The sequence below is a fragment of the Tetrao urogallus genome, assembly GCF_951394365.1.
Source record: "Tetrao urogallus genome assembly, chromosome: 3".
NCBI classification, from domain to species: Eukaryota; Metazoa; Chordata; class Aves; order Galliformes; family Phasianidae; genus Tetrao; species Tetrao urogallus.
In genome coordinates, this window is record NC_136815.1 from 78,042,570 (window position 1) to 78,114,658 (window position 72,089).

General features: G+C 40.8%; 1 protein-coding gene across 1 annotated transcript; it reads left to right on the forward strand.

The window, feature by feature from the left end:
- Positions 1-26,569: 26,569 nt before the first annotated feature.
- CDH20 (cadherin 20) lies at positions 26,570-60,181 on the forward strand (the record flags this gene model as incomplete). The annotated part of the gene is made up of 11 exons (XM_079533013.1): positions 26,570-26,812; positions 32,988-33,282; positions 34,927-35,046; positions 38,290-38,457; positions 40,297-40,484; positions 43,705-43,958; positions 47,534-47,670; positions 50,167-50,288; positions 51,994-52,111; positions 58,147-58,398; positions 59,682-60,181. 11 exons carry the CDS (start codon positions 26,570-26,572, stop codon positions 60,179-60,181), a joined length of 2,397 nt encoding a protein of 798 aa, XP_079389139.1.
- Between the last annotated feature and the right edge of the window lie 11,908 nt (positions 60,182-72,089).

Here is a 72,089-nt window from a genome sequence, read left to right on the forward strand (position 1 = left end):
ACTGCTTGGCTTTATCTTATCTTAGCAGAGAGGATCAAGGTGACCATCATGACAGGCAGTGTGTAACCTCATAACAAATAGCGGTTCTTTCCCTGAAGAGCTTGCACTCACACAATGATAGACAAGACTGTATCTCAGGCATGTCATCTCTTCCTGGTAATAAGTGCAGTACAACCTGCAGTGTTCCTGCTATATTTCATTTCAGATTTTAATTGCACACTATCATTCTCATTCCAAATTAAGATCTCAGGGCATGTTTTAAACTGTAAATACACATTAAAAAGATGACATTCATTACACAGCTGCTCAAGCAAACATGTATGTGGCACATTAAAAAAGCAGATATACTTGTAGAGAAGTTAATATACGAAGTTGCTGTAGAAAAAGAAGTCCTTTGGGTATATCACATATAGTCCTTTTCCTTATCTGTTATAACATGTTCTCTGTCAAACAGAGTTGAAATTGGCTAAATGGATTCCAATTGTATTAGATGAGGACTGACAGGTAGTAAGTAATGACTGTACACCTTTTTCTTTGTGAAATCCAGCTAAAATCCTTTATTCTCAAGTTTGACGATACAAGTGACATAACTTCCAGCAATATGGTTTGATTTGATTTGCAGCTGTATTTTTAAGCTGCAAAGCTACTTTAAAAAAAAAAAAAAAAAAAAAAAAGTGAGGCTACACAGATGTTTTCTGAGATTGCCTTCTTGCTAGCAAAAGAAGTCCTGTGCATCCCTGAGCTCTGTGAACATTTGCAAAACCTCAGGAGGTTACATATGGGCATAATGGGTGCCAGCAAATATTACATGCCATCCTTAGAGTCAGATGTCAATATCCTCATTGCAGTGTGAGCCAAGTAAACCCTGACATGCAAAAGAAAGGAACATTTATTTGCACTGAAGTGGTGCTAAGTGTTTAGAAGTCCATTGGAAGGTGCAAGAACAGGGTCTAATAGTGATAGGACAAGGGAGAATGGATTTAAACTAAAAGAAAGGAAATTCAGGTTAGATGTTAGGGAGAAATCTTTCACTCAGAGGACAGTGAGGCCAGAGAAGCTGTGGTGCCCCATCCCTGGAGGCACTCAAGGCCAGGTTGGATGGGACCCTGGGCAGCTGAGATGGCGGTGGCAGTCCTGCCCATGGCACAGGGTTGAGACTGGTGGGCTTTGACGTCCCTTCCAACCTGAGCCTTCTGTGATTCCATTCTATTATTTAAAAAAAAAAAAAAAAAAAAAAAAATCATCTTTCTTGGAGTGAAAATTGAAGGGAGCTTTGGAGATACCCAAGGACAAGATGCAACATGCTGCCTAAGTGAGATGATAATGAGGCAGAACTACTCCCGGAGAGCAGAGATTAGCCCAGAACTGCCTTGGTCAAAGACAAGGGCAGCTGTTCAGACCAGTAACATTTTGTCTATGCAGAACAGGTTGTGCTTAGTGCTTCCAGCATAACATAAGAAACTTGGTATTGTTTAACCTCCTATTTTTCTCTCATTCTGTTTATCCCAATCACCACATAATATCCAACAGTAAAGAAAAGAAGAAGAAAAAAGAAAGGAAAAAAAACTTTATTTCATTTCTTATGGGAAGCCTGGAAGAAAGTGCTTATTTCAACTGAAAATTAATCCCAAATGATATCTGTTATATGGTAAGAAACTGGTGTTTTCCAGTCATGTTAAGTGGAGACTGCCTATCCTACTAGGCACATGATAACTTTTTTTTGCAGCTACATTGTCTGCTTTTTCTGAAAGCTGTCAGAGCTCAGGAGCCTTAAACAAGCACATAAATATTATTCCAAATATCTAATTTCAAACAGCTTTTGGCATGTTATTCTAGTGCTTGTGCTCAAGCTTCAGTAGTACCAAAGATGTTTTTGTGGTCTTCTGGCTTATGTTTCAACAGATATTGTTGGAATTCATGCAGTGTTCATTATTAGTGATTATTCCTCACTGGGAACACTTGTTGAATGAGCCTTTCTCCTGCACCAGTAATAGGTGGTTGATTGGTGCTGATTTAATGATGCATAGCAACTTATCTCCTGCTGAGACCGGAGCTCACAAGAACTGCCAGGGATGTGCCTGTTGAGAAGCTGACATGGGCTGCATATTTCATGTGTTGCTGAGGCGTGCAGCCAGGCTGTGTAGTGATCAAACCCCAGAAGATGTACGTATCTCCAGTTTTCCTGTGTAACAAAAATCTTGTCATCTGTTGACATAAAAGACCGAGATAACTGCTCTGCGACCTGATATAGTTCTTCAGTCTGGACAGATGAGACAAATCTAAATAATTGAGCATGAGCTCCTCTGATTTTCATCATGTTAATGCAGTGCCACATCCAAAACATAAAACAGTTTTGAACTTACTATGCTTATCTGCTGCTTGCAGTCTTCATTGTGATTTCCAGTCCAGGGAAAAAGGAAATGCCAGCAAAGTTGGATTTATACTGGGTCACCTAGCTAGTGTCTCCCAGCTCATCTGCAGCAGCTTTCTGCTCTGCCTTTCAAACCATGCATATTTTGGAAACTGCTATTTCCTGCTCTCTAGAAACTAGTACTTGGCAGCTCTCAGTTGGATGAGATTTCACAGCATGGGGTTCACAACCTGGATGCACTCTCTGACTGGGATGGGGAGCTGTGTTTGCCAATTCAGACCCCACGGTAGAACTTGTCCCAAGTGTCCCAACACTGACTCCTTCTCCTTCTTCCTGGCAGCGGCCAGTCACCGTTCCCCTCTAAGCTCTCCTTTATGGGCAGTGGTTAAAGTATAAAATATAATGTTTTACCTTATGTTAAGCTAACTAAAAGTGTGCATGTACATCTATGTACACAAGCATACACATTCACAGACACGTTTCATCTGTGATAGGATCACATCCATCACCATACCTCACCTCAGTGCTCACAGCCTGTAGCCCATGGTCTCACTTATCCTTGTTCTTTCTCTGTCTTGCAAGGAGAGAAAATTCCAGCATGAGTATAGTTTCACTGAGTGGAAAGCTCCTTGCTGCCTCCTGTTCAGAAAACTGGAGACAGACATCATTTACTCTGTTGTGGTTACCCTTGCAAAAGATTCTGTTTTACAGCTTAATCTTATTTCCTTTTAATAGCATCTGTTGGCAGAATTTAGAAAAAGTGAAGCAACAGGAGACCACTCACCGTCTCATTCATAACAATATAATACCAAGGCTTCTTTATTGCTATTCCTATTTAGAGTGACTGCAGTTTGCATTGAATTTACCTGAGATTCACAACTTCATTTTCAGCTAACTATCTGATTTTGAGTGCTTTTTTTCCTTTAAAGCTTTATTTGTTAACGCATTTTTCTATAATTATACGATGATCACTCCTAAGTGCACAGTTTACATTGAACAGAGCCATTAAACATTACTGCTGGGAGTTGGCTGTTTCACATGGTTGTGAAGAGATCTTTGTGTTTAAACCCAAAACAGCTTTACAGGGCAAAAATATATTTAGCTACAGGAATCTCCAGTTGCTATTTTTGTTGACGTCAGTAGTTAATAGGCTGGACAGCCTACAGGGTAATTTTGCAGACAGTGTAAAGCAGTTCTGTGCTCAGCAGAGATTTCAGCATCTTTGCTGTGCATATACAGCGTATGTGTGCTGTAGTGGTGGCTTTGAATCATGCTCGATCTGATGCAAGGGCTTCATGATGCTCTAGAAGCTATCAACAGGGTCTTTTTTTCTTCTCTAAATTCATTCCTAGATAAGGAAGGGATTTTATAATCACAGAACCTTGATTTCTACCTCTGGCAAAGGTCTTGGCCAAGTTTGAATTAAAAAAACAAACAAACAAAAACTACAGCTCTTTGACAACATATTTACAGCTCAGGTGGGTGCGTTATCGTTTGAGGAAAACATTAGTATGTGTAACATTAGTGATGAATAATTAACATACAGTTATAACACCTTTCATCTTTATGGATTTTTTATGGGCTACAATCATTGAATTTTCTCCAGATCAGTAAGATGGAATAAGATGGAATAAGATAGAGCTGCAGTTAAGGAGTGTTTGCTCTCAAATGGTCCAGGAACTGAAGATGACTTCTACACACAGAGGAAACAACAGAGAATTTAGCTAGGCAGAAAATACTAGCAGGAAGTAAGCATCTAGTGATGGAGCTTAGCATCTAGTGATGAAGCTTAGTTTCTTAGAGGTTTCCTACTCATGACATTTCCCAGACCTTCCTTAGCTCTAAAAAAGCCAGGAATCATAATATGGAGTGCCATGAGTGCTTAAAAGCTGCAACAGGATACACATAGGCAGGGTCCTGTTTCTATTTGGACATTTAGGTTTGCTGAATCAGAAAAAAAAAAATTGTTATGAATGTATGAAGAAGAAACGTGAGTGGCTGCAGTAGCCTTCAGAGAACTCTGTGCTCTGAGCATGAGGTCAGCAGACACGAGACTGCTAAGGTGCCACTTCTGCCCTAGCGCAGTGAGCAGCAAGACAGGAGGTCCTCAATAGGCAGGAAAGGGCGTTAGGTTGTCTGATAAAAAAAAAAAAAAGCCAAGCCTCTTTTGTCCAGCGTTCAAAAATAAGTGATTTAGGACTGCAGAGGGAAAAGCTATTTTGGATCCGTTTGTAATCGAGGCCAATTGAAAGGACTGATGTTGCAGTTGCAGAGCAGTTGGCAGAGTAGTGACATGATGGTCCTTGGGCCCCACCTAGGATGCAAGGGTCAAGCTGCAGCCAATGAGCATCCAGCATGCTGTAATGGAGTCCTCGCTACATTAGAAGCCTTTGACAGCCACAGGAAGGTGATAAAGGACTAACAGACTTCAGTTCTGCAAGATAAACATGGCTGGCTCTAGAGAGCTGTGTTCACTCCAGCCTTGTAGCCGTAGCCAGCTGACAAGAGATCTCGTGCTTTTTGAAGTCACTGATTTTGCTCCCATTTGGAACAGCAGGCCAAGCAGGTTGAGTGCCACGATAAGCAAAGTCAGAGCTCCTGAGGCTTTGGCAAGAGGTCTGTCCTGGGCAGGTGAACGGATGTCCATTCCTCAGGGAGCACTGCCCATTCTTCACTGTATATTGACTTCAGAGGTCAATCCCAACTTCACTCTGGCATGCAATTACTTTCAGATCTTTATTTTTCTGCAAAAAAAAATTACTTGCTATGAATGCATTTCCCTATTTATAAAGAGGAAGGTCACATTCATCCTATATTCAGATTTCTTGACTGTGGCGCTAATTAAAGCCAATGACAATCTAGCCCATTTTATAGACATTTAAACTCCTTCACTGACTCCTTCTAAGTAAGGAAGATTTCCTGAATATCAATAATGTCTGAAATTGATCCTAAAGCCTCAGTTCTTATTTTCTTTGCAGGAATGTGTGTTTTATTGACTTTGCTGTGTTTTCAAGAGGGAAGCAAAAGCTACTTTACATAGGGTTCTAAAAACACCCCTTTCCAATGTAAGCATTTGCCCACTGAATGGTGACTTGCCATTATCTGCCTTGATTAAAAAGAATAGCTGGAAACAAGAACGTATGGGGCTAAAACAGTGCAGTCTCTGAGGTGCATGCTTCTGAAATAGTTGAATTCATGGGCTTATGACTATTAAAAAATCAATTCAGAATGGATTTGTCGTTCCAGTTTTGCTGACTGTTCGTAGTTTTTAGAAATGAAAATCAGGCTGTAAAACTTCCACTTTTTTTTTTTTTTTTTTAATGGAGAATCTAATGGAAAATGAAGCTGTTAAGTATTTTCCATAGCTTCCTCCAGAGATCTTTAAAAATGATCTAAAATTACAATGTCTTTTAAAGTAATTAGTTCAGTTTATGGGCTGTTTAAGAAACAAAATTGCTTATCTGAGATAAGTTGGAGAAGTTATTAAGGTCAAAAATCCATTCTCTGGATTGACGTTACAAACTGAAAATGTGACTTCGCGTTTTACTTTTTTTCAGTGCCTCTGATTTTTCATGATTTCCCTTTTGTTATTATGTTTTTGCTTTTGGTATGTGATGCTAGAGTGAACTCATCTGTATAAAAGACATCAGCAAAATTTTAGCGCTTTCCTGTTCTAGTCTAACTCTTGTCCAGAGTTCTATGCCAAATATCATAGAATTATAGAATAATTTCAGACTTTTAAAATCACCAGATTAAACCATCAACCTAACACTACCAGGTCTACCATTAAACCATGTCCCTGAGCGCCATGTCCACACATCTTTTATGTACTTCTGAGGCTGGCTACTCCAACGCTTCCCTGGCCATGATACTGAAGAGAATCTGTAAAGAGTATAAATGGATTTGGCCTCACATCAGCATTGTAACTTGTGCCATGCTGCAATTAGTTGCAATTGTAAATGGTCTTCAAAGTCCATAAAATCTCCATATCTCTACAGATCCTTCAATTCTTTGTTCCCCCCAAAGAAATAATGCAAATGAAAATTTTATGTCATAATAATCTCAGTAAATGTGATATGGTTCTTGAGTTGGTCCACTTCATCTTCTGTGTATTTAGCCGTTTCATTCAACTACAGGTATAAGTATGTAACTGTGTCGCAGTTTGAAGAGTTAATCATGCGGCACCCCTTCACCCCCTTGGGAGTTGGGGGGAAGGAAGAGAAAGAAACTCAATTGAGATAGGAGAAACTAATTTATTAAACAGAATGTGAGATAATACAGAATAATTGAGAATAATAAATCAAATGAACCAAAGAGGAATCAGAGGAGACAGAAAGAGAGTCAGTCTGAGTCTTTATCGGCAGGCCCTCCACAGCTGGCCTCCTGTAAAAGACAAGAGAGCTTACACTCACCTGGAATTGGGAGATCACATCTCCCAGAGCCAGAACTCACTTGAAATAGCTGAGTCTGCTAGAAGTAGTAAATGAGGAATGCACCCAGCACTGTGCTTAAGCATCAGACAGCCTACTGCATGGTGCCATGATGTGGGATACTGATAAAACAAGGACAGTGTGATTTCAAATTCTCTGCTACTCCCTGTTTTGCAAAAATGACTAGTGATTTTGGTATCTTCTCATTGCTTGAGTGAAATGAGATACTGATGCCACGTTATTCCCGCTGTGCAAATGAGGAACTGAGTCACAGAGGCCATTGTTTTTGCATGCCCTATTACAAGCTGCTTCAGAATTTTTTTTTGCATTTTATATTCAGAATCCGTGTTTCGTGAGCAGCAAATGGTCAGCAGTTTGGCAGATCATATGAGAGAGTGGTGAATCTTAAACCCAGAAAATGTTGGATAGTTAGGAGCTGCCTGAGAAAAGACTGGATTAAAGGACTGTAGTTTCACCTGCTCATCTAACCACATCTTCCAAATCTGCTATGGGTGATGTAGAGGCTTTACAATGCAGTGTCTCTCTCTTTGCTCTCATAAGAGAACCTTCCTTCTGCTCATCAAATTATCCTATTGCATCTCTTTCCACACTGATCCTTCAGTCACTTTTTCTGCACCACACCAACCTTCAATTTATTCCGTTTCCTTATTGCCTTCAGGTCCTATCGGTCCTAGTGTTTGCCCCTTCTGTTTCAGCTTAACTTCCACCCTGACGCAGCCACCCATCAGAATGTCAGTGATTGAGGACACACAGGAAGCTTCTCTGGATGAATAGTTGCCAAATAGTACAGAGAGAAAAACAGAAGCAAACGTAACATTGACTACTGCTGAATTTTATTTTTTTTTTTTCACATTAATTTTTCATTGACTATGAGAATTGGACATCCTGACTGAGGGAGTGTGATTGTTGAGAAGTTAGCTTACAGTGAATGATGGTTTTTCAGTGCTTGACAGACAGCAGTATGCTGAAAAGTGTCTGACATACTCTCATGTGATAGCAGTAATCATGTCGGTCAAGGGAAGAACCTAATACTTCTCACTGGCATTCATCAGCCCCAAAAATTAAAGGTCCCTTTCAAATCTGATGGTTCACATCTCTCTCTGTCAGACACTGACAAAGAATTCATTTCCACTGCATGGCTTTGAGTGTATCTTTGCCTGAAGAAAGCACTTTGAACTCCCTTTATGTCATCTGCAAAAGAAGATGACAGCTCATTGCTAGAGAAAATATGTGTCTGATAACTATATTATCTCTTAAAACACTCTTTTCAGCCCCAGACAACCAAATGCTCACCACAGAGGCAAAACAGAACCCTCCTCATTACTTTACTTCTCTGTAAGAGTTAATTCTGCACTTCATGACACTTGTCCATAGACTAAGGCATATGGTGGGCATGCTGGGAGAGATGGTGTAGGGAGTGTGAGAGGGAATATCAGAGAACTTCTTATGCACTTCTTGTCTTTTTTTTTCCCAAGATATTCCATGTCTGTCCTTTTTATACACAACATTCCATTCTGCTTTTTTTGGTCAGCCCAGTCCACATAGATATGACCAGAAATACTCCCTTTCTTAATTCTGCCTGACACAATGGGGATTATATGGACTGCTTATAATCTCCACTTCATTTTTTATTTGTCAGATCAGAAGGATTGGCTGGGTCCATGAAGCACATCATCCACCACTCCACTCCTCAAAGCAGTGTCCTGCCTCTGCTGGCTGCAACACGACTTCACACAAGCTGTATCCAATCTATTGCTACGCTGCATTGTCACCTGTTAAAATTGGTCTTGTTCCTCAGTTCCCTCCATTTTCAAGCTGGAAAGGAGAGAGGGATAGATAAGCCTCAGTTTAATTTGTTCTGGCAATTATTGGAAATCTCCCACAGAGAGAGAAGCCCTTGCCAATCGGTACAGAATGACTTACAGCCATATGGGCCCAGACAAAAGGAGACCCTGCTTTTCTGCAAGTCTATTCACTTATGTTAGACATATAGGCTGAGGTACTGGCCTATTCGAATCTTAATGGGGAAAAAAGAGAGAGAAGAACATATTAAAAAAAAAAAAAAAAAAAAAAGAATTTAGAAAAAAAGAATAAAAGAAAAAGGATAAAAACTATAAAGTGAGAGCTGGCATTGAAGGCTCGAGAACAAAATGTGAACAGGGGAAGAAAGGAGGAGAAAACTGATTTGACTATCCAGTCCAGTAGATAACTACACTGATACTGTTTGTGTTTCAGAAGTATCAGAATAATGCCATTAGTACAAATAAAGGTTACAGTAAGATTGATTTTGAAACATGAATTGGAGATGTGTGTTTTGGAGCTGAGATACCAGCTAAGCTTCTTTTTTCTCTCTTTCTCTCCCTCTCTTCTTCTCCCTCTATTTTTGCAAATCAGGATTCAGCATTAATTCAACCCAAATGAAAGTGTTAGGATAAAAAAAAAACCTTCGAGAGGCATTTTAAAATACAATTTCCTGCAAAATGAATGTGTAAGTTTATTTAAAAAAGAAAAAAAAAAATCAATGTACTAGTCAAAAGGTGAAAGAAATATATTACATGATTATGGAGGGAAAAAGAGGTTATTTAAGAAATAGCTGAAATGGCAGTTCTTTTAAAATTGTGATGTGGGTGCCATTAAAATGCAATGACAATGGCAGCTTTTTCCTTACACTCTGCTCCTGAGAAGAGGAAAGAAGTGTTTGTTGAGCAAATCACTTTAAATTCCAGATTTTTCCCTGCCTCTGGTTTAATTTTGTCAATTTATCCCTTTAACAATACTTAATGGTAATTCTTATGGCTGGCTGGCTTGTCTACTCTGAAAACAGCTGACAGAATTAAATGTCATAGTTTGGTCATTGACATCCCAGGAATTTCTTATTGTTTTAATAATTTGTTACAGAAGAAGAACTATAATGTGAACCTAGGAAATAACAGGCATTCCCCCATTCCCCCCCTCCCCCTTATTTTTAAAGGAATTATTGGGACTGATCCAAAGCTCATTGCATTGATTGAAAATGCTTTTGCTGGCATTGCTGGATTTGGAGCTGATGTATTGTCTATAGGGATTATAACCCCTGTCGTTGTTGTTGTCTGCAAGAGAAATTTAAGAACATACAACACTAGTGAATATCTGCCTTCTTTTTGCTAATGGTGATTTCTTTGAGGAATGATTTAAGAATTTCTGGCTGATCAATGCTTCAGTTACACAAGTTAAAAGTAAAGTTTTAGAACAAAAATATGCTGCCGGATAGTTAAAAGATGCATGTGTCTTTCTAGGGAAATTAGTTCTTACTGCAATTAGTGGCCATTGTGTCTGAGCATTAATAGCCTAGGGCAAACATAATAAACCAGTTCCTAACTGTTGGTAATGACAGATTTCTCAGGGATTATTACTTAATTAACAATAATTTGAAAGGATGGTTCAGCTGAGATGAAGCATTCATTTTTATGGCATATCTAAACAATATAGATCAAAAGAGCACGTAGTCTGTTAACATTTCTCTTGGTCTTTTGGTTTCATTTTCGTATGTCTGCCTGCCTGCCTACATAAAATATTATTTTTGCATCTGAGCAGCTTTCTTTGTGGGTCCATATAGCAGTAATTGGTTCCCCATTGGATATATATGCATTGTTTCATTGTCATGGTGCGTCTTCTGGGTCTAGGCAGATGATGATTTTAATTGGAAATGCTAACTTGATCAGGAAATTACCTCCCACACCCACGCTTTCCATCCTCCCCACGCCAGAATGGGGCAACTGTTTCCCCAACACATGCATTATTCATTCCCAGCCACCTCAACATGAAATGTTTGCTATTGTTCCCACCATCCACCCACGTAGCAGCTTATGTTCTCTCGGCATCTTTTTGAATGAATGGCTTCTGTATACTTCACCTCATGGATTACTGGCCTCATTCACATACTAGTGCATCAGTTGAGAAAGAGGCTAGTTCTTCGGACAAAGAATATTCTGATTGGTTTGGGGTGATGTCTATTTTTTCCTTGAAAACTACCACACGCTATAATACAAATGAAACTTTTTCTTTAGAGCCGATTGTGTTAAAGAGAACAAAGCTGCCGAAGTGCCTGTTGTGCTGCCCAGGAGTGTACGAGGGAAAGGCAGTGATAAGCTGAGCTGCTGTAGCAAATGACAGGAGTGCAGAGAAGTGCAAATGTAGTGAAAGGTATGTTGTAACACCACTGTTTCTTTTTCTCTTTGCTGTTATCTGTTTTCCTTATAGCTTCTTGTTGAATATGGTGGATTGCTTGAAAACAGGGATGTTCCAAGCAGCGTTGTATTTTTGTGTTGGTAAGAAATAAATGCATCTGCTGTGTTCTCCAGGATCTAGACAAGTTGTCTGAAACAGTTCTTGAGAAATATTAAGTAGCTGTCTGTTGCAGTCATTGGTATCCATATAAAGAGCTTAGGAGTACTTCCATTATTTCCTCCTCAAAATTCTGTTCAAGGAGGCTCTAATTTTAAACCCATGCATTCCTTAAGAGTGACGGTGACAGTGACATGGGCATGTATTCTTAAACAAGTTGTAAAACTCTTCTAATTGAAAAGTTGATTTGTTAAAGAGGCGTTAGAGCCATACGTTTCTATTTGTACTTACAGAAAATTCCTGTTCAAAGAGCTAATCCGCCTGTCTTGGCTGTCTACTTGGAAGCTTGTGTTTGGAAGTAGATTAGAATTGCACTTGTTGAGAGCTCTGACTTGTGCAGTGGATCAAGATTGATTACAGTGACACCAAATTTCACTTTTATTTCAGTAGAATTTAAAGATTTCCTTAGTTCACATGACATCAAAGGTGTCCTTCTAAATAAATATCTTGCAGTGCTCTATCTTTGAGCATATTTCATTATGTACGATATAATCAGATTGATATGGTATTGCATCAGAAACAGCACATGCTGTTTTGAAATGTGCCTTGTGGGAAAACAAAATAGGGAATAAATAACAATATATGTGTTTGAAAAGAATGGTTACAGTGAATGAAGCTCAGTTGTGCTAATTAATAGCATTGGACAGGCGCTGCAGCTACTCCTGAAATACTGAATGAATGTTAAACCAGAAATCAGAAGTTTTATCATCGTTGACATATTTCTTTCCAAATCACTGTTCACATTTCTTGTAGTTTATTCAATTTTCCTTCATAGCAAAATGGTTAGTGACTACGGCTACAGACTGCACTGACCGAAATTAGTGGAGTTTGGGGACTGTCATCAGAGAAGGTTTCCTGTGTCTTTTAAGGAAAGTTGCAGCAACAGGTGAAAACCTTCACAAGCAGAACAGCAGGATTCCTTCACACAAGGAAATTTGCACTTTCCTCTTCCCTCATGTGGTACAGGAAAAGAAGCAGTAATAGTTCTGCTCAGTCAAGGCCACCCCTCCAGCTGCCACGCCAGCTGCCTGCCCCACGTGTTGAGGTGTTGCTGTCACAGGGGGACCCTGAGACCTCCACAGCAGGGTTCCTGCTCTCTGCCCAAGAGAGTTCCTCATCAAAATGGCCGTGGAAGGGGTTCTTCTGGGAGCCTCTGCCCCCTGGGGCAGGTGGAAGATGCAGGGAGCAGAGGGTGCCATAGACACAGCAAGGAACAAGCAGAAAACCCTGTTCCAGCTTTGAGCAGTTTTGCTTGAAGCTGTTTCTGTGCAAAAATAGGACAGCTCAGACTGTCATGTCTCCACATCACTCCAGCAGCCTGCAATGCTTTCCCTATTCGGGTTTTGCAAGATAGCTCTCTCCTATTTATATGTTCCTAAAAATGTTCCTAGCTTTTCACTGTGGCTTCGTAAGCCGGCCACATTCACTGGTTTATTACTTCAATATTTATCTAGAAATTAGCAGCAACAGATCTAATCAAATCTGATAATTACTTCAGTGTGACTCAAACCCTGGACTTAAAAGTGACTTGGAACTGTGCAAGTAGCTATGGATGTGAGTTGCGTATGAGTTGGGTTTGCCTTCCTAGGATCACAAAACTGCATATTCATAAGCGTGTCATATCTTCTAAGGGAAATGGACCCCATGCATTCCATATATGTCATATTATTTTGCATTATATTACTTTACAGTATATTTTATTTTATTATATTATACCATTTTATTTTAGGTGAATGAAATATTGATTAAGAAATCCAATCCCCTCCTATTATGCAAGTGGAGATCATTCTGACGTTAAAAAGCAGAAAATTTCATTTAAGCTCTATTTTGCTTATTATCATGTGATTGGCAGGAAAAGTATTTCTTGGAGGGAAGATGTTTTAGTGGCTGGAGAAGATGTGATAGATTTTTGACAGTTAATACTGTGAATTTATATTGCGCTTCCATTCCAAATTATGTCACAGTAATATAAATAGCACCTGAATAAAATTTTCATTTCTTTAGACCTATTTTGTGCCCGCAGTTATTCATTGTTGCTAATGAGACAATTAATAGGCTAATGGGCACAAATGATAGAATATAAACATTTAACTCTGCCATCTGAATGTCAAAGCTGCCTACAAAGCGTACGGTTAGGAACTGTAATTCTTTTCTGTGCCTGTTGCAGAACCTCAGGTCATAAACTTCATGTTTCCATTCACCTGTATATGCTGAAGGGTGCAAATGAGTAAAGCAACTGAGATTTGTCCTATGCAAAGTCTGTACAAATCTAGAGGCTAGGCCAGAGTCTTTTAGAGAAAATACAGTCTTATGCAAGGAAAAGCACTTTTCTTGCTTTTGAAATATGCACATCCAAGGTTGAATGTAATAATGTAGAGTGTTGCTAAGTAAGACTGCATAGGCCAGAAGTGAATCAATGCCAGCTGTAAGTGAATTTAGACAAACAGAAAAGTGAGCTTATAGGAGGTGAGAAAGAACACATACTATTACGGTAAGTTCTGATCATTTTTAAAAGGCAGAGGTAGCTCTGGTCTTCTGTGCCTGAACTAATGCAAAATGTGCATTACTTACTGTGTCCCATGATGTTGAACAAGTTATAATGGAGACACTTTGTTTTACTGGAAATGTGTTTGTACTTACCAGGAAGGCTCAGTTAATTATTTTCACTTGAATACTTTGACTGTGAAACTGTATTCTGAGATAGGAATCAGTAAGAAAAGTGCGTGGGTAGTTTTTCTTATATAGGGATTTGAAAGGCAATGGGGAAGATTGGTCTTTTACAAGCTATGGGAAGTTCTGCCTAGTTACCATTTTTATATTAACTTGAGCTTTCACAAAGCTTTAGTTAACATATACAGAAACAGAAGCCCCTTCTGAATCAATACAACAACATTTGATGATCATTTTATGAAATAAAATTACAGCCTTCGTGCCGTTGTAGGGATTACAGAATACTCTATAATACAAAAATACAGAGTTTAAGGGTACAATCTCAGAGATAATCTTAAAAAATGACATTTAGGCATACAAGACTCTGGGCCTGATCTACCTGTCATGCTCCCACTGCTGTTACAGAAGTGGGAGCAGAGTGCCAATGGGGTGAATTCACTGTTCCCAGACAGCCCCACAGTACAGCAATCACAGATAAGCACCTTCTGGTCATCTCCCTTCCTGGAAAGACTAATTTCTCATGATAATTGAGGATTTTTTCTTCATATATTTTCTAATGGCCACAAGACGCACTAAGCATCCTAAGGTTCATTTGTTATGTTCACATATGCTTAAAAGTGTCAGCCATGCTTCTGCCACTTAATAAACTGGTTTATTTGAGCACTTGCACAGGAGAGGCAATTCACAGCACGTGTGGATTCAGTGTAACAGGAGGAAGCAAAAGGGTGAAAGGAGCCAAAGAAGAAGACTAAGGCAAAATGAGTACTCAAGCTTTTTTTTCTTTTTTTTTTTCTTACACTGTAAGATGTGATTTTATGTTTTGGGGCCACAGAAATATAGGACTTTCCTAACTTCCTTCTGTCTTTTGCTTATGATAAAAGATCAAAAGTCACCAGAACAACTTCCATTAGCCTACTTGCTAACCTTATCTAAAAAGCTACAGAAGTGCAGATTTCACTGTTTCTGTCAGTCGTCTCTTCCAATACTTCACCCACCTGATACTAAAAGTTTGGTTTACTTGTAACCTGAATTCCTCTTGCTTCAAAGTAGGTTTACTGCACCCCCAGCTGCCCCTGGAAACTATGAAAATAAGTAGATCACCACTCTTCTTATTACACTTGTTAATAAAATCTGATCTTCTTTTTCTCGACTCAGCATATACAAATTTTAAACCTTTTCACAAGTTCTGTTTTTCCCAACTGTTGTTCAAATTTTTTGCTATCCTCCTGAGATTAGTTGGGGAATCTGGCTGCATCTTCTTTAAGCTGTGATGCACTGCTTTTCAGTGCTGAGGATGCCAGTATAAGTGCTTCACATAAGCAAAACACACAAGGCACATGGTACACTGTTGGTGCAGTGCAGAGCAGCATTTTCCTCCTTTACCACAACCTATGCATTGAAGCTCTGGCTCCTATTCAGTTTGTAGTCAGCTCTTTTCTTACAGTGCTGATTCCTAGGCTATTATTTACTTCCATATTCCTGGGCATTTGATTTAGCCATTCTAAGGCTTGTGTTTTCAATTTGCCCTTATTTAATTTTCTCATATTGATTTCTTTCGCTTTATTCAGTTTATCAGGATCATTTCTAATTCTAACTCCATCTTCACAAGTGCTTGCAGCCTCTCCCAGCCTGATGTCGTCCTCACATTTTACAACTGTACTGCATCATCCAAGGTGTTAGTATAAATACTTAGTATAAATGAATAGTCCTGGACATGAAACAAAGTCTGGCATGGTCATTTGGTGTTGTCTCCCATTAGCTGAGACACTGTGCTATGGTATCTACTCTTTGAGTTATTTTCCAGTCTGTCTTACTCTTATTTTACCTGGGCCATATTGCCTCATCTTACTTTTGACAGTGAATTGTAGAGCTTTGTAAAATATCTTACAAAAGTCAAAAAGTGTTGTGTTTTTCTCATCTTGCATCTGCTAGGCTAGTTATTTTATCAAAGCAAGGGAGATCCGGTTTGCTTGTCGTCAACGTGTTCTTCACAAATCCATATTCACTGTTCCTTACCACCTTGTTATCCTCAAGATACTAAAAAGCTGGCTGATTGCTGCAGTAAATTTCCAAATACTGAAGTTAAGCTGAAGGATCTATAATTCACTATTTACTCCCCAACGACCCCATTCCTCTCACCTCACTTTAAATGTAGATATGCTTCTTTTTCTTTCAGTCCCCTAGGAACTCACTCGTCTTCTATAAGCTTATGAAGATAATCACTAATGTTTTGACTATTGCTCTAGCTAGTTTCTGAAGTACCTGGGGGTAAATTCTGTATGGACTGATTGATTTGGCAAGAGATTTCAAAAATGTAGGTTATGCAGCTTGAGATGAAGCAAACATAATATCTAGATGTCCCATCAATTTTTCACTGGGCACTAGATCAGGCTTTGGCCAAGATTGAGCTTTGCTGATGGAGTAAAAATATATCTTTCTTTGTGCTTCTCCCAAACTTTAAAAGAAAAGATGGAATAATGGTTGGATAATTTGGAAGAAATTGAGGGTGATATTTACACTGCTAGATATTTAGAGAAATAATTCTTCAGTCAAAAGGAAGAAAATAAAACTCACACTTCAGTGCCTAAACCATTCACAAGGGTCAGAAAGGAATTCTCACCTTTTACAACACCTCATAACAGTACAGCCTTCTTTTTCATCGTTATTAACTAAAGATGATGTATCAAGCAGGCTATCACACTATTGACCTCTAAAAGCACTGGTGCTTATTCTCATTTCTCTTTATTTTCCACTTTTCTTCCTACCCCTGTCTGAAATTTCAAATACAAAATATTGAATTAATTAGATTTCACCCACAAAGAGGAAGAAACAGTGATATCAAGGATGGATGTTTCATCTTCATCTGGAAGCAAAGTTTTCTTGAGCATCTGTCTTTCAGACAAGTTGTTTTAAGTTTGCATGCACTTGTCTTTCAAGTTTCAAAATTTCCCAGCAATTCATAAATCAGTATGTAAGAAAAATTCAACTTTTCCTCCTTTTCTCCACTTTCTGCAGTCAGTATTTAATTTGTTCCAGACTAGAAGCCTACTCCATTTTCACTTGGGGAAGTGCTGTCCCTCAAGCTTCTTGCTGTAATCCTCTTTACTTCTATTAATTACAGCTATTCTGATGCCAAGTTTCTTTTGTCAGAATTTCCTTTCCTTCTGAGCTATCACATCCAAAGAATACTGCGGGGAACTTTAACTACTTGGAACGAGCAGTTATTGGCAATTTTCAAAGGCAAAAATCTCAACATTCAGAGCAAAGGTCTGGTTTGGAAGGGATATCCTCATGTCTAGAAAAAATACAGTGCAGTACTGAATGAAAGATCCACAAATAAGTTAGAAGAGAAATAAATAAAACTGCCTACTGCTGCAATGCACACATGAGCTAGAAACAAAGCTGAAATCTCATTTGAGAAGTTCTTCTGCAGTATATTTTATTTGCTTCTCTTTCATACATTTTCTGCATTTTCTTGCTCTCCTTTGATTACGTATTAACAATTCTTTGCCTGAATTCTTGAGAATTAAGAAAGAATCATTACATTATTTGGAGAGCACATTAAGCAACTGCCCACGGCGGGAGAAATGGGCCTTGATATTTCCATGCAGTTGTTGGCAGAAGAGTCTTTCTGTGTTTATGTGCTGTGGCCAGGATCAACAATTCTTCATATCCTGGCTGATGTCTCTGTATTTAAAAAGAAGGTATTATGCTTAGAATTAAAGGGGACCAAAGTGACCTGCTAGTGACCACCAGTGAAGAATAGCAAATGGAAACCATAGCCTACTTTCAGGTCCATACTCAGAGTTTGCACTGGTGTGCACCATTAGACCGCAGGCAGTGGGATGGTCCTTGGAATTTCTATGGATAAAACTGTCCTTTGTGGCTATTTACAAATATGTCAAGAGCAAGGCAACAACAAAACCTGGTTTATTATGGCTGTATCTTTTCCCTCTAACTCCTTCTTGCTGTACACAATAATCTGGGCTTCTTCTAGCTGCCTTGGCATACCAGTTCAACACCCATTACTACTGTGGGAGAGCAAAGTGATCACTTGACCAAAGAGATTAACTTCTCAACCTTTCCTTGGTGGGGTCATTAATTGGAGTTCTCTTCCCTATTGTACTTGCTAATTCCTATAGAGTAGACAGAAATGTAGCAGTCCTTGGCATCTCTGCATTTTACGATATTGATGGAGCGACAGATTATATCATTGTGTAAACAAATTTATTTGGGAATCTAGATTCAAGCCAGATATGAAAAATCCTGAGAAGGACAACAACTCGATTACATCAGATGATAGAAGGATAAGTGTTATGGCCAAGAATACCTTAGCTCTTACAAAATTTGCTATTACTGTTTGGTGTTGAATTTTAAGACAGTTGGATCACTGGTTTTTGGAGACTCCTCTGAAAGACTCGCCTGTAACAAACTGGCAAGGCAAGAGTTTGCAATCATGACAAAGCCTAGGAAATCTTATATTCTATTAAATATTAGATCTTAACCATTAAGAAACCCAGACAGAGGAACTAATCATCTAGAATACTCAGCTTCTGACAGAGGAGGGGGCTGGGAAACCTGGGAACATCTCCCAGAAGTGGATTATGAATAAGACAGAAAGTAGATAATGGAATCATCTTCTTAAGAAGTACTCTTTGTGCATGTCACATTTTCACGGGTCAGTTAGTTAATACCTCTCATACACTCCCTGTGGAGACTGCAACAATTGATTTTGAATACCAAAATCCAGAATTTGCATGCAAAGTATATGAGGTTGTTTTTCAGATTTTATTATTCTTTCCATATTTAAACAGATGTGGAGCAAATGAGGTCAGCAGACCTTTATTCCTTCGTAATTCTTTCAGCCTGAAAGTGTCTTGTGAAGGCCAGGCACACATATTCTATATTTCTAGAAACACTTTGAAGCCGTGATAAGAACAAGATAGCACTAACAGTTCAGATAGAAAAAAGCTGTAAGTCTTCTGTTTCTTTTGCTGGTTTCATTTCATATACAGCAGCTAAAAGTTGGCGTGGAAATGTTCATCCTCTTGGTTTGTAGCATGTCTTCATGTTCAGACAGGGAAATCTGTGAAGTCAAGAAAAAGTACCGATGCCAGTGTTGAACAGCAGAAACAATGTCATACTCGAGAAATATGAATTAGAGGGAAAATGTTCACCTCTTACAGCACGTGCAGCTATTCTGAAGCTTCTTTCTAAATGAATACAGAAACAATTTCAAGTTTAAAAAAAAAAACAAGTGCAGTGAGTATATACGCTTATTTTGAGAAATACTGTTTTCTGTCTGGAAATAAAAATACTCCATTCGATTCTTTGCCCTCAGCAGCTACTCTTGGATGTGAGATGTTTTGGTCTAGTTTTAATGTGTCAAAATGCTGTATGAAATACCAAGCTAACAAGGAACATGGTCGTAATGAAACTAAGAAGTTGTCTTCACCAGTGACAGCACATTGGCTCTGACCTATCATTACTTTCAATCATCATGCATGAGTAAAAATATATACCTGAAAGACCTCTATCTGCTTCAGACAGACAGCTGCTTCTCTTATCTGTCTCCAGATAGGAGATAACACTTTTTTCCATCGTCAGCACTTAGCAGGTATCAGTGAGCCTTATCATTTATCCAGCAGCTCCGGGATAAGAAAGAGTCCAGTTTTCATTGCTACTTGGAAATCTGCCGTATTCTGAGGACTTGCATACCCAAAGTGCAATGTTTAGTTGCTTAAGGAAATGATTTGCTACCACAGCCACCGTGTAACACAGGCAGGGACGCTTAGGTTCAAAATGCATTCTAGGTGTGCAGCAGGAATGGGTTTTAGCCCATTGCAGGGGAATGAGAGATCAGGTTAGAATCCACTCGGGACCTGGAAAAGGAGAGACGGGTAGAAGGAAGTAAATGAAAATAAAAGAAAGAAAGAAGGAACGGACTTTTGACTTTTTTTGTCAAAGACGATTGCAACGGTTGTGAGTAGGTCCTACTCCGGCCATAAGTACTCCACTGGCTAGAGCACCAAGTCATACCCCTAAGTGACGTCCCTGCTGGCCTCACAGCTTGCAGAGATTCGGTGGGCAATGCAATATTCAGAAGAGAGGGCAGACTCACCCAGCATTACCATCTCTTCTTCTCTACACTAGCTAACAGGCATCATCTGTTTACATTGCACCTGACCTATCCTTCTCCTTCTTCCTTTTTGAAAATGTAGGAAATTCTGCCATTCTCACCCGGACCTCTCAATCTTTGACAAAAATCAATAGATTTTTCTTTTATGGCTTGGAAGCTTTGGGAGAGGCCTGAGCAATGGCTTTCTGGTACAGCTGCTTAGCAAGAAAAAAAGGTCACACTTTGACAGGAGTTCCTATATTTAAAAATGTTACCTGCTTGAGAGGGCATGAACATCAAGTAACAATTTCTTGTTGCTTGCAAACATTTTTTCTTGACAGGGTTTCAAAAGCAGTCAGAAGACTGTGTGAACTAAAGTGAATTTTGTATTCATAATGGAAGCATAGTATGACTTCATACGTTTTATACATTTTTGCAAATCCTTTATAGGACAAGGGTTGCTTTATCTGGCACTTATTTGGATTTTCCAATGAATTTGCAGTGCCTCATTTGTTCTTACTGAGGCTGACGTCAAGTAGAGTCAATTAGACCAGCTTTTGAAATCCTATTTTCCTTCTCTCCTGCTCTTTTACTATAGTATTTACTGTACCTCCCACTGAGTAAAAGCTGCGTATCAGATCTTCACCTGATGTAAGTTATCAGCATCATTTTATTTAGAAACATTTACTTTTTGATTGTGTGCATGTTTCATTCTTTTTGATCTTTTTATGAGCCTGTAACGATAGGACTGGGATTTATACAATGGGATTCCCTGTCATTCTGTGGGATTTTTTGCTCTGCCTGCACTCTGTAGCTTTGAAGCACTTCAGATCTTGAGTAAAATGAGTTCACTGATGTGTCCCAGGAGAGACCATTGGCTGGTCTGTGGATGTAATTTTATGACAATGGATTGTATTGTGAGTTAATGTTTATGCACCATATGGTACATTGTCAAGTTTCATTGTATTTATGAAGATCTCAATAAAATGAAGTAAAAAGTAAAAATACATATTCAGGCCCAGTCTATAGTCAGTAACAAACTCCTCTAGATTTTTCTTTTTAAATTGAACTTGTCTAGTGAATATAAGAAGGGCTAATAATAACAGTAAGACTGGCCTGGGATAAGACATATGCAGTTCTGGAAGCAGTACAGATTCATTTAGAACTGTAGTCAGCCTGCTGAGAAGTACCTAACTTAGGTACTGAAAGCATTAGGAAATTTAAAATGAGACAGGATTATGCAAATTGTCACAGAGATTTTAGAACCTAGCTCAGTGCAGGAGAGAAGTCTTGGAGGCTGGTGCTAGGCACCTTTTACAGGATGTCTGCCTAGCAAAGAACACTGCTTACACTTTCTTACTGACTGATGGTCATGTTGGGTTATTCCAAAGGCATCTGACAACAAAGCTGTGAGCAAGTAAGGGTACAGGAAATGTAAGAAGTAATCTGTGAAAACATAAAAGAATAACATATTTGATGAGGGAAAAAACTGAACAGCACTTTCATCCCCATCTTGGGTTCAGGATGTCACAAGAAATTCAAGGAATAAAGTAAATAGCTCACTTGAAGAATTCTTTTCACTGAACTTCAGTTTCTTCCTACTGGGTTAGAGTTAGAGTTGTTTGGTTTCTTTTGGTAAAATAGTGGGGGACAACTCTTTAAAAAGGTGTCATTAAGCACAGAAATAATTTTCCATTCACATATTATTATTGCAGTGTATGTACTGCCAGGTAACATTTAAATACATGTATTAAAAATATCACACGTATTTGTATATTTATGTATGGATAAAGTGGAGGAAGGAGTTTAAAAGCGATTTCCTCTTTCTTCCCCATTTTTCACTTTAGTATGTTTCCTGTAAATGAATTGCCTCTGCTCTGGGGATGTGCCTGCATGGGAGCCTCTGCAGTGTTCTATACGAGTGTTAGGTCCATACAGCAAAATCCATTAAAAGACCAGGGATAAAGGATGTAAGCGTGTAATTAGTTTTATGAATGCAAATATTCCACTGACTTTCTGGGAGACTCCCTGCTCAAGATGGCAAGTTCACTAAGCGTGCGTGTAAACCTTTTCAAGTTTCAGCTTTTTAACTATAAAACCCTTGGCATTTGTGTAAATATGTATTGAGCACAATACATTTCAATCCCAGTGGAACTCTCTGCATGCTCACATGGTCATCCTAACTATTAATATCTTTATCCTTTCTTTGTAAGTGCTGTTCTCTTCAGAATTAACATGATAAATGTGTCACTTGCAAGAAATGCTAGAAGTTGGTTCTGGTGCATATTTCTTCTTCCCTTTCATCTTTGACCAGAATTAGGTATTCAATTAAGAAGTTTAATTACAGTACAAATATGGAGGGGTAGTGGAGCCTTTAAAAATGGAACATGAACAGTATCTCACACTTGGAATACGCCTGTTTTACTTGCATAATATGTGCTAAAAGAAAGATTTGTATTTGAAAAAGTGGAAAGTGCCTCATGACTCTTTTGTGTAGAACAATTAGATGGTTCCTCTGTGTTATATATAGGCCACCAGTTGCATGGGGTTCAATTAGATCTTCATGGGTCTTTATAAAGCCCAAAGCCATATTTGTAACTGTTGAGTTGCAAGGAAAAGGATTTTCAACAATGTCTTCAAGGCAAGTACAGAAAAAGAAAGTAACCTAAACAGCTGAGCTGGTAATCAAATATTCATCACAAAAGAAGGGGCAAGCAAGGAGTTCACTTTGGGTCAGGGATCTAAACTGCACAGATGCAGCTAAGCTTATTACAATAGGGTACTCAACTGTGAGTAGCAAACTGGGTTCTGAAACACGTTTAATTTTTCTTGAAAAATAAAATACACTGCACATTGTGGTCATGCAATCTTCTTAGGCTTAATTGTTTTTTGTGTGTATGAGCAAGGAAAATAAGATTTCCCTCCTATTACTCTTTTGAAATCCTTTGCTCATCCCTGTGCTGAGCCATGAAATACGCGTTTCTCAAATGTATTTTATATAACGGGGAGAAGTCCATCAGTTCTGTGTTTGCAGATATAGTTAAAAACCTGTTTTGGAGAGCTCCAAGGGATAAATTAAGAGACCATTAGAAGTCTTAATCAGTTATGCCAACAAGTGCCTTCCTGTATGACCGATTCCCTTGATCTTCCTGCAAAGAACTACCCTGCCTGAGGCAGAACAGACTGCCTCAATGTCTGTGTCATCCATCTGTGGCAAAAAGCTCTAAGGCCCACATAAGGCTAGAGACCCTACCAAGTCAGTGCAGTCAGAGCATATGGCTATCAATCCGGCCAACTGCCGTAGCTACAGTCCAGGTAACTCTGTATTTCTGAATGACTCTGTCATTCATCACACTCACCTGGTGAGGCAGCCATTTGCACAAGTCCTCTGAAAGACCCAGTCATTCATGGCTTTAACTATGCAATTCAAGCCCTATATGTATATAACTGCTTTTATCTGAGAAATACCTTGCTTGAAAAATAGTATCTCTTGCAGAGCCAAGGACCAACTGTAGATGAAGTTGTGTAGAAGAAGGACCAAAGAGATCAACAGCACCACAGACCAGAAGTTTGCAAAGGTCTTTTTCATTCTTTCAGTATGATCTAAAGACCTGAGATAGAAAAAAAAAAAATAGTGTAATACTCCTTCAGCTTCAAAGGTTGAGGAACTGTTTGTGATTAAACTCTGTTATTCATTGTAGTATTGAGCCTGCGTGCTAACCGTTTTGGAAAGGAATGAGACATCAAAAACTCCGGTATTAGCATCAAAAAAAGAAAATAAGGAAAAACAAACAAACAAACAAAAAACCCCACTGTTAGTGCCATACACTAAAGTAGGATTGCGTTGGGAAGAGTAAATACTCTTTATAATTTTGCTGCTGAGGATCACAGTGTTGCACACTCTTTAAGAAAGGTTCCTCGTGGAACTGCATGACAGTTCAGAGTGGCCTTCAAATGAAAAAAGCTGTTTTCATAGACAACCTGTAATAATGCATATCCAGAGGAAAAGCATCCTCATGACCAGAATTCTTCTGCAATTACCTCACTACAGGTATGCCGTTAATTCTGTAAGTTTATATATTCATATCTCAGTGCTACCTTGATTGAGGGCTATTGGCCTTCATTGGCTGAATTTAATTGCAGGAGACAACTGGCAACATTAGTTTTCAAATCATGTTTGGGGCATTCACCTACAATATAATTCTCATTGCCACAGGAAATGCTTTATCATGTTGTGTCACTACTTTTGTCATACAGAGAAAAATGTAACTGTACAAAAAGTGTAACTTGTACAAAAGATGTAATTCTAAAAGTAAAACTCTAGATGGGATCTCAGCCAGTGTCTCTGTCTGCTTTCCCATCCAATGGCACAGTAAAGACAGTGATGAGTTCTCTCAACACATACAGAGAGGCGGTGGGAAGCCTCTCCCCATCTTTATTCATCAGTATAACAATGGTTTTCAATAATGTCCCCTTGCCTTGGTTGAGAAAACATGGTCTTGACAACATATAAAGAACACGGTGTATGTACCTATTATGTGATTAGGCCTTCAACTTCCTTTCTCCAGTGTAAAAATATTTTGGCCATCAGGAGCTAAGGATTAGCAGGACAGAGAGAGGCAAGCACTCCATGCACTGTTGTTGGACTCCTTAGACTGTGAGCATCCAGTAAGAACCTTACCCCTGCCTCTCACACAGGTGCTGGCTTCTTCATGTAATGACAAATACAGAGTTTGCTGAGGTCCTTCTATGCTTATATTACTTAGATAAATCCCTATTCTTTGCCTTTTCAAACAGTATTGTATAGCTAATATCTAAACACCTAGCAGTTCTAAGTTTTTAAGTTGTTGTGCTTAGAAGAGATCTATCAAGTTCTGTGTTTATAATTTGTCTTTTCTTTGTTGCACCTAACCCTAGGTTTAAAACCTTTCAAGGTACAGACTTGTTAGTTGTTTGTTATGCTTCACAGCTTGATTGGCTAGCAGCACTGTATAGTCATATTCCTTCAGGGCTTTATATTTGGAAACATCATTTTGTGTAGAAATCAGTCTAAGACAGTTATTTTGAGTTTATTTTCCTTGAGGATATGTATTTCAGAATTAATCTGTCTCTTTCAGATTTCAGTGATCTTTTGAATTAAATTCTGATTTGCTAATTCAGCGGAAAGTAAAGATTTCTGAGGGTCGCAGGACTCCAGTTATACCAAGTTGGATGCTAGAATTTTTTCCAATGTTCTCCTCTCTGCTGAAAGCATTGTATTGTCTCAGCCATCACTTCAAAATACTATGGTAAAAATGTTTGTAATACTTTTTCTGATATTTGACAGCTGTCACCTGCTACTTTTTATTTCCAGGGGATAGAGCGATTAATTAACTATGGAACAGCAGTAAAATGAAATGTATGTTACTTTCTTAATCCTCCAAGCCTAATATGCCTTTCTTAATGAATCCATCTGTCTTGAAGAGAATTGAGAACAGAGTTCTGAAAAAGAGCAGCAACAACACTAGTCCCATAGAGGAGGTATGGAGTACTTTGGAAGAGTAATTTGAGTGCAGTATCACATCATTAAACCCAGCAAAATGGTGAAGGAAAGGGTTGCTAAAATCCATAGCCTGGACTGAGGTCACCGACTAATCTGACTTTATGACTACAAAAGATCCTAGACTGATGAGAAAGTGTCCTCTGATAGAGGTCAGCATTCCTCAGCCAAAACGGATCTTTCAGACTGGTGGAGGAAAAATGTGTTAGGACACATCACACAATAGCATGTGACCGTCAGCACTCTGAAACCTTTTGTGGGTTATAAAATGATTAACTGACCATTCAAATTCTAGAAATGTTGCATTTGTAGCAGCAATCAGCTCCTCAGAGAGGAGGCAGCAGAGTGTGAAACCTGAATTCAAGCAGCAGGGAAGGTTTAAAGTATAATTAAAACCAGAAATAACTTGCAGCTGCTAGAAATGAAATTCAAGGTTGGTAATGCAGCAATGTATGTATTTAAGTAGACATGTTTGCATGCACGTGTGTGTAATGACAATGGCAGAGTTCCCAAACAACAACAACAAAAAAAACCTGTTGCAAAAAGTGTTTGCCAGATATTATAAATTTCCAGAGTGAGCAGTATTAAGTATTCTCTGAGGACTTCTGGTCATAAACATTTGTTAAGAGTATGCACTTAGCTCATGCCAGTCAACACTACAAAGAAACACTACCACTAAGTTAGCAAAGTAGAGAACTCTTATTTACTGACTAAGTCCTGGTGATTCTTTTATCTGAGGTTCCAGTTCTGCAGCTTATATGGTAATACTCTTCACAGTTTCAGAATGCGTGCATCCTGTTATTATATTTTTATATTGAAGATTAAATATTTTATAGTGTATTTGCCTATTGAAGAAATTCTTTTACCTTGGGAAAAATAAGATCCTGCTATGAATTTCCTTTAACTTTACAGGAGGCTGTGATTCTCAGAACCAGGATCTCTCTTGGACATTTCAAAGGACTACACACAAGACTTGCTTTCTTCTCAAGGGACCTAAGATACTGTGTTTTGACTTTTAGGTCAGCCCTAGTATACGGATGTGGACTTCAGGTAGAATGAGCAATGCAAAGAACTTGTTTGGACTTGGGGTCTCCTTGTACTTTTGGGGACTGATGGACCTAACTACAACTGTGCTGTCAGGAAGTGCCAGGCCCCTCACAGAAGGGCCAGAAGACAACCTGTCAGACAAGTTGCATCAGCGAATGAAGAGGAGCTGGGTGTGGAACCAGTTCTTCGTTCTGGAGGAATACACGGGAACGGATCCTCTCTACGTTGGGAAGGTAAGAGCTGCCCCATGAGGATGTCTGGTAGAGTACATGCATTTGTGCACATGCAGACCGTGGCGAAACATGGGAAGTTTCTCTAAATGCATTTTTATTCCCTTCTTTCTGGCAGAGAATCTATTCACATTAATTTCACTTCAGCTCCCAAGAGCTTTTCAGCAGTGTCACCTTTAGCCATGAAGAATTTCCTTTTCAAGGTGCTGTCAATATATTTGCCTATTTCAAAGAGATCCGCTGTAACCATCATCAGCTGTAATTGAGGTAGTGTTAGAAAGTCTGCAGTGATCTTTCCAGGGACTCCTTCAATGTCAAGACAAAGCAAGGTTGTATTGACTCGGGAGGATTAGGAAGGAAAGGAAGTGTTTGTGATCATGCTTCTGTCTGTGATCAAGTCAGCTGGAAGATGAAATTCACAATCAAATGAAATAGCCAATATCTCTTGAAAACTGACATTTCAGTTTTTGTTTTCTGCAAATCTCTGAGGTCAGAGTATTTTCTTTCTTACCACAGCTTGACCCCAGGTTAATTATGTGGACTAGAGAGAAGTAGAAGGATAGAGTGACAGCTTATTAAATACAACAGTCCTATTTTCAGATCCCTTACACACTAAGAATATATACATCAGTACAAACATTTGTAAAATTGACTGCTATGCTCACCCTGTCTACCTGGCAGCATTTTGAATTCACTTTACTACAGCTCCTTGAAGAACATGCTGATGGAAGTCAGGCCTGTAATGTCTGCCATCACAATCTACCTCACTATATCCATCCTCCTTAGTCTTCTTTCCCAACATTTGTAAAGACTCTGAACTATTTAAAGTATCGACCTGCTAATCAAAGTATTGACCAGCTATTCAAAGGCCTATGGGCAGCACTAGGTTTGCATTTCATTAAAACCGAGCTGACAGATCTGGGAAGAGTGGGGAGGGTTAGTGTAGTGAAGTGTTTAAACAATGCAAATAAGATTTTATGTCTTTTTTTTTTTATTGTCTATCATTTTAATGTCTAGGTGATGAGCACAGCCTAAATATAGGTAGATATGACAAATTAAGCGAAGAAGTGATGCCAGAAAACAATTCCTTCAGATTTCATTGCTTTCCTTCCAAGCTATCTGTCTGCAGAAAAAAAAAGAATCACAAATCCAAAGGCACATTTCGGACTTGCATTTATCGTTTTACAAATCCACAGAGTTAAACTATGCCTTCAGTCATACCAGTATAAATCAAAATGAATGCACTGGCTTCAAAGGACCTCCTTCCAATTTATCCTTGTGTGACTGACAGCAAGATGTGCTCTCCTTCCTTCCTCCCGTAGCAGTGGAATTACTAGTGATTGCCATCAAATGAGACAACATTTGTCTTCATTCATCTCTGTGCCTAACTTTTCAGCTCTTGAGATCCCTATTGATTAAAGAAATTCTTATTTTCATACAACTTATAACTTTGGAACAATGACCAAACACATTATTTTGCATACTCAATTTCATCTGAAATGAATCCAGATTTGCACTGTAAGCTGAATTTTAGCTACAAGCAGTACTGGAAGTACTCAACTCCTCTTTGCTTTAGACTTCTGGTATTAGGAACACAAAAACATGGCACATCCAGCAGTTCTCTTAAGCTTGTTCCCACTCAGTTCTACTGAATGGGGATAGCAGCAGTGGCATTTCATGGTCTGTGTCCACTACATAAACAGCCAACCTGCCATGAGTGAGCTCTTTTCTACACCATGGTTGGGTCGCAATAGGGGCAAGCTAGGGCTAATTAGCCCTCAGGGTTAACAGGGCCAATTAGCCTTATGCACTGACAACCTGCTGGCTAGCTTGTTCCAACAGCCTTCTGAGTCTGTTTTGTGTACGCCAACCATCATGGAATTGTGCTGCCAAAATGGCCTTTGGGATACAAAATCTCATCCTCTCCCATCCCTAAACCAAGCTCAGAGCAGTGGGGTGAGCGCTGCAGCAGCTGCCAGGAAGGAAGGGCCTCCCCTCTCCTCAAACAGCTGAAGACGCAGACCCTTGGAAGGAGCTGCAGCCTACCACAATCCATCACCACGCCTGCACCTGAGGGATCCTTAGGAAAGGGGTCAGCAGGGAAGAGGCTGTGGGCTGAATTAATTGTTCTGGCAGGACAGAAATTTTTCATCCCATATCACCCCAGGCAGGCTCAGAAATATCTCGTGCAGAGCTAGACGGAAACGGAGAAGGACTGCGGGCCTCAGTGCCAGCACTAGCCCTTGAAACTGCCCTGGGTGCCTGCTGGACAAACAGAGCCTCTTCTGACCCCTACGACCCACAGCGTCTTGCAACATCCTGCTTGCCAGGCTTTGCTTTCACCCGCCTGCTTTGCACAGAGCCTGTGGCAGATGGAAACAGCATACAGTGTTGGTCCAGATATATTTACTTCATGCTCTAAAGACATCTCATAAGGGAGGAGCTCCTCTGGTGCTCTTGTACAGCTGTTTCAGGCTAGCTACGTGCTGCTGAAGCAACCTCAAAATAGCTTGAGTCAAGCCCTGGGTACAGGCTTGCCTCATATGATTTTCAAGGCTGCTATAAAAAATGTACTTTCCTATGTACCTGTAAGTCATGGAGCAAAGTATCTATTGGGCAGGGAAATGAAAGGGAACTTCCTGAGGTGAAGTCAGTACAACTTTTGCTTTTCTCCAGTGCTCATTATTCTTATATAAAGTGTTTCAGCTCCAGAAGTTTCCATGTCGCAGATAAATATGAGGCTTGAGCTTTCTTATAGGTAACCACTGTTAGATAGTAGGATGAACTAGGGAAACTGCAGTCCTTGCATGTGCTGCAGCAGGTACTTTCCGCATTTGTCTGGCAAACTGAACTGCTTCAGTACTTGAACTGGAGACAGACTTCACTGCTTTGCAGTGTTGGAGCTTCCCTAAGCCCTATTTCAGAGAAAAGAGGCATTTGAACCACAGCAACTGAATGAGCGAATAAAATGCCTTCTTTCTACAGACTATCAATACATATTAACAAAGTGCTCTCATGCATCCTCACAAATTCCCCTGCAGGTGTTACCTCCCTGGAAGCAGAGATGGGAGAGCACATCACGATCAGAATCACAGCCATTCAGTGGGTCTGCGTGAGTCCTTCCCTGAGCTGCCCCCAGAAGCACCACTCTCTTGCATGTGCTCTTTGCCAGAAAATGTGCTGTTTAGGTGCAGGTACAGCCCCCTTAATCTTTGTACTATCCTTATCAAAAGCAGCTCAGGTTGGCACAGGTAGCAATTTCTTTTGTACAGAAGAGAAAATACATTGGAATTGTTCCTACTTCTGAGCCAGCCACATGGCAGCACAATTTATTACACCACCCATTAAATAGAGCCAGCTTAAAGCTGGATCACCTTTCCAGTACAGTCACTTCTACATACACTCCACCATCATGATATTGGGTTTGTCACTGCAATGGTGTGAGCTTCAGTTTCTGTGGACACCTCATTCTTTCAGATTTATTAGTCTGCATTTATTAAGTCTTTTTCTTTTTTCTTTTTTCTTTTTCTTTTTTTTTTTTTTTTTTTTTTTGCTATGTCTTCAGGTTATATGAGAAGTTACAAATCTGCTGCTAGCATTTCTTATTGCCCAGTCTTAACTGAGACCTTGGTTGAGGCTTTTAACAAATCACAGTTAGACAGAGATCCTCTTGTACTCCTAAATTCTTATTAATGTGCCATGGTTGTTCCTTGTTTTTCTCCCTATATAAATGCTTTCATTCCAAACGAGGCTTTGAACAGAAGGGGTAATTTAACTCATCAGTTTTATTCAATATCTTATTCCAAGTCTTTACAACTTTTCAGAACATCCGCTATTTTAAAACATGCTCTTTTTCTTTTTCCTTTTTTTTTTCTTTCTTTATCATTTGTCTTTTCCTTTGGCTTTGCCCTCACTGTGACTTTTTCTTTCCTTTGTCTTTTTCTTTTTTTCTTATTAAATAATGACTTCTTGATATTCCAAAACATGTTTTCTTCCATCAGACCCAACTCTAAATTCCCCAGTCAGGTCTAACATCTGTAATTATCTGAGCAGCTGCACATACTTACCAGTGTGCTTATTCACTAAAACAAATGCCTAAGATGGAGCTTCTGAATCAATTTGAAAACCTACATAGGTCACTCTGAAAGTAATGCCTCCTATTTATTTCCATGCAAACTACAATGGATGCAGAGAGTAAAATAACGCTGTTTGATAGAGCAAATTCTTAGCTACAAAATATTTTTCAGCATAGTCACCACTGACAGCTATTTCACCATTTTCACCAGCAATGAACAAACCTGCATGACACACTTGTAAAAATCTGCACCAGTGTAAGTGAGCCACTGTTTAACAGCTGCTATGAGGGCATTGCTTCTGAAACACACCACTCACTGCCTCAGTGTGCTCACATCCACTGTTTGTTCTCCATAAACATGCAGCAAACATCAGTGAATGTCACTGGGTGCCTTTTTTTCCATATGGAGGAATTCAGTGACACAGTTTTGTTTCATACACACTTCCATGTCAGGTGCCATTTGGTCAGACTGCCCCTCTGATGCCATCTATCACACTGCAAAAGCATGTACTAGAATATTGGTGGGAAAATTCAGCCTCTACTGCCATACCACCATCATCTGCCTCTGACCTGATGGGCCAACATCAGAAAATAGGAGGCATTACTTTGAGAGCAACTCTTGTATAACAGCTTCCTTCTTTTGGAAGTATGCTGTTTATGAGTGATGACAGTGATAATCCCTGAGCCATGAGTGTTTAGGGCAAATAATGACAACCACTGTTGTTTTTTAAATTAATCACAAAACGCTGTTTCCTGAAGATGTGCCAGTTTGCAATTCTGGCACCTGCATGAGAAATAATACATACGGCAGTCATCTAAACGTAACTGTTTTGCCAATTTTTTCTGGGCTCGTTCTTCCTCCATTTAGCTGATACATCACCTGAGAGCTGCCAGCATTCCTCCTAAGGCCCGATACAGATTTCTCAGATACAGCAGCCACTGCAGAGACCGTGAGCAAAACGATGAAATGAAGTATCAATTACCTGACAAGACAGTTGTCACAAGCACTTTAGAGCTTAGCTGTGGCAGATGGGTTCCTGCCTTTAACAATCGTTGTCAGGGCAATTGTTAAAGGTCAACGTGCCACCTAAGTACTCGGATGACTGGGTGTTTGCTGGTTTGCTTTGTTTTATCTACTCTTTATTCATTTCCAAATACCATAATCACAGTTCAAAACAACATTCACACCTCAGCTGTTCCTTCAAGTTCCTCTTGATTGTTGCACCTCCTAACACCGCCCTGTTGGTTAGGGCTGAAACAGTTCTATATTTTCTAGGCACTGGTCAAGACTTTATGCTCTATTCCTCAAAACCATGGAAGTATGAGCATACTGTTAAGCACTCAGACAGCGTGAGTGAAGTTAAGTGTTCTGTTTGTCTTTTGATAGTCATTCCAGTATTTCAGAGGAACCAGATGTTTAACAGAATGGTAGTCCCTGGGATGATTTGTTTCTGTTTCAGATGATAATTTGCACAGCATTTACTTTTCCTCTGTTCTGTAGCATTCCCAGCTATCTGTGGCTGCTCAGAACTAATTAGCAGTCATGCAATAAATCCATTTGCTAATTCTCTAGAATCTCTGGGATACCTCTCATCTATATATCCTACAACAGACACAATGAAACGTTCCTCATTGATTACCTTACCTACTGCTTGACAGTAATTCTTTCCTGAAGATGTAATAGTCCAGCTGAATTTTTCTTGCTTTTCATGGGAAAATTTCAGGGGACTTTCTTTAGAAGACATCTGAATGATGGCACTCACTGAGTAGCTCTCCCATCCTCCTTTCTCCTTGGTTACAAAGAAATTTACTTCATCTGCCTGATATTATGCTACCCCCGCAGTATCTCTCTCCTCCATGAACAAGCGTTGTCTGTATTTTTGCTGACCTCTCCTTCTCTGGCAGTGAGTCTTTTTCAATGGCTACTGCAACCCGGCAAAGGATAATTCTTGTGCTAAACGAGATTTGAAAGAGGCACAGGGCCTGTTCCTTCACTGTAAAGTTCAGTAAGACCAAAATGCTCACATGCTCAGTGTCTTTTGGAAGCTACTTGCTCTAAGTAGCCCTGCTCATGCTCTAAGTCAGTCCTGTTCCTTTCTACAGCTCCACTCCGACATGGACAGAGGAGATGGTTCCATCAAATACATCCTCTCAGGAGAGGGAGCTGGCATCGTGTTTACAATTGATGATACCACGGGGGACATTCATGCTATTCAGAGACTGGACAGAGAAGAAAGGTCACAGTATACCCTGCGAGCACAGGCTCTGGACAGACGAACAGGCCGGCCAATGGAACCGGAGTCTGAGTTCATCATCAAAATCCAAGACATCAATGACAATGAGCCCAAGTTCCTGGATGGACCTTATGTGGCCTCTGTTCCAGAAATGTCACCTGTGGGTAAGGCAGATTTTGTGGTTAGAGACAGTCTCCAAAACATCAGTTCCTTGACACTTTGGACTCTGTGTTTGCTCCTCATAAAAGCTGCAGGGCAGGAGATCTTCCTTAGGGGTGCCTGGGTGCTGCAGGAGGAATGTAGGCTTTGCACCACCATCAGATGGGCACCTCTGAAAGGAAAAATGTGAAAGGGAAATGGAGAGCTGAAGAAAGGTGTAATTTGAGCATGCTCTCTGCAGACAACTAGCAGTAATGTAGTGCTGCTTCTCCCCTGCCCTCAGATGGTAGTATAAGTAATGACCATTAGACATCCACTACCAGCCAGGAAATTACGGTTACAGAAACCAATGCAAGTTCAAACTGAGAGCTGAAATGATGTCCAGAAGCCCTTGAAATTGCATAGACACAATGACAATTTTTAGCAACTTTCCACCTTCTAATCCTGTATGCCTGCACTGAACGCTGTTCAGTCAATCCCAAAGATCCAGTACTGTTTGCTCTGCACTTCTAGAAAGTGAGATCATGCCAAAGACAGTCATTATTGCAGTGTAGCCAGAGGGCAAATAGCATCCTTCTTATCTACACATCAAGATAAACCATTATCCCATTATCATGTGACAATTCTAATAGTCACATTAAGTACTCTTTTTTACTGGATTTTTTTCTTTCTTTTGGAGAGGTATGTTCCTTTTTGGCTCAGTAGCACTATTTCTGAAATAATACCAAATAAATCACATCCTGAAGTTACAGATGTGTTCAACTCCTCATTCTTCAAGATAATGTTGGCATAAGGCTGGAAACAAGCACCAATTCAAAAATTCCTTTCAGAAACAACGTTACTTAATGTTAGCAGGTAGCTTGAATTCATGTTTATTTTCCAGTGTGTATCTAGTAATACTGGATTTGTTTCTAACACAAAACATTATGTAGAAGGCTAAATGCATTCATAAAAGCATTGTCTGACATTTTAAGGAGTCAAAACTCATATATTTCAAACAGTTATGGCTCACCTTCTCCTTCTTCTTGATAAATTACATCACCTACATGCCATTATTAGCTTCAGAGGATGCAGACCTTGAAAACTGACTGAAGGAAAAGTATATGCATCTGTGCAGAGCCCAAAAGGTACTTTTTGCAGGGTGTAATCTGTAGTCCGTACAACGTAAATTGCAAAATATCTGAGAGATGCATCCCTTAATGCTCAGAATTTGTGAACAATTTCCATTCCTTAGTCAACATATAGCACCCATGGACCTCCTGCAGTAATCTGTGATTTATTCTATACATGTTATTTGAACTGATTTCAGATAACATTTTAAAGCAAGAAAGGGGGAAAAGAAACAAGTAGCATGTTACTAATAACTCCCTGCAAACCACCACGAAATGCTGTTAGGTCAGCAGTTCTGCACCCGTGCTCCATAGAGTTCTTACTCTTTTATATCTTCTTAAAGATGCTTAATGAATTTATGCCTATTAATTCCTTTAGTGCTATTGAAATACAAATGGGAGCAATAAATACAAACACCATCAGAACCAAATGTAGAGATTTTGTGTGGGAAAACTTGTCAAACATTTTGATATGAACTGTGTACTTTTATCCCACACGGTCTTCGTAATTTATTTATTTATTTATTTATTTATTGTCAGGCACCTCTGTAATTCAGGTGACAGCAACAGATGCTGATGACCCAACCTATGGGAACAGCGCAAGAGTTGTGTACAGCATTCTCCAAGGACAGCCATATTTCTCTGTGGACTCTCGGACAGGTATGTTATTTCATTTGGGAATGAGCCAGTGTGAAAAATAAAAGAAAAAAAAATTAAGAAGAAGAAGAGGTACATCATGACTGGACACAGAAACTGGACAGCACAGCAGTGTGAGGTGGTTAAAGCAAGAATGTGATAATGAACTCCAGAAGAAGGACTCTGCAGCAATATGTTCATCTGAGTGACCATATTCTGCTGTTAAGGATGGGGCTTGTTTGATCCTGTAAATATCTTTGTTAGCTTCTATCACTGCAATGATGTCTTCAGCAGATCTAGTAGGTAACCAGAACTGGAAAGTGCAAGTTGAAGCAATTGTAGTTATGTGGAGTAGTTTTACCTAAGGGTGTTCTTGTTAATAACCTTAAATTTATCTCCAAGACAATCTCTCTGTCTTGCTTGTTTTCTCTCTCTTTTTCTGTATATACCTAAGGATTATATCCAAAGGAGGAATCTGACAGGTTTTGACAGTTTCTAAAGGGTATCTGTAATGCTAAGGTCAGAAACTCATAAGACGATAGTCTCTGCTGAGCCTTAGGGGACAAAGTAGAAAAAAAAAATCACTTTGCAATCCATTACTGAAAGTTAGCAATTTCTGGTTAGCAGGTGTATTATCCAAAGACAATGTGCAAACCAGCTCTATGCTATTCAATTAAAGCAGTAACATTTGTTTTGTAATCAGGTTATCAAACATAGAAAAATAAGGGCATAATCATCATTTTTGTTAAGTACTGAATGATTTCTAGGAAAGCAAAGAGGTAACATTCTGCCTCAGATCCAGTATTGATTTAACAGCTGGAGTGCAACTTAGGCTGCAGAAAAGTCCTTTTAATCCAAAACCATGTACTTGATTGCTTTTTAGCAGAAAAGATCCTCTTTCTCCATTTAGAAATTTCCAGGTTACTTAGACCTGGATCTCTAGACATGAGATTCAGAGCAACGTCTGCGCAACGTTCAGGGTGCACACACTTGTCATCCAGACACTTGTCATCCAGAAACTATTTTTTCCGTATCACAGATACAGGACTCTAACCAATTTCTCCAATGCGAACCTGCCTGCAGGATTTGATAACCAACAAAATGTGATTGCCCATCTCATGTTCTTCAAAAGCAGAGCTAGAGCATAAGCAATCACCAGTTCCTTTGTAGTGATGCCTGATGATTAAAGCACCTAGGAGTGTGCACGCCATTTCAATGCACTCCTCTGCCAGCAGCCCTTGGGGTCCCTATCCCTCATCTCCCAACATGGCTTTGCTCAAGAACACTGCTCCTGCCCTGTTCTGTCATTTACCTCATGTATTTTGCATTAACCTAGATGCAAAACAATTCAAAGAAAGGCCAAGAGCCTCTGTCCTTTTTCACAGAATAACAGAATCACAGAATCTTAGGGATTGGAAGGGACCTCCAGAGATCAAGTCCAACCCCCCTGCCAAAGCAGGTTCCCTATAGCAGGTCGCACAAGTAGGTGTCCAGATGGGTCTTGAATATATCCAGAGAAGGAGAATCCACAACCTCCCTGGGCAGCCTGTTCCAGTGAACAAAGTTTCCAGAGGACTTTCACAGCCTGTTCATGATCAAATTCCCCTAAAAGGTTAAAGATGTGGATTTAAATCCCATCAGGCAGTACGCAAAGGTCCCTGATTCTCTCACATCCTGTGAAACTATTTGGCTGTTATGGAACAGAAAGGACATCATCTCTGCTCTTTACTATTTTTTAAGAGCCATGTCCAAGTTGCTAAAAGCAATAGTGCCAGTACCTGATTTTGGAGAATCTGAGGATCTGAGACCTTCCCATAACCATAGAGAAGGCTTAAGGTTCATCACCATCCTCAGCATTCCTTGGCCAACCAATTGCGTGCAGCAGCAGGAGGAGGTGCATGGCCCCCCCTCCAAACATTACGCAGTGAGGTTGTGTATCCAGGTGGAGGGGCCCGGTAGAACCTGTGTTTTACTTTTTTTGTAAAAACCAAACCAATTGTGTGCTGGGCGTTCCCAGAAAAGCCAAACCTTTTGGAGGAAGGGGGACCTGGGAGCTGGGAGCAGAGGGCATGTGTGAATCTGAATGGCTTTGAGGGTTGGTGTGCTGGAACACAGACCACAAATGCAGGTGCTGATGTCTTCTTTAGATTTAGCTCACTCTCTCTCAAGGACAAGACAGGAGGAGGAATTCTCAGCAAAATATTTGCTTGTAGAGAAAATACATTCCAAAATGCTATGCATTTTCATCTTGTTTCTATTACTGAGGAGTTGAGGAGTTGCTCAACTTTGCAGGATGAGACTCTTAAGGACTCCAGGCAGCAAAATTAAAATAGCGCACTGTGAATTGCCCGGTCCTGGTCGCTATTTCTTTCCTTTTACATTCAGTAATAATTGCCAATGCAATATCTTTTTACTGCATTTTTATTAAACCCATACATTGCTCGCCTGCTAAAAATAAAGACTAAAGGAGATCACTGCAGCTGGCAGTGCCCTGATGCAAGCACCCTGCACGCCGCTCCGTGCAGACAGGGTGGGTGCCTGGGGCTGAGGGGGCCGTGTGGAGGGACACCCTGAATGTGTTCCAGAGTGCAGCCATGGCTTTGGATGCCGCAGTGTCCGGCAACGCGTCCTGCCCCAGCCGGCTGCTGGCAACCTTCATAAGAGAAGAGCTGCTGCCACCTCACGTCCGCTCGCAGTAGCGTCACCCGAGGAAGGCGACGGCCAACCTCCCCTCCCTACTCCCCCCCGCCTTCCCATAGAATTAAGGACATTTCAGTAGGAAAAGACCTTCAAGGTCAAACTCTAGTTGCCCCCGGCCTAGGTGTCTACTGGACTTCAGTCAGCTCGTCCCAAGGACTCTGTGCAGGAGGACAGCCTGGAAACCTCTGTATTTTTTCTCTGATCCCATTACTTCTACCTTTTATACAGAGTTTTTTTAGCCTGAGTACAGCCATAATTCAGCGTAGCGCGCTGTGTTCCCACAGTCCTTATCCAGCTGCTGTGGAAGGCAGCGCTTTAATTTTGAATGGACAGCCTGCCCCACATCTGATGCGTTTTAACCGGGCTCCTTTAAAATTCATGCCTTCTGTTGACCTAGATTTAATTTGGGTGAGTTTTACTGTGCCAACAAAGGTGAGACTGAGTGCAGAGTCTTATCTGATGCTTTGTGTAGGGAGCACACTGCAGAAGCAGGACCACCCTTCCTCATTTGTGCACTAACTGCTGTCTCCTTTGTTCCCCAAACCACTTCCCCTTTCAATCTCACAGGCTTAATTAGGACAGCTCTGATGAACATGGACAGAGAAGCAAAAGAGTATTATGAAGTGATTGTCCAGGCCAAGGATATGGGCGGACAGCTGGGAGGATTAGCTGGAACAACCACAGTCAACATCACGCTCTCTGATGTCAATGACAACCCACCCAGATTTCCACAGAGTGAGTATCCACCCTGTCAAGATGGTAAAAAGGGCAGCGCCGCATGACTGCTGTCTGGTCCCATTCCAGCTATTTGCAAACTTGGTGTGGCAATAACAAGAGATGAGCATGATTTCAGATCAAAGGAGGAACTTTCCTTCAGAAAAATACCAAAACGAAGCTTCCAATAGTTTGTCTTTCAGTAAAGGTTCCTGTCTGCCAAAATCATCAAAAGCAACCTGCTTTTCACAGGGTAGAAAATTAATTTACGGGACAACATTTAAAGAAAGAAAGAAGGAGAGCTATTCCAAGGCTGCTCATGGCCGTTGCCTTTGGCTGCTAATAGCTGCCCTGGTTCTCTTCTTGTCCTATCTCCAAAAAGCTGTCTGTCAGATCAGGGCCATGTGGCAGTTCTGGAAGTTGGAAGATAATTCATTCAACACCGCAGCAAGGCCACTGCAGGGAGCGTCTGGTCACTGAGCTGTCGGCGTCACACAGGCTGTCCCACAGGCTGTTCTCTAGTAAAGATTCCCTTAAACCTCAGCAGTATACAGCTAAACGATAAGCAACGCAACAGCAACAGTCAATGGGATCTGAAAACAGACACCTCCACTCTTAGCAGAAACACTGCTTCGTCTTTACAAAGTCTTAAAGCAAGATTTGCAGTTTTTTGCTCTTTTGTGTGTGTGTGTGTTAATTATTCTAGGTCAAATTTACCTACTATATTGCATTTTAAAATCAGACATAAAAATTCAGATCTGTTTGTACTAAATCTTCCAAAGGACCTACGATACATTTCTATTTTTTAAAAAAAGTCAATTTTCTAGTGGCATCGATCAGTTCTCAAGCTATTTTATTTTTGCTTTTTTTCTCATCTGGATGAGGAACAAAAGCTCCTGCAGTTCTTTTTGTTGCTGTGCTTCTTCTCCATCTGTTTCTGCATGTGGCATTGATATATCAAAACACTCCACAAAGACTAGCAAGAAGCATCAACTTCTACTTTCCTTCTCCTTTGAGAACAACTTACTGAACACATCATCACCAATCCTGTTTGGAAAATGGCATGAATTGCAACTTTGATATCAAAGCCTAGATTAAGGAAAATGAGAACAAATCAAACCCTACCCTTGGTGTTAGTCTGCCTTGTAAAGCACAATAATTGGACAGAGAAAGTGCAGCGAGGATGGTTTGGACATGAAGTAGGATGGCAGGACTGTATTTTATAAAAAGCATTTATATTTTTAAAACATGTAGTTTAAAAATGCATACTTTTAAAATCGCAGTTATTTCTTTAGCTGCTAAGCAAATTAGTGATGTGCTAAATGTGCTCAAGGCCAGGTTTGTAGAGAGAGGCGGTGCATTTGAGTAGAGCAACTGTTAAATTTGGGAGAAGGAACAGTCAAGCTTCTGAGCTCTCAAAGCACTGCACAAGTTTGTGCAGACTTGGTGAAGGATCCATGGTGCTCAGCATTTGTGTGCTTATTCCAGTTGTATGTCTTTCCTACTAACTATGTTTCATATCCTGCTATAGATAATAGCTGCACCACCACCTGTGCTAATTGCTCAATTTTTCCATCTGAAGTTCCTGTTTTTGATTTTATTGCTATTTTGAACAGAACCCTGTGAGCAAACCTGTTGGTAAGACAAACACCTGCATCAAACATTCCCTGGCAACTCAAGTCTGGCTGTGGTCTGTTAAAGGCGATCACACTGTGCTGTGTCCACTCTGGGAAAGGTCGTATTGATTCCCATCAGACTAGGGGTATTATGGCCCATCTCGAAGCACCTTTTGAATTAGCATGCAGTTTCTGGCTCCTTTTCACAGCTTGTTGTTCTGTTTCTCCCTGCTTCTTGTGGCAGAGCACTACCAGATGAGTGTGCTGGAGTCTGCTCCTGTCAGCTCCACCGTGGGCCGCGTGGTTGCTAAAGACCTGGACGAAGGCATTAACGCAGAGATGAAGTACAGCCTCGTGGATGGAGATGGGCTGGATGTCTTTGATATTAATACCGATCCTAATTACCAAGTTGGCATCATAACTGTGAGAAAGGTAGTAAAGTTTCCTTTTTGTAGTAATTTATAGCTAGTGGTCCTGGTTACACTTTGTGTGTGCAGTATTCCCCTATGCGTGTAGTAACTTGGCTCCCGTTGCGTGGCAGTAGCCCCTTTCCTGCTATAAAACAGCATTTCTTTAACATTCATTGCTAAAATATGAAAGCAGATCACATTCCTAGGAGCAGCCTTTCAAAAGCAGGGACAGTGCTAGCATAAACATGTCTTTTCCCACCAAAGGAATATTCAGATTCGCTATTTATCTATTTAAATATTCTCTGTAGCTTAATTATCCTACAATGCAAGAAATTAGATCAATATTTGCATTTGAACTATACACATTTTTCACTCCGGTGTCCCACAAACAATAATAAAGCATGCCTTAGAATTATTTATAAACCAATAAAACCAAGGCAGTGTTTTTTTTTTAATTGCTGCTTGAAGATCCATAAATGCTAATTAGGTTGGAAGAAGCTGTTTCTAAAATGGCAGCTGTGAAGCTGCTAGTGCTCGGTACCGCAGGCTATAGAGAACGGAGTAGACCTTTCTGCTTAGACTCCCTGCTACAGGATATTTATTCTACAATCTTACATAAGTGCAAGAAGTACTTCTAGGTTACGAAATTGTAACCATATTTCTGAGTAAGTGTATGTCTGGTGTACTAATAAGAGAATATATACTCCCTTTAAATAGCCTGGGACAAAAATGTATGCTAAAATGGAAGTACACCTGGGATTGATTTTACCCTGCAAGTCTCTGTGCCCTACAGCAAAGCATTTAAGCATGTATTTATGGTCACTTCTCTCCAACTCTTATTTATGTGCACTAAGCCCTAAAGTTAAGTGTGTGCTTAAATGCTTTGCTAGAACAAAATAAATGTTATAAAAACCTTACTGGAATTTTTCACTTATTTATTGATGAAATAACGTAGTTTATGTGGAGTACATATGTCAATTAGCGTGACTTCGCTTATCCTAAATACAGCTTTACTAGATGTTAATATGTACCAGAAGCAGTTATAAAAAGTTTATGACATCAATCATACTGGATATGTACCGACATCACACTGCTCAATCCATCCACTGTATATAAATGTCTCTAGAATGTGATCTATACCTGGCACTGTTTGAAATGTTGCAGTCATCAATAGCCAAACATTGGGAAGTCGTCCTTTGGAGCTATGCAACCAAAACCAAAAATTGTCATGCAATTGGTATTGTTAGAAAATAATATCACAGTAAGGATAAGAGGTATAAGAGGATAAGTAAGAGGGAGAGAGAATTTCTAACACCAAAATGAATTCTTTGAAAAAAAAGGCATCTCTCCTCTCAGCTGTGTGCTCAGCAGGAGGCAGCCATCTTGCCCTCCTCACGCAGTCATGTTGGAAAGAGGTTAGAATGCATCCAAAGCAGAAGGTACATGGAAGGCTCAGAAGTCTAAGCCACAGCAATGAAGGAGGCCAAAGCAAACTGAGGTGGTCTGAGCCCAGAATGTGGTGGCCTGCCATGGCTTTAATTTTTCTTTTTTTTTTGTTCCTAACTTGAGCACCCTAGGCAAATATTTCCTAACATAGTTGGATTTTATAGCTTTTAAGTCTTTCTGTGATTTGAGTGCTCTTTTTATAACAGCTTTTTGGTTTATGTGCAGTGTTTCTCACACGGTCTTCTTCATGTGAGAATCCAGGAGATAGAATGACCTCCTTCCTGATACACATTCAGGCAGCTTTGCATTGCACACTTCTTGCCAGATGGACAATAACTATTGCTTGATTGTGTGAATATATTTATTGCTATTTTACAATGCATTAATACACAATTGGTAGAGCATAATGACTCCATACTAATGGGTAATATATTTGTACATCTACTTGAATTCTTGCTGACAAGTGCTATGTCTGCCGTGTCCACTGATTCACCAGGAGAATTAAGTGCAGCAGAAGTAAGGTTTGGATCATCTGCTTGTGCTTCCATTTTCTTGTCCAGCTCCTTGCCCTATCTAGTCATATGTCTTCAAAGTGAAAGAGCTGAAAGGAAAAAGCAAAGGTTTTGGATGAGAACAAGAATGGCCTTACTAGAGACTGAATGAACTGAGAGTGCATGGTATTCCACATACAGCATTCCAATTTGTACAAATGCAGCCACACGTTTTGAAAGCCATCCCTGTACCAAAAATGATATCCCACTGGGCAACCCTGAGAATGGGGACATTTCTTCCCTGGTACAAAGTCTGTCCTGCTTAGAAGGTCTGTGTTAAGTAGATCCAGTTGTGCTGGCTTTCAACATTAATGCTCCCTGAAATACAGAAATAAAGGGCTGTGATCATTTAATCCCTGTATGATTGCTTGTAACTCCTGACTAGTGCTTGGAAAAATATGGTTGTGTCCTCTAAAAATTGCACTTAATCTGGTGAAAAAGTTCCATGCAGTCATTCTTGTCATGTTTTCTCTTATTGGGATTGGTAAATTGCACATTAAATATGAAATTGTCCATTTAAATCCAAGCAGGTTTTAGAGAAGCTCCATTTAATTCAGGGATCTGTAAAAAGGAGCATAGAGGGAAATTAAAGATTTATTTATTGAAAATTTCAGTGTCAGAATCTATTATTTCCATACCCTGGATCCCCAAGTAAATAACTTTATCTAGAAAGGAAATCAAGTTCACGCAAGTACTAACAGATAAAACTCATCTCTTCTTATGCATGCTCTGGGACCTCTTCGTCATGACTGCCACCAGGGCCCATTTCTGAGGAACCAGCTCCTCACATCTTTGCCTGTTTTCAGGTGCTTCCAAACTACCTGTTTCTGCCTGGTTTTTTTTTCGTTTCTGTTTTTTTCCCAGACTAGAATGAAAATGTGAATCACAATACCAGGGTGGTGCAGCCACTCTTGTTTTCATTATAGCAAGAAGAATGAAAGAATGCACATTTTAAAGTGACTGCAGTATGAATACATATTGCAAACTGACTTTTTTCAGTTCAACTGTCAAAAATAATTAAAAACAAGATGCAGGCATTGCCACTGCCAGTACAGCTGTCACTCAGTGCTCTGTTTCCACCTGCAAATATTAATCTTTATTACCCTTGTGAATAAAGCTCATTGTAGAGATTTATTATTTACAATAAGAATTAGCTTATGTGAGAGGGCATCTTCTGAAGATTAAAATATGGACTAAATCATGTGATGCAGCTAGCCTAATCATAGATACGATTTTTCTCATTAGCCTTTAAGCTTTGAGAGCAAGAAAAGCTACACCTTGAAAGTCGAAGGTGCCAACTCCCACCTGGAGATGCGCTTCCTGAACCTGGGTCCTTTCCGAGACACCACCACTGTTCACATCAGCGTGGAGGATGTGGATGAGCCTCCTGTTTTCGAGCCCAGTTTTTACTTTGTGGAGGTGCCTGAGGATGTGGAGATTGGGGCCACCATACAGATAATTTCTGCCAAGGACCCAGATGTGACCAACAATTCAATCAGGTCTGTATTTTCTTCTTGTGTCCCCCAGGAGTGTTTCCTGATACCTCTGGTTGATGGACTGGCGATGGGGCTGACGCAGGACAGGTGGGAGGAACTCTTTCTTTCCAGCCTGTTAAAGTCATCAGTGAGTTTAATCAAACAGGATCTCATACTACAAGGGGCCTGGTTACAACTGGCAAAGCAAAGTAAGAAAGAAAAAAGCTTTTTCTATGGCACACATAGCTAGCATTGCCATGAACTGGTCAAGGCAAGCCCTGACAGTGTAAATTAAAAACAAACTCCAGACCTTTGTGCTTTTGCTGGCACAGTCTGACAACAAAACTGACAGCATTGCTGAGAATCTGCTGTAGGTCTGAGGGGAAAGTAATGAGCTCTCTTCCCATTCTGTTTCATAACCATTGCTATTTGGAACCTGTCTTTGTCAGCAGCTCAAGTGCACAACTACATTTGGAGTAGTTTGAACGCATACTAATGAGCACACATGAGCCACTGAATTCTATAGTGTTTGGTCAAAGCTGCAGAGCTAAATGTACCTGTAAGGAGTTATGGAAGGTAAAAGGTGTATTTACAGCCCTAGGAGCTGCAGAGCTACAACTCAGAAAGGAGCCATAAGGGCAGCTTTGTGTGATAGCGGTACTGTTTTCCATGGTTGCTGCTGAACCAGCCCAATTTATCAGAGAAGACTGATTTTCTCTGAGGCCAGCCCACATACTGGTTTTCACTGCCTGCAGAAGCTCCAGGTGTTTGCAAGTTACTAATCCCAGCAGGTCAGCTGCTCCTCTCACCTGCAAAGCGCTTTGGGTGCTGACCCTGAACCTGTGTTTGGATTCTGAATAGTCTGCACTCAGCTATCTGTACTCAGTAACTGGGAAATACTGGAAAGAGTCATAGCACTGAGAGTCTTCAAAGAAAGGGAAGTCTATATGAGCAATTCTGTGGGCTTCAGCTGAGAGATGCAAGCAGACACAAAGACTGTTTTTCTTGATGTGTTACTGCTGTAATTAAGTTTTTCATCTCTTCTACTTAATATACCCACTTTTTCTACCTACATTATAAAGCTATCCTACTTCTCATGACATTGTTTCAAATTATTGAGTAAAACTAAACTGCTATACTGTCTGCAGCACAGCTTCATTACCCTAAACTTTTTTTCTGCCTGCATCTATTTTGCTGATTGCAGTCTAGCATTATCCAGACACTGCAGCACAAACAGCTTTGTGCTAATCTGCTTTAAATAGTATAGAAATAATTCTGTGGAGTATTGGCAGTGTTCGTTGTTATTTCTAATAAGTTTTCTTTTAGTTTTCTTGAGAGCTTTCCAGTGGCTGCCTGTGATGAAAAAGCATTCTAGAAAGCACAGAAGGCATTGCCAAGGATATTTAAAAACACGTTACACACTGTAAAGATTCCTCTATAACTTTTTTCTGTCCCACCTTTCTTCTTTCTTTCCTTCCCGTCTTCCTCCCTTCCCACTTTCCTTTCTTTTTCTTTCCTTTTTCTTTCTTCCTCCACACCTTGCACATACAAATGTGAATGACTGAGATAAAGAAAAAAAAAAGAATAAGTACTATTTGAATAGCACTTGTAATGCTAACTAAAATGCAAATGTCAAGTATTGCTTCTCCTACTCCTTGCCTCTAATGTGGTTTCCTCCATCCACACCAACTCTGTGTTGGATCAGTCTGGCTATGTTTTGGGCTTGCACAAATTTCACTTTGCACAGGGTAAAACAAAATAAGAGGATCCCAGATACCTACCTCATTACATAAGATGGAATATGTCTGAAATTAAAATTGAGACCTGACACGTCCTTTGGCCGTTTTGTCAATTACAGGAGTCAGGTCATATCTCAGCAGCGCTCTGGACCCCCACACTGTAAACTTCCAATTGCTAGAAGTACACCATGATTCGTTGTCAGGGAATTTAGGAAGATTACCTCCAGAGTACAATAGAAATGAGTGTGTAGGAGCAGGCCTTATTAACAAGACAACACACATGCAGAATCCAGGCTAAGACTCCACCTGTGCTTCTTGACACCAGTGATTAATACTGCACCACTAATCACAAGGCCGTATTCAATTTCATATACTCATTGGCCTTAAACTGTCAGAGGGAAATTCTTTTTATAGTCTCATGCAAAAATAATTATTATAGCAAAATATAGCAACCCTCGTACATATTTCCCAAATAAATCAAATTCCTCAGAAATTTCTTTATTTAAGAAGAGGTAGAAAGAATTGGAAGTGAAAGGGAAGCAAACCTGCCTTTCCACCCTATTTCATTCTTCTGAAACAGCATAACCTAACAGTACTTTATATCCCAGCTTAATGCATCACTATATAAAGATCGGGCTGGCATTCTCATTCCAGTGAATGCACTTATGCTGAAAGGAGAAAATTCAGACAGCAAGCCCTGCTCAGCATCTGTTATGACTAATGCTTTCAATTCCCATCAACTTGGAAGAAAGAACCAAGAGAGAAGAAGTCCAGGCTCTGTTCAAGTCTGTGGCATTTGCATAAACACATGGGTAGCTTTTGCCAGAGGATCTCTTACCATGTTAACATAATTAGCTAGGAAGGTGACTGGTACGAACTGGTGGTAAGAGTATTTGAAGCACGTAATTGAGTATGTTACACACCCTGCAAACGTGTCTTTGCCTCCAGTCTTCTCATCTGCTGAAGGAAAACTTGATGACTGATGGGAAAACCTGACATCACCCCTTGCAAGGACGTGGCTCTGTCAGTAGGGCAGTTGAGGGTTCAAATGGAGTTAATTCCACTGGAAGGAAGAGAGAATGTAAAAGCGAGAGCAAGGGAATGGTTCCTCCTCCTCAGCCCAAGTGCCCAGTTAGGAAGTTGGTGTGAAGTCATTTTCAAACAGTCTGAACTGTGCCCAAGGGAAAGGTATAATTATTTTGCTTAGAAAAAGAGCTTGCACTCCTCAATGACAGATTTTCTCTGTAAAGCAGATGTTCCCATACCGAGCTGTGTCTTGCTTTGAGGCTGCTTCCTCTAAATCTTCCTGTCCTCCATCTCCATCCCAGCAGTTCTCACTGTTACGTGCCATTAGCCATGCGAACTACTCATTTTTCAAGTGTCTTGCTCTGTACCTATACAAGTCACTGGAGCACACAGCTGAGTTGTGGATTTGCTATATAGGATTCCTAGTATTCCCACTGCTGGAGTACTTTGTTGAACATAGAATCACAGAATCATTTGAGTTGGAAGGGACCTTTAAAGTCCATCCAGTCCAACTCCCCTGGAGTGAACAGGAACACCTACAGCGAGATCAGGTTGCTCAGAGCTCCCTCCAGCCTGACCTGAATGTTTCTAGGGACAGGGCATCTACCACCTCTCTGGGCAACCTGTGTCCATTCTTATTGCAAGAAAAAAAAACTTATTCCTTACATCCAATCTAAATTTCCTTTCCTCTAGTTTGAGATCACTGTCCTGTCACACAGCAGACCCTGCTAAAGAATCTGTCCCCTTCTTTCTTATAGCCCCATTTTAGACATTGAAAGGCTGCTATCATGTCTCACAGGAGTTACAAAACGCTTTCAATGTATACTCTTGCAGGTACTCGATTGACAGGAGCAGTGATCCGGGGAGGTTCTTCTATGTTGACATCACTTCAGGAGCACTGATGACTGCAAGACCTCTGGACCGGGAGGACGTTTCCTGGCACAACATCACAGTGCTGGCTATGGAGCTGAGTAAGGAGAATGCAGACTGTGCACAGATTAAAGAGATATAATAGACAAAGCAGGCTGAAAGACCAGGATTCAGCAATTCATAGGATCTTATGTATTGAAGGGGAAGTGATATTGAGTTACTTCTCAGATACCAGCAAGCCAGTACCATATTTTATTAATTTCTCATGCTCCTTTTCACAAGGTGGTGGGAGAAGGGGAGGCTGGCATTTAAACGCAGAGTGTATTTTTTTCTTTTCATTAGTATTCTAGGGATTTATTTAAAACTCTTCCTGAAATATGTCTCTGTGAAAGCTCTGTTTCTCCAGAAGGACTGGGCAGGTGCAAAGGCTGTGCAGCTGCCAGAACTGCCAGTCCTACCTGGGAGGACTGCGCAGTGCAGGGACTGGCAGGCAGCAATGATTCTTTACTATTAGGTTGCTTCTGGAAATCTGCTCTGGGCCAGAAGCAAGTGAGTGGCACCACCATCTGCTCTCTGCCTGGATGATTTGTGGAGGGTGCTGTGGGATCCTCTTGTATGAAAACCCCACAGCAACTGGAACTTAATAGACTCTCAGGTTTTACAATGAACTAAAACTCATCTCAGGATTCACCCCACCAAGGCTGTGAGAACAAGGAGATGCTGATCATTTCATAGCAACGCAATGAAAAATGGTACTGAGTTCACAATACTTACAAATGTGAGCTTCGTAAAGAAGCTTACAATATATGAGCAAATAAAATAAAGAGTTCACCCAATCTTCACCTGAAATCTCTTTGTTCCACACAGTTTTTGGTCAGGATTTCAGTTCATTGGCAGAGGAGCAGCAGTATTCCAGAAGCTTGCTGCCAAAAGCTGAGCGATTCCTCATCTTTGAGGAAGCTTCTGTTACATCCAGGCTGCACCAGGGATGTGGGGCAGTTTGAAAGGAAACAAATTGAGAAGCTGTCCCAAACCCAACCAATCAACTTAAAGTTAGCAGGGAGAATATTTCACAAGAGTCAGGAGGAAATCTGCCACACATTTGCATGCTGGAACAGCCTACAAGGCCTTCCTGTTGCATTTTTAGTAGTGAGAGCGGCTGGTGACATGGTGGGATCTCACCCCATCTGTTTCAATGCTAGCTTTATTTTCAGCCACTGATGGTCATCACAGTTCCGTATAGATGCACACTGCCATGGAAGTCCTTAGAAGCCACCCCTGTAGCCGCACTGCAAAGCGAGAGCAGTCTGATGATGTCTTTCTTCCTTTGACTCACCCTCCTCCCTGCCTCCTCTGCCAGTTTTGCGCTGTACATGTGCAGCACAGTATTTTAACTTAGCTTCAGGAATGCCGCAGTTGTGCACTCCTAAAGCTTCTTGTTTCAGAAGTCAGGTGAATATTATTGAGTGTAAATGCAGACACTCTTGCGACAGGTGTGTGAGCGAGATGTGTATGGGTATGTGGAAAGCCAAAGGTTGAAATTATATATCAGAAAGAAACAGTATAGTTCAAGAGTATTAGCCCATTGACATGATGTAAAACACGTTATGGAGTCGGCACACTGAACTTGCAAGAAAATTCCAGAGTATGAGAAAATTATTGTTTATATGAACACATCATTTTATGCTATAAAGTGAGATATATTTGGAGATCTATGCATGACACTTTATGGCTCAGACAAGATTACTTTTAAAGAAATTTCTAGACTTTTGCTCCCTTTCTTACCTCCTAATCATGATTTTCTTTTTCTCCTTCCTCTTAGAGTTTCATTTTATCTTTTAATGAGGGGAAAAAGTTGTTCTGGGGCAGAAAAAAACAGTAAAATAAAACTTACTCTGTGGCTACCGAGTTTGGAAACTGTGAAGAGATGTGAAATGATGTCTGAATATACTGGGCAAAAGAGCTAATGAACCAGTGGACAGAAATATCACAAATGATGTCATCCAGAATGTGAAATTTTCATTGCAATTTTAAGCCTCAGTGAAAGCTTTTCTGTACCATTTCATGTGTTATTGCATTTTAACCCCCTTTACAAAGTAGCAAAAAAAACTTGCCACAATATTTTTGTGTTCAAGGAATATAAATTCTGAGGAGAAAGATACCTGAAATGCACAAGTACTGTTTCCAACAAGCTCCAAGTAAAAAGCCTGTCCTTAAAAACAGCCTCAGCATAACTCATGCTACTGGTATAGAGGCTCAACAAGCAGCATTTCCTAGTCAAAGCTGTGACTGCAGGGCACTGTCTAAAACTTTTACTATAGAAATAGTCCCCTTTGACTGAACTGAGTTGAAGCCTTTTGTATCTAAAGGAATTTGAAAATGATGTGACCAGATGGAAAGCCAGGATAGATAGTGTAGCATTTGCTGCTTCACTCTGAGTCATAAAACAAGCAAGTGACCGCAGTCTCTGATGAAAAAAAAAGTAATTTAATGGGAATCAATAGTAAAAAGGCTGCTGTAGCTCATCAGCAGAGTGGGGAGCTAGCCCTTTCCCTTGTCACATTTTGCCTTTCCTCACATTGTCCCCCTCCTTCCAGACAACCCCTCACAGGTGGGCAGTGTCTCCGTCACGGTGAAAGTCCTGGACGTGAACGACAACGCGCCAGAGTTTGCGAGGTTCTACGAAGCTTTTGTTTGTGAAAATGCCAAAGCAGGACAGGTGAGAAATACTGGGGATACTGGGGGCTGTCAGGAGGCAAGGCTGTGAGAAAGCCCATCAGACGGGATGAGTGCAAAGAACAGAGCTTGCCTAACCAAACATTGCACCTGAGCTCTCGTGAGCAGTTGCCTGCGCTGCTTTCTAAGGGCAAGCACATCACAATGATGTGTGCATCATATAGAGCACCATTTTCTCTCCAACAGTAGTTTCCAAACTCACTGCACAGTACATTTCACTGCTGAAATAAAGCCTGCCCTTGGGCAGGTGCCAGCAGGCAAGCAGCCAGTGTGTCCTGTAGCAGCAATAAAGAGAGGACAAGTGTTATAAGAAATGCCATGGAGTCAGTTCAGCCTGTGTATGACCAGCAAGGCTTACTTGTAAAAGACCCTATTTATAAGAGCCTTAATCACCTCGACTTATGGGAGCTGGACACAATATGCTGCATCGACTTCAAAGTGTGGCAAACTGAGTCCATTCTGCTGTGAACTGGAGATTACAGAGAATCATAGTTAAAACAGGACTCCCAGTTCTGCACACTGTGAACCCACATCTCCAAGCAAGCAGTAATACCAATTTGCTTCAGCCCTTTCCAAAGCCCCTTGAACTTGGTCTGCCTGTATCACACATGGACAGGAGCTCACACTCGCTGTTGGTACTGCAATTTGTGCTGCTGATTGCTGGTGGGATGCAACCTGCTGTTTCACTGCCACAGTGGGGACCTGTGTCTCCAAATGCATGGCTGACAAGCATAGTATAAGCACACAGATGCACAGCTGATTATTTATGAAGAAAAAATTACAGTAGCAATATCACTGCTCATTCAGTTGGGCTCCTCCCAGCTTGCTGTGAAGCAGAATGAAATAGTTATTCACTGCTGGAGCAACCAGCTCACTAAAAATCATATACAGGATAATTTCATCCTACTAACTTAATAAAGAACATAAGGAATAAAAATCATTGCCTAGATATTTTGCAGGTTTTGAAAGGACTGTCAGGTTGGATATTAGGAAAACTTCTTTTCCGGAAGAGGGATAAGACACTGGCACAGGTTGCCCAGGGAGATGATGGAGTCATTGCCCTGGAGGTGTTCAAGAAACATGTGGATGTATCACTGAGGAACAGGGCATGGTGGGATGGGTTAGTAGTTGGATTAGATGATCTTAGTGGTCTTTGCCAACCTTAATATTTCTATGATTTTAAACCTCTGTAAGTGAGTTGACAAACCTCTTCTTGGATTTATTATTGTCTTAGTTTCTTTCCTTTGTTTTATTTGTTGCTCATACAAAGCATCCACGTGGTTGCATTTTCTCTTTGTTTTCCACTGACTTTTTGGAAGAGCTTAATGATAAAAGGAACCAACCTCAAGTATTTTTCTACCTGCAAAATGAAGCTGAAAATATGTATGGGCTTTCTTACAAACTCTCTAAAGCATGTGTATTTTCTGAACGCCCTGGGTTCTCAAAAGGAAAGGTATGACAAAAGATAGACACATGGGGGAAAAGTGTTATTTGAACCAAATTATTTCCTCCTTCGTTTAAAAGTGATTTGCAGAGTGATAGCAAAATAAAATGAAACCTGCAAGGCAGTTTTACCCCAGGTTGCTTATATTCACATATATAAATGTATATTGTATTTATTGTTTATTTGTTTACGTGAGGCGTATTTAGCTTCTCACCTGCTTCTGCTTTGTTCTCGTATTGTGCAGCTGATCCAGACAGTGAGCGCCATTGACCGGGATGACCCACAGGAGGGTCAGCACTTCTACTACAGCCTGGCTCCAGAGGCAGCCAACAACCCCAACTTTACTCTGAGGGACAATCAAGGTAATCAGAGCAGACATGGACAGTTAGCTACTCTAATTTCTAACGTCCGAGTTGGGCTCGAGAGTTTGTGACTTACAGTGTGTGATAAGACTGCCATTTCAGATAATACCAAGTGACACCTGCTCCTTAAAGGCAATGGTAAAATGACATATTTCTTAATACATTTGAAGGTTATATGATATTTTCCTCTCTATAAGTATTCTCTTGTAATAGGCCCCCCTTTTCTTCTTAGAGGAAATGTGTCACTGTTTTGTGCAAATTTGGGTCTTATGGTCAGGCTGCAGGCATCTTGGATTACTAGGGTGGAAATTGCATTTGTTGAAAAGGAGATGCTTAAAGGTAGGCTAGAAACTGGAATGAGGATACAAATCTGAAGGGAATTACATTGCTCTTTTTTGTACTCTTCTTGTTTTCTTCCAGGCACTGAAATGGAAGTTTCTCATATTGTTTCCATCTTTTTCCCCAAGCACTTTTTTTTCTTCCTCTATGCATACCCTCATTTATTGCCTAGGAAAGGCAGGGAGGTGGGGGAGAGATGCCAGGCCTTAGGGAATAATTTGAAATGCAGCTAAATGTCTATGTAAAAGGTTTCAGCAGAAACTGAAATACCAGTGGGGAGACTCATGGCTGGCATTTGTGTATCCTCACCAGTGGAATTCACTTATTTTAGGGAAGTTTTGGTGGTTTTGGAGCCTGAAGGAAAGCTCTGTTGTGAGCATGCGTTCATACGACTCTAGCTGATAGAGGACCTTTGTGGGCAAATGGGTGCAGAAGTGAGGTCTACAGCTGCCTTCAGCAGAAAAGAAAGATGACCTTGAATAATCCAGTGCAGAGCACCAAAAGTTGATGTGGTGTCAGTAGGAGCATGTAAAGTACTACAAACCATCAAGGAATTCTATTAGAAAAGGGGATACAGGCACCTGCAGTATCCGTGACCTGTTTCCAGGCATAATGCTGATCCTACTCCCACATGAGCACACATGCCTACTTGTCACACTTGTTTCCATAAGCCCCCATCTATGCCTCTTGCAAGCATGTGAAAGAGTAACCTAATGGCTAATAAACAAACTTCTTCCATCACTAACCAAATATATCTTAAATGATGCTACGTGCAGAGCCTTGAGTTCTCCTTCACAGCATGCTAGTGCTTTTACAGCCCAAAAACATTCTATCCTTTAGAGTCCCCGAAGACTCACCACACAATTTCTTGTGTTTTTATCTCTCATTCTCTCTTTTTTTTTTTAACTTTTGAACATATATTGCCAAAATAAATTAGAAGATAAAACACAACCATTGCTAAAACATTTGGCAGTCTAGGCTCATTCTGTCCTGAAGGCATTGTTCTAAAAAAGGAAACACATAATTCCCACCATCAGATGCATTTTTTCTGTCTAAGGCCATACATGCTGTAATTTATAGTGACAGCAGTGACTGAATGGCCGTGCCTTCTGCTTTCTGCAAAATACCAGTTTTCCAGAGCTACATATCATGAGAAGCATAGGGTACTGTTGGTTACAAATCTGAAATAAAAATGTGAAGTATCATACCACTGACTATTTGAAATATACACATTAAGGGTTAATTTACTGCCTTGGCAATTTGGAGTGCAGTAGTTGTTTCAGTACCAATAATTTATATTTTCATCTAGGGACCACTAAGTACTACATAAATTATAAGATTTAGTCACCGAAGGCAAAGATATACTGCATGCCCCAGGATGGAAAGACAAGGAATGGAACCTGCCTTGCTCGTTGCAGCCTGTGTGTCTAACCATGAGACAGCAACGCTTTCCTGGCTGTGGGAAGACACGGTTCAGATCAGCAGTTGTGCTAATTACTTGGTTGTGCCATACAGTAGTAAGAAAAACTGTGAGACGTGAAGCCATCTTCGCAGCAATGAAAACTTGAGTTACAAACAGATCACAGTTCGCATTCTGATGAGCTGCTTTACATATTTCTTTGACCCTTGTTATTACAGTCTCTGAGAACTACTTTAAGCTATTCATTCTCCCCCTAGCTTTGGCAGCTAGAGAAATCCTATTGTCTTCACTTTGTAGACAGGGATCTGGGGTGAGCAGAAATTAATCTACTTACATGCCTGGTTCCCTTTGAGTCTGGTAAAATCAGTGGGCAATAGACTTGCAAGTATCTGCAAAAATTAGGGCCTGAATTACTTCTCAAGGACATATAGGAAATATGTGATGAAGCAGAGAACTGAGCTGAGTTCTCCCTTCTCTTTTGTTAGTGTTAGAGGGCATCAGTGGGCTGTCTTTGTCCCACTTCTAAATCTGGGTAAGATAGTGCTGGGAAAGGGTTGGTAAAAGAGGCTTGCTGTGAGAATGGGATGAGCAACAAAATAAGCTTACCAAATATCCAGACTAAACTTTGAGCTGGTCTCCTCTTGGCTTTTGTCTGCTGCCCTCCATTTGAGGGTAACAGGAATTAATGAAGAGAGTAGTCGCTTGGATGGGTGCAGGCATCGGTGTCATACCACCATCGGGACCATCAGTGGAAGTCCCTGAAAGTCCTCTCTCTTGCATTTCAATTAAAATGTCAGGGAGGAGAGACTCTAAGTCTTATTCTCACAAGCACACCAGTCAGAATGGCCAGAAGGATAGTTCTCACGTTTGCACCAATCTCAGGGGTGCAGGATCACACACTGTGCTCTACAATGCCTCTGCTCAGTGTGGTAGCTAACTGAATATCATCAGTAATCTGCAAGACAGCGATGCTGTACTGGAAGCTGGATGCAAAAGTACTGTGCATTCTTATTGTGCTTTTTAAATTAATTTATTTTTAACATAATAAGGCTATCATGTTCACCCAGGCCTTGTTGTGTCGATGGCTAGGACTTAGCAGATATCAAATTTGGAAGAAAATAGTGCATTCCAATTTCTGCCATGCTGCTTCACGTTCTATCATGTCCTTTGCAGTGCAGCAGCACATCAGATGGCGTTGGCTTCTGATGAATCACACAACAAGCTCTGGCACCAGCCTATTGCCATTGTGGTGTAACAGGTACAGTGATTCCTTAGGGATGATTTATGTAGATGCTTGTCTAGTACAGAGCAAAACAAAGCAAAAGGCTGAAACATAATGCTGACAGACATCAAGGGAACCATATGGCCAAGAATATTTAGGACCTATGTGATAGGATCAGCACATCACAACAAAGTTATGTACATACATAAATATATATATACCCTTCAATATTTGATTACAGAAACTTGTTTTTTAGCCAGAAATATATATATATATATATATATATATATATATATGTATGTATGTATTTATATATATTTGCACAACTTGAATTACTGCCTGTGATTTCTTCTACGGGCAAAGTATGGCCAGCTCCAGAATAATGAAGTCTTTTTCCTTCACAAAGAGCAGTTTCACATAAAATGAAGGTTTGCTGTCACCTGAGTGGAATTTATGACTTCTGTTATTGGCCAGTTTAAACAGCATGAGTCTTTCACCCAGGAAAGAGAAAGGCAACCAAACCACTGCACTGTTAAGATGACTGAAGTGCAATATAAATCCAGACATTTTGTCATTTTCTGCCCTTTGGGTTGCTTTTTCTCATGCCACAACAGGCCAAATAATGAAAAGATGTGGTATTGATAGCTGAGGAGGATGTACTGAAGGGCACATAGCCTGAAGAAGAAGTGAAAGCACTTGTGTGTGTCCCAGGAGAGAAAGGAGAGTGGGGCTCACAGTGGGGAGCCCTTGTTCAGGAGCTGTAGTGGCTGTAGGGTGCTGATCTCTGCTGGGTCTTAGGACATGATGCTGAAAATATGTCTGCATCTGTCACACCTGCTGCACTTGTTCAGAGCAGCACAGCCTATTGAAGGATGGTAAAATCAGCAAAAGCTGAAACATCATCCATTTTAAGCAACCTGGGGGATTTCATCCTGCATCTGGTGCTATTTGGTTGTTCTTTTCAAAGCCCCAGCTCTTGGGATCCCGTGATTTAAGGAGATGCTACAGTTTTGTTACTTACTCACATACAGGCACAGGTGCACTTCAGTATTTTACACTTTCAGAGCAAAAGCTTGAAATGTCATGGATATATAAGGCATGAAAGATCCTGAGATTGCTTTTAAAAACTGTGGAAACTGAGATTGTTTTTATAACTGTGGAGCCTGACTCTCAGTACTTGCATACACCAGTGCTGCCTGCTGTTGAGAGCTTCGCAGCACAAAATATGGAACTTGCAGCATAGTTTAAGTCTGGTAGGGAAGCATAAAGAGTCCAGCTTGAATTGCATACATTCCAAAGCTGGCTGTATATAAAGCTCATAATCTCACTCCTAAAGACCATCAAATAATTTCTGATATCGCTGATTAACCTGCATGTCAATCAGTCTCCACACTGAACAAAATGACCAAAGATTTTAATTTTAGCAGTGAGTTGACATGGAAATGATCACAGAGTCATAGGGGTGGAAATTAAACAATCAGTTGTTGGTATCATGTGTTTTTTTTCGTAGTTTACTTGTGATTGCATTACTGGCTGGTTCCAGGCAGCCAGCTCCATTGTGCCAACCCAGCAAGGACCAGCTGATTGACATCCTGCATTTCCGAGCACAGTACATGTATGCTGGAAGCAACCTAAATATGCAGATAGCCAGACCACAGCCTCTTTTGAACCCAGGGAACAGGAAACAAAACTAAGTAGTAAAAGAAACTGCATGAAGCCCAAATCCCCGAAATCTCACAGCAATGCTGTGCATGGTCAGGGTTTGTAGGTCTGCCAAAAAGAGAAAAAAGATCCTTTGTTCTCCACCTATCTTTGCCGGCTCAGGATTTGCAAACACATTTATAAGATGTGCCAACTTTCCTGCAGGTTCTTTTAGACGCCCTGGTGGGCCAAATCATATTGGAGACATTCAATTCAGCCTTGCTCTTTCCCAAAGTCTCTGAGGCCACAAAGCTTAAAAGTCAGTACAGGCAAAATACACTGATCTCCAGAGAATTTGCCATGGCATTTCTGAGATAAGACTTGAGGAGAACAAAGTCCTGAATCCACTCTCCTTCTTACTAGGAAACTCAGTGCACAGTTTGAGGAATTTGGGGGAGAAGATAAACAGGAATTCAGAAGCCATTGGAAATCCTGACATTAAATATATGTTCTGTTCTTATATATATATAAGTATACATACATACATATATATATATATATATATATATATATATATATATATGGAGGGAAAGCGCCAGATGAAGGAATTTCCCTCGACATGAAAATTAAAGGCAGTCTCCTCTTAGGTCACTCTCTTGCTCCTTTGTTTCTGCAGCATCGTTTCAACCCATTTTGTTTCAAGTTCTAATAAAAATCAGGTGGCAGAATGGTCAAATTAAAGCAGCACAATTTTGACAATGACGACAAAGTACTCTGACTTTTTCCAGTGGCAAAAGTGCTGATGAAATTGCACATATTTCACTGAAAAAATGTTTTGTTGCAAAATTTTCGACTCACTGCTCTTTAGGATAACCAGCTGTCATTTTTGTTGTCTTTTGTTCCTTTGTTCCCTGTCTTCTTGTTGCCTCAAGCAGATGGCCATGCCTCATATCAAAAACCATAAAGACAACCTTAACATGTCTGCAAGGGTTATACACCAGCATCTACAAAATGGTGGCAGTTCTTAAGAGCCATGTCTAGAAAAGGTGCTGAGCAAGAACAAACAGGGATAACAAGCCTCCTTCAACTATTCATTTCCATCCTGCCTTCTGAGAGCTCTTCTAGCTAAAACTGAAGGCTGTGAGTTTGCTCTGGGCACTTTATGTCAGAAAGGGTGAAAGCAACTTGTAAGGTGTGCATGCCTTGCAGGTTTTGAGCTATGGCCTCGGAAGATATTGAAATATGAGAGGCAGAGGCAAAACGCTGATCAGTGACAAACTGTTTTTTAAAAAAGGATAAAGAAAAAAAAAGGGAAGACAAACGGATGTGGGTCTAGGGCTGATTTTTTTTAGACCTCCTTTTCTGATGAATATATTTGTTCTTCTTTTCTCTCCATTTATTTCCAACCCACAGACAACACGGCATGGATTTTGACGAGGCGCTCTGGCTTCAGACAGCACGAGCAGAACATCTTTTACCTCCCCATCCTGATCAGTGACAACGGCCGCCCTGTGCTGAGCAGCACAGGCACGCTGACTGTGCACGTGTGCAGCTGTGACGAAGGCGGCATGGTGATGTCCTGCAATGCTGAGGCCTACGTCCTCCCTGTCAGCCTGAGCAGAGGAGCACTCATTGCAATCCTCGCCTGCATATTTGTCCTGCTAGGTAAAGCCTTATCTGCTTCTTGGGAGGATGAGCTCTTCTGTCCTGGCCAGGGGGTTGCTAACCTACTAAAGATGAACGATACAAATGCACGTGCACACACGTGCATGTATGTATATTACGTGTGGACACACACGTGCACGTAAAGGGCCAAAACATGGAACAGGCGTAGTCGGCCCCATATTGCTTCAGACAGGGGTATAGGGATGGGGGAAATAATATAGTCTGCAAATATTCTGGCAGATCCCCGTTGTGCCAGGATGTCTCATATGGCCCTGATATATGAGAAGAAGTACGTCAGGAGGAAGTAGAAAACTGAGCATCTTCCATGTGTTCTCTCTACACAAACATATTTCATTTTTTTTGTTTGGTTGGTTGAGGTTTTTTGCCCAGACCTTCTATTTCCCCTGTTAGCCTTGAGTATTAAAAGAACTTCTGTTCCCTTGTTCAAACTCTTGAGTTGTGAGATATTAATTCAAAACACATTTTCCCTGAAGTTTCAGAGGCTCAGTCTGAGGATCAGTAGAGTAGTAAAAACAACAAAAAACTTTAAATTCTATCTCTATAAAGTCTAGATGCCTCAACCCAAACTTTCAGCGTTCAAAACCCTTGCTGAGTTCTAGCTGAAGATACAGTCACCAGGTGACAGCACATTTTCTGCAGTGCAGACCTCTTGGTGCCTGTTTATGCTAAGAATCATCTGCATCTCAGTATTGCTGAGCAACTGACAGTAATTCTACTCAGCCCAAAGCAGCATTTTTCAGATAAACACAGAAATGCTTAGGAGCAGATGAAGGAGCTACCTCAGCCATTTGTCATGTAGGGAGACATACTACCATGGTGAATCTTCCATCATGGGCTTACCATTCCCCCACTTATGTCACGTGCAGCACCCAGACCAAGAGGCTTTCCTAAAGCAGGCTGCAAATCCACCTACAAAGCAGGAAAAAAAAAACAACAATCACATCTTTGTGAAGCTGCTGCAGATAAGTAGTTACTAATGCTTGATCTGGCTACCTTTAAAGTATCTCAAGTACCACACTGCAAACACTACTGGCTAGACTTGTCCCAAATGTTGTCCCTAGACTTGTGACCAAAAGTTAAGACTTAAGGTAAGCTAAGGGACAGATAGGCAGGACCTCGAGACACTGATCTCAGGCAGATATCTGCATCCCTCCACCTGCAAACATCACAGCTCTTTATATCCGAGGGGCTGCCTCAGGCATAAAGACTTTGCAAGATCTGCCCTCTTACTGATGGCCCCATGTTTTGGTTGCCTCCCACAGTGCTGGTGCTCCTCATCCTCTCCATGCGGCGCCAGCGGAAGCAGCCATACATCATAGACGAGGAGGAGAACATCCATGAGAACATCGTCAGGTACGACGATGAAGGCGGCGGGGAGGAGGACACTGAGGCCTTTGATATTGCTGCCATGTGGAACCCACGGGAGGCCCAGCTTGTGGTGAAAAACAGGCAGGACATGCTCCCTGAAATAGAGAGCCTCTCCAGATATGTGCCTCAGGCATGCATCATGGACAACAACGTCCACAATTACGTGCTTGCCAAGCTGTATGAGGCTGACATGGACCTCTGGGCTCCTCCCTTTGACTCCCTCCAGACATATATGTTTGAAGGGAACGGCTCGGTGGCAGAGTCACTCAGCTCCCTACAGTCGGTGACCACAGACTCAGACCAGAGCTACGATTACCTGACGGACTGGGGCCCGCGCTTCAAAAAGCTGGCCGAGATGTACGGTGCCACGGACAGCAGTGGGGCCCTGTGGTAACAGACAAGGAATTGCAGAGGGGTTTCCGTGTGAAGTGGCATCCAATTAGATCCATTCTCATTAGATGCTTCCATGGACATGGGTGAGGCCTCCTAAAATAGCAATACCATGCTCAAATGAGAATGGGAAGAAGAGCGTGAATGAAGGTCTCTATGGATCAGCTTTACTTGGTTAAATTAAGTCATATTTTGAAACAGTGAGAAGCAGAAGGAAGAAAGTTTTTCTGTTTTTCTACAGAAAAATTGGAAAGCTCCACCCCTGGAATATAATGACATTACTCTCTCCCTCCCTCTTTCTCTCTCTCATACATGGCAGCTTACTGAGCTCTGTATGTCTGGGTTCAAAGACCAGCAAACGCCAATTGTAATCTCCAACTCACAGAAGACTGGTTCCTCATTGGTTATTTTCCCCCATTACAATGGGAGAAAAAATAAATAAAAAAGACATGCTTGCTAACAAGAGAAAAAAAACACAAAGCAGAAAATTGAAACTGGAATCTCAGAGGGCTCTTTGTAAACTAAACTTCCTTTCTCTGTTGCTAACGAGTCCTTTCCTAAATCTTTACAAGGAAGGCTGAGATTTTTTTTTCCACCTGGCTGAGAGAGCTGGGGAAGAGGCTTTGACTTTCTGCTCTAGTTTAATGACTGACATGAGTCATTGACATTAATACTAATCCATCTCCTATTGAGTTTGTGTAAATTTATTCTCCTCCCGGCTCTTTAAAACCATGACACTGCTAAACTGCTCAGAACAAAAACAGAAGATCTGCCTCTTTTGCACTGTAGATGTCTCTTCCATGTGCCAAATGTGAAGATTAGATTCTACCAATGAAAGCCAAATAAATTTAAAAAAAGAAAAAGCTATATTTGGTAACTACATGGGTTAGATGGGCTTTCCTAATCTGTGTGAGGTCAATCCAAGGGATGTTTACATACTGTAGATAACCTACTTGAACAAATGCAGTATTATAGACCAATAAATGGATGTAAGAAAATTACATGTATAAGTTTTGTATATTTGTTAATTTTGGTAATAAATATGATGTACTGCATACAGTACAGTACCTTAGCACCTCTTTTAATAAAAGTTAAACAGAAGGGAAAGTCTGATGGCAATTTATTGACTACCTTGCAAACGGCAGTTAGTGCTTATCTGTGGCTTTATTGTCACCTGCCTCGGGCACCAAGAAGAAGAAATGGTTTGTCAGCACTGCATCAAGGATACAAGCCTTCAGTTTATAGGTTTGAGCAGACTGCTTCCTGCTTTTATTGGCATTGGCTTGGACAGTGCCCTCAGCAGTGAATCAGCCCATGCCCAGCCCATCAGAGTAGTTAACATTTCTGACCCAAGGAAGTATGTTTTCTTTTTTAACATTACAGCTGGGCCAATAAGAATCTCAGAAACTAGTTACACAGCCCTAAAAGAAGCTTATGCCTTCAGAAACATGACAAGACAGTCCACAACACACAATAGTCATTCATGGTCCATTCTACCCTGCAGATGAAGTTTTGAGCCTGGATCTTATCTTGTTTACCTGTATAAATGGGGACAACAGGAAATTACACTAATGCAAGTTTCATGAAAGGTAGTAAAAAGCTTCTGGAGCAGAACAGTCTGCAGTTTCTTTCTAGCTAAGACCAGCATGTCAAGGGAGCTGATCCTGCCACTCTGCGCTACAGAGGCCTACAGAGGAGGGAAGGCTTGAAACCTTCCCCAGTGATCTCAATACTGCATTTCTTTATCTGGGTTCCCAGAAAGTCAGGCATCTCCCACCAACACCTTGATGAACAGCTGTAACTCCCGTATCAGCTACATACTGACAACGGAATCTCATCTTGCTGGGTTGGATACTCGTAGTGCTGCACGTGCTTCTTCAAAAGGGTGCACAATCCAGCAAGGAGGTTAGGACTGCCTGGATATATCAACTGCCACCACGTCCACTGCTCAAATAGATACACAGCAAATACAAGTTGGCCAGACTCTCTTTTAAATAAATAATCGTTTTTACTTAAGGCAGGATGCGAGATCACAGTGTTAGTCTGGTGCACAGCTGTGGGAAAGACTCAGACATAACACCTGTCAATATTCTGTTATTAATGCATCCCTATCTACAAAATGGAGATCATGGCCTGCTCTACATTAGCTATTCAGCCTGCAGGTTCAGGGGAGCAGCTCTCATTCTGTGTGGACAAGGGCTATTACAATGTATCAGAATCATAAAAGGAAAAAAATGTGCTATTTAGCTATGCTTGCAGTTACGTTCTCCCTGCCAAGCTCAGCCTTCAACTCATTGTCCAGTCTCCGCATGTAAACTTTGTTCTAGCATTTAAAAGCAAAACACAGTTGTGGTGTAATACCTGATCAGCTTGATGCCATTAAACAAACAGAATGCCAGCCTTTTACTTTTGTTTATAGCATCATTACTGGGAACAACTCATCTCTCTTGCTGCATTTGTGCTTCAGAGCCCATATTTGGCTTTTAAATCTGACCTAGTTTTGGCTGTTAATTTTCACGGAGAGAATCTGTAGATGCTACCGATGGTAATCAATACACTACAAATACTGGAGCATCTCCCTTTGCTGAAGATGAGCAAACGGAGCAGAAGCTGCAGTACGATTGCACTATTGCACATAGGAGGCCCTGCCTCCCTCGTTTCTTTTGACTTCATTAGTGCTCCGCAGAGTTAATTATAAAACCATAGAATGGCTTGGGTTGGAAGGGAATGTAAAGCCCACCCAATTCCAATCTCCTGCTGTTGGCAGGGCTGCCAGCCACCAGCTCAGTTCACCAGGGCCCCATCCAGCCTGGCCCTGAGTGCCTTCAGGGATGGAACATAAATGAAATCCACTCCAATCCTACAACAGCTCCAACAGCATCGCTCTGAAAATGGAAAAAGCTCCACTTTCCCTGCAGCAAGAAACAGGGAGTGTTTGCGGAGCCTGGTGACATTTTCTAGTTGTTTGGATGGACTGAGTTTATAAACACTTTTGTGGCTGGAAGTGCCTGCCTTTAAATCTCATTTGTTTTAACTATCCTCAGGATTTCCCTCAGAGCTGCTTCAATTGATGCTGTTAAGAGGGTCTTGTCATGCAGGGGACATGCAAGGTCATGTTCACAGTAAATAATGAGCCTGCATTCACAACAGACCTGTTAAAGGGCATGATTAACTCCCAAGACCTGTGCTAGAGTGGGTGGGATTCATCTAGAAGTACCAACGTTGGAGGGGGTCGGGGTCAAAATACATCTGACCACAAACTGAAACCACATGGAGACCGCTGTTGCATGTAATCCCACCACTGAATACTGGCTTGTAGGACCCACACAATGGGTCACATGCAGGGAGGTGATGACAGTCAAGGCACAGGGGCACAAAGCTGATGTGTGTGAGAGGACACAGAAACAGCTCATGTGGAAAAAGGGGGTGCAGCATCTCAGGGCTTCAGAAGATGCAGAGCTGGGCCCCATATTCCAGGAAAAGCAGGAAGCAGCAGGGAAACTGGTGCCTTGTCATGAGGTTTGGGGCGCAATGGGTTGAAAATGCTATTTAAGAGGTTTGAGAATCACAGAAAGGAGAGAAAATGGAGTTATTAATCTGTGTGGATGTTCAGTTTACCCATGCAAAGAGCACATTCAGGATATGATGAAAGAATAATCACAACAGAAAACTATTTGCCCCACTTCACATCCTTCTAGCTGAAGAGAAGAGGCAGAAAATGAAGGACTGTCCTACAGTTGTCGAAGCAAATGTCTGAGGATGAAGAGAAAGCTGTGTCTGCAGCAGCTACTTGCTGCTGTAATTTGCAATGTAAATGAGGATTTTGCAGGGTCACACAATAGAGGGACTTCATGGTCCTCCATGGGTCAATGGAGGAATGCCCCCCCAATCCTTATATCTGTGCTTCCTAATTTCATAGAATCATAGAATCGTAAGATTGGAAATGAGCTGCAAGATCATCTAGTCCAACCGTCTTCCCGCTACTATTGCTATCACAAACCTCTAAACCATATCTTGTAGCTCCTCATCCAGACATCTCTTGAACCCTGCCGGGGACGGTGACTCCACCACCTTCCTGGGCAGACCATACAGGGCATGAAGATCAATCCCACTTTACTCTAAAGAATAGGTTCATACATGAATCATAACATATCTTAAGTGATTTATAGCTGATATAACCATTTTACAGATGAGTAATACATGTTGCAAGTCCATCAACAGAAGATTTAATGGATAGGCAATCAGTCAGCCCATGTGACAACTAATTAACCATACATTAAGACCTCTCCCTGTGCCCCATGAATCCTTACAGTGCTGGTCACAAACACAGCCTCAGCACTACACCTTGCAGTGGTAACAAAAGCAAGTGGACCTTGCTGTTATGCTCTAGCTCTCCCATTTGCAGCCCAGTGCAAAAGGACACAACAAGCTAACATAGCAGCCAGCCTCATGTCTGGCAGAGCCCTGCTCCACCAGGGCAGGAGGCAAGCAGTTCTTCTGGTCTCAGTATCTGCATGTACACTCTCACAAATGTCAAATATCCCTCACAAAACCCTCCATCTAGCACGCAGTGACTTTGGGACGCTGAAACATCTCCTTTGCTCTTGAGTTTTAGTAATTCTACCAAAGTAGTAGTAGTAGTAGTAGTAGTACTTCTACCAAAGCTAAGAGAGGAGGATTATGAGCTGGAAACAAGGAGGGAGGGAGAAAGAGAGGGTGAAGAAAGGAGTGAGCCAGAGGCATACGGGTTTAGGAGTGGTTGGATTCTCTTCATTCAGGATGTCCTATTTTCCCAGTGAGCAGCCTGTAGAAAATGCAAGAAGCTGTCCTGCATAAAGAGAAAGACTGCCCTGATAAGCAAGCAAGCTGGCACATGCAGAAGATCGTGACACTGTATGGGAAGGTACAGGTCACAGCCAGGGGTTGTTTCCACTTAGTCCAGAGGTGGTGGATAAGCTAGAGCAGCTTCTTTAGTGTAAAGGAAGGCCCACATTTTTTTGAGGCATCATTTCATCGGTTTGTACACCATGGTCTGACAAGTCTTGTAGGTTTGGTGATCCTCAGGAGATCACCAAATATCAGGGGGACACGGAGTCCAAGGCTCCACCTCTGCAGCTCCAAGGACTGGGATCCAGTGACATGGTGGTGGACAACGGGGAGCTGGAAACAAACATAGCACTATACTCAGAGAACGGAGAGGAAAGGAGACCTGACAGCTGCTGTAGGACCAATACTGCTATCCCAGAGTAGATAGTAATGCATCAAACCTGGTCAGCAGGACCCGCTGCTCTGCTCTTGTTTTCTTGATTTCTCCTCAAAAAATGTAGTAACAAGGCCATATATCTGAAAGCAGAAATAGCAAAAGCTAAGCAAATACTTGCTTGCAGAATTCTTTGTGTCCAAGTTCAGACAGCTAGAAATACCACCAGGAGAAAAGCTGGAGAAAATCTCCTCCTCTGTTTGTTTTCTTTATGGATATCATTGCAATTGAGCATATCACAACACTGTAAACTCATCCAGGCAGCCACTTCCCTTGGGTCTCTGAAAGGCTCTGGAAAACACAGTAATCAATGTCCTGATGGGATCCCATGATGCCCTTGCTCCCATTGAAATCAGCACACTGATTTCAAGGACAAAACTTTATTGCTTACATTTTAAAAGGTGGAGAACCTTTTGTGGACTATCCGCGCTACTGTCCACAGCAATTTCTTCCCTATAATTGCTTCAAAAATCTTTTAACTACCATGTCATTCAGAAAGATTTCACTTAGATAATAAACAGCACACACGTAATGTTCCTCAAGGTAGTTTTCAGTGAAGGACAAATATCCCAACATCGTGCTATTAAAGCATCTCTGAGGAATAACAAAACAGACAGCCCATCCAGAAAGTTGAAGGGGCAAATCTCATGTAGTGATCCGTTTTGTCCTTGAGTTTGTATTCGATTGATTTTTGATGCAAGTAGTGAAAAAATAATGTTAATTAGTATAACTAATAATAAGTTACTAGAGAAAAGAGAAGCATAGCTGAATATAAAAATAATTTTCCTAGTGAGAAACAGCAAAGCTTATGAGCAAAATCTTTACACCTTAGTGCCTTTCTAATTGTAATGGACTGGGATGACTTTGAATGTTTGGTGCTTTTTATTTTTGCTTCCACAACCAAAATTAAGCTAGCCACACAGCAAACTCTCCAAAACCAGGGCATTAGCATTCATTGATTTTGCAAAACAAAAGCCAAGATTTTCTGCCCTGCTCTAACGAGCTCCTCTAATTCTTCTGTTTGAAAAGTTTCACACAAATTTCTGGTTGCCTTCAAGGTTTCATATACACTTTTTTTAACCCTCCATTCTTTCAGTAAGGCTGCTGTTCTGAGCAGGTTCCTCAGCATTTAGGCAAACATATAGTGCCGTTACTGTTTTGTCCTTAATTATGCCTTTTTTTCTCTTTTACTCATAAGCACTAATTGAGTCATGATCTCTTTGCAAATGTGACTTAACCCGATGTTCCCCTGCTTACTCAGACAATTAAAAAAATAACAGCACTGGTAATTAACTGAGGGCTGGCAATATAACTTGGCTCTCAGCCCACAGTGGGTGAAAGGTCAAGTGAAAAGTAAGATGTGTAAATGCACACTAAGAGAACCAGAACTAGGTACCAATCAGACACACAAGAATAGCAAAGGCAAATTTTAGACATCGTGCTGAGTAAACTGAGTGCAGCCTTCTGTATGCAGTCTGAGTGGTGCAAAGCCTTCGCAGCAGAACGAAGCAACAGGTTATACAGAGGTTGCTGCTCATCAGACAGGAGAGAGCAGGAGAGAGCAAGCAGCTCAGTGCAGAGGAATCCTTTTAATTGAGGAATGCACACAAGCAAGGATGCAAGAGGTGGAAAAACATCTTCTGGCACTCTTAATTGTGAAACCAAACTCCAGGTAGTGCAGCTAATGAACACTGCATTTCACCCTAAACTGGAGAAGAGGCACGCTGCAAGCTCAATTGGTTTTTTTCTCAGTCCCAAATTTTTTTGCTATTCCTCTACAACCACATCTCTTCTTTCTCCTTACTCTTATGCTATTCATGGGCCAATTTTAAAGCCCTCATGCAGCCAATTTAATACCCCTGAGTCCCCATCAGTTATAATCATAGCGGTGGAGTCTAGTGAATGAAGAGGCTGCTCATATTTCAAAGCTTAATGAGTTCCATTTCTTTTAATGGTATACTTCTATTAAAATTCATGGTCATTTTTCTCCATTAATTTCATTTATGAATTAATTCCTTCTAATTTTCTAAAGCATGACGTGACCAGTGACTTATGTAGGTCATGCCAAACGAGTGTCAGCAAAACCTTTATAATGCAACATCTTGTATTCTGTACACCTTGATCTTGGCCCTCCCACACTTCTTAATTGGGATTCACAAGGCTAGAGGAAGAAAAGGGACAACGATCATAGTTTATGTTCAGAGAATGGTGAAAAATTCAAGTGATCCACATTACAGAAAGAGCTCTCGTGTAAAGGGAGCGCAGTGCCTGAGATACAAGAGAGCTCTGCTTCACTTAGTCACAGAGAATAACATACGGGCAGAAGGAGTACAAAGCCTGGATGTTATAATGTCTTCTGTTTTCTTCTATTTCTGCTTGAAGACTGAGCAGCATGCCAGAAGGTAATCACATCCTCCAGGTAAATGGAATAAGAAGCTGAGAGTATTGAAAAGCACCTATCTAGGGCAGCTCACAGCACATGAGCACCCAAAGTAAAACTGCTAGACATTTACCAGGATTCTACCAGCACAGTGCATGCATCTGATACCAAAGCCATGTGGGGCAGCAGAGCACCTCTGAGAAGAGTTGTGCTCAAGTTTCAGCAGTTCTGCCCAGCAATAGTCACAGCAGGGGCAGCTGTAGGCTCAGCAGCAGGCATGGCATAGCAATGAACCACAGCCAGCACACTGGGGCTGCTTTGCTGAAGATTTACCATGGGGAGGCTCACTAAAAGTGGGTAATTGCAACCTTAGCATGGTAATTTGTTAGTTAAGAGTCTCCTTCTGGATCTGCCTTCCTGCTCTGGTAACGTGTCCTGATATGAGCATCTACAAGACAATTTATTGGTGTAAACAGTCATTGCAAAGCCTCTTTCTTCCTCCCAAATAGTCAATAAAGCATGACAAGTCTCAAAGGCGTACTTTGCACAAAGTACTGCATCACGTAATGCCCAGGGCCATATTTCCTTCACTCTCACACTGATTCATCATCCCACTGCTCCAGTTTAACACGGTACAGAGGATTTCAAGAATTCAAAATTATTCTTGGAGATCGTTTTTGATGCGGCTCAAGAGTTAGTTGAAACAAACAAAGCAGTGTGAAGAACATTTTTTTCCTGCTCCATACTGTTTGCACCGCGGTATCATGGCATTTTCTATTGCTATGCACAGTTGTTTTACACATATTAAAAAGATTCCCACAGAGCTGCTCACAATTTACAGGAAGAAATTCATCTTTCAGCCACTCAACTGATAGCTGCAGAGACTAGCTGGTAGCAATCAGAGCTCATAATACATTGCTTCCTCAGCAAAAAATATAGTTCTGTACGTAAACCTGCAAATTTTGGGTCACCAGCAAACTCCGAGCACATACTTGTTATCAGATTAACTCATCTAGCTGGAAGTAGGAGTCCTTAAAAGACTCAAAGATATCATTATTTTGTTAAGTCACATTAAAATCTCAGAGATGCTTAAATCATTTGATTGTTTGAGCTCCAAAGAAGCACACTGTTCTGTAAACCAATCTGAAGAAATTTTCTTAACTGACATTTAAGGTGAGATGGAAGCATCAAGTACAAAATCTGCTCACATCTCTGGAGTGTAGCTGGAAAAAAACAAAGGAAAAACAATCTCTAGCTCTGCTTTCAGTTTAAAGGAATTTAGAGTCCACAAAATCCTAATAATACTGCTTACCACAGCACCAGAAGGCATTCAGATGCTGGAATGACATAGAACCCTATATAAAACAGAATAGCAGTGAGTTGGCTGCTTTATGGGATACAAAAATGACAAGATCCTTCTCTCAGACTAATTACTGGAAAAGTCTGGATTCTCCAAACATCAAACATTGCCCTCCAGTGCACAGAAAATTGCTTTAAAAAGTAATTATTATTCATTGAAAGGAACCAGAACAATTTTGGAAGAAAGGAAGCAGAACAGTTCTGAAGTAAGTGAATTTATTATCTTGCTAGGCAAAGAAAAAGAAAGAGAAGAGAGAATGAGAACATATAAATACAAAACGCATATTTCAGTGTTCAAATTCCAAAAACTATCAAGGGTTTATGGTAGTCAACCACTGTTCTAAGTAGCCACTCATTTCAGTTGTTCAGAGAGGACTTAGCTGCTGAGCAGAAGAATCAAGAGCCATGTTAGATGCTCTTAAGTTTGCAAGGCATCGATGTGGGGCCGACACATACAACACGAGACTGGAAAGCTACATGATACTGGAGAAGCAGCTGGAGTGTACAGTTCAGGAGCATCTGGAAGAACACTAAGATCTCACTTGGAAAACTGGGCCTCCATCCTCTTCTCTTAAACCTTTCTAATTCAATTTACTCCAAACGTATTTGTATGTTGCTGTATGTGTAATTTGCATCTTACACTCTCTGACTGCATCACTTTAACTTTTTGTAACAGTTCTATCTGCCCTGATTTAGTCCTAAGGCAATTTAAAGTGCAGATGAAACAAATGGACCTGAGAAAACATTATTTGACTCTACTATGAAAGCATGATTGACTTCGCACACTGCTTTTCCAAGAAGAAAAATAGAGGAGACATTCTCACAGGGGCAGAGAGCTTGATGCCAATAATCAGTATGATTTTTCCCTTTAAGTCATCAGTATGAATCCTGTTCAGCTTAAGAGGATGGCATAGCACAGGAATTATCACAATCAGGGCTGCTTGCTGGAACAGACTGTGGGAAGTATAAACTCTAGATCAAGATTTTCCTTATGCACATTGTCAAGAGCGCTACCACCACCAGGAAAACCAGGCATACAAGAGGTTATAGAATCATAGAATGGCCTGGGTTGAAAAGGACCATAACTATCATTTAGTTTCAACCCCCCTGCTATGTGCAGGGTCACCAACCACCAGACCTCCAGGAGGGTCAGGGTGAGTCTCTGCTTTCCCATGCCAACTGACAGGTATTAGCAGAGGTCAGAAAGCACGGGCTTTCTGGTGTAAGAACTTGTCCTAACAGTGTGCCCTGGGTGCTCCTGGAAGTCACCACATCTGCACCTCTGACTTAAGGGCAGAACAGCTTGAAGACTATTTACCTTTCATTCCCTTCCTCACCAAGACATACTGAGCAGAACAATAAAGTGACTCAGTTATACTGTGCGTTCTCTAGTTCATGTTATACCCTCTGTGTATTCCACCATTCCAAGGTGCTCTCAATAATTAAGAAGAAATAACATCAGAATGCTTAGCTGAGCTAAACTCTTTGCAAGTTACCCATCAGCACTGTTTATTTTCATTTAGTGTAACTGTTACACCAGAAATCCTTTTGCTCCAAAGAGACAGGACACACGTAAGAAAGAAAATGCAACATTCAGGATTCCTTGTTCTTAATTTGCCTGGGGCAACTCAAAACTTACGCTGTATGTTAAGGTCTATACCATCCAGTCCATGGTGGTTAAGAACTGCTCTGCCTACACTCAAGGGAAGAAACAAAGCCACAAGTAAAAGATCAGCATTTTTTAAACTTATCTTAAATCATTGTTTCTGACTTAATTTCCAAGGGAAATGGCTACAATGCATTAAATACAGCATACTTGGGTAGGGAACGTGGACTGTATGGTAACCTGAAAAATTCATGTAGCTGAAGTGACCTTACTGGATCCAGTAACGCAGTCAGTCTCTTTTCCATCAGCTCTGACAGCTGCAATTAAAAGGAACAGAGGGTGCTGATACTCTAAAATAACTTGTTTATTAATCAGAAGGCCTAGCTGTATCCAGCAAGAAGTTGTATGCCATGAGAAGGGGCGACATCAGTAACTGAGAGAGAACAATAAGAGTTCCTTCTAATGTTCTTTCCTCATTTTAATTGCTTTGACCCCTCTCCCAGCCTCCTTTCCTTTCAGTCAAAATTGTTGCACTTATTAGTGTTATCATTACAGAAATTGTATTCTTCCCATGAATATCATTGTGCCTTGATAGAAAAGAAGTGAACTACTCACTTTTCCAGTGAAAAGCTGAGGTTCTTTACTAGCTGTTTCAGCAAATTTTTACGGATTATTTAAATTCTTCGATGAGGAAAACTACCACCCATTTCCCAGCTGGTTCCTCCTACTGTTTCATCTACGCTACAGTTTCCTCAGTGTAGTGAATCAGTTTTCAAACAAAAAATTAATTTGGTTGGTTGCTTCTTATGGGATATGCAAACAGCACTGCTCTGAATAGCCATTTTTCTAATCAAAAATGAAGGGACAGATTCACAGGGGAGAATCCCTTGCACAGAAGCAATTACTAAAAGGCAAACATTACGGCTGCTTTTATTGACTTCAGTAACAGCCGGTAGTTTTCTGTCTCTTTGATAGTCAGGCAACTGACTGAAAAATGAAACAGAAGGAATGAACTTCAGGAATTCACTTAAGCTTTAACCAAGCAGATGCATCAAGAGAATATGGAAGTCTTTCTCCATTTCGAAAGCAATCTCTCCTTTGAAGTAGCAACTCATCGCTGCTACATTATGTGAAAGCTCCTATTTACCTAATCCAGGTTCATCTTTTGCTTATGCAGAGGACATAATCAAAATTATTTGCATTACTGCTCATATTGCTGCTGTGTGTGGCAAACTCTAGTCCTCTGGGGCAGCAGCACAGCATGGAAGCAATGTTGACAGCAGGTTCCTACATTTCAGTTTAGCTCT